Here is a 72089-nt window from a genome sequence, read left to right on the forward strand (position 1 = left end):
ATGAGATCAACAAGGCTTCATGGTGACCATAACATTCTCTTATCATCTAAAAACTTTCTTTAATTCATTCGGTCAGCTCGATCACATGTGGACCCAATTAAAGATTTGGAATGGTTGACATTTATTGTTGATTAATTGCTTACTGGCTTGTTGCAGGAATATAGAATCCAGAGAGAGAAAGATAGAGATGATAAGTTTGAGATATATATGATCAAAGGTGTGTGGTCTGTCTTCAGATGGCAGTGTCTCGTGGCATTGTGTGAATGTGCTTTTGCTTTCAATAATTGCCAAAGCATTTTGTAAAGAACAAGAAAGAGATGTCCAAGTATGGGCTCTCATAGGGTTTATTCATGGCTTCATTATTTCTATGGAATCATGAAAGAGGAGTACTAGTGCCCTGCAAAAAGGAAAAGATGTGTCATATTGCAAGAAACAATGAGTGTGTGTGTGTGTGTGAGAGAGAGAGAGAGAGAGAGAGAGAAATGAATTCATCAAATCAGAAAGGATATAATGATGGAGGAAATTATCCTAGGCCCATACAGTTGTGATTTTTGATATGCTGTTCATGATGAGCACACACATGAAAGGATATATTGATGGAGTAAATTACGTCGCCATACAATATGTGAGTCACAGTTCTCAAAGCGGACAAATTTTATAAGGTTAAAGGAGTATATATATATTTAATAGAGTATTCCAAACTCGTTTATCAGAGAAGAATAGGGTGAGACAAGGATGAAAAGTATTTCTGTAGTTGTATTACAAATATAATGAATGTAAACAATGAAATCCATATGAGTAGAGAAATGCATTATGAGAAGAGAGAGGGGCAAAGAGATGCAATATGAGAGGTGAGTTGAGCAACCAAGTCTTTATTGATTGGAATTTGCTGTCGAGTTTTGCTAGTGCAAGGGCTAGTTTGAAGGATCACTTTAGGCCTGAGATTGTTGTGGTGCCAAGTTAAGGTTAAGATAGGTATATTTGAACTATTTACATTTACTTAACACTTTTTCTTGAACTATACTTTGCAGCCGAATAGGTAGGTTGGATGGAAGGATGAATATTCGGTACCTGAATGAATTATATCCAGTATAATGAGCGTGTATTTAAATCTTCTTTGTTGATCAAGTCCACAATTTAGCACTATATGGATTGTGGGGCCAGCCCATGTAGCACCCTCAGAAGTAATATTTTTAGCATAAAATATATTATAATAGTAAATTTATAATTTATCAATATGAATGGGGTGGACGACCATTTCACTTCACAACGGTGTGAATTTTCAATTTCAACATTCGTTCCAACTCGTAAGTTTAGAATCATATATTTAATTATTTTAAACGAGGCGAGGGGAGGCAAGGTGAGTACCAAATGTTTTACTGGCCTACTTATGACTCATGTATGTGCTCATCATGAACCTGATATAAAAAATACAAACAGTGTGGGCCCAAAGATAGTTTCCTCCATCATTACATCCTTTGTGCTTTGATGAATTCGCAGGGCATTAATACTTATCTTTCATGATTCCGTAGAGATAATGAAGTCATGAATAAACCCTACTATGAACCCATACTTTTGGCTCATGATATGGTAGGACATCTCTTCATGTTTTTAACAAAATGCTTTGGCAGTGAAAGCAAAAGCACATTCACAATGCCATGACTCATGACTCGTGACTCACGAGACACTGCCACCTGAAGCCAGACCACACCTTTGTTCATATACGTCGCATTAGTCAATTCCACTTCTCCACGGCCCTTCCCTTATCGTTATACATACATACATATATATATATATATATATATATATATATATTCTATATTCATACAATAAGCCACACGCAAAAAATGTGTCAACCATTCCAAATCTTTGATTGGGTCCAAATCAGGGACGGAGTCATTGAAGGCCTGGGGGCACGTGCTCCTCCTAAGTTGGTCAGCAACCTATGTGGTAATTTTTTTAAAAAAATTTCATATATATGAAAAAATTTATATAGTGTCCTCTCAAATTTGTAGTTCATAAAATTATATTCTTATTTTATTTTTTTACTCTTCACATTCCTTAAATTTCTTTAGTGGAAAAAGTCAAATTTTCCTTCCTCAATTGAAACTTTTTAACTATTTCTTATTAAAGTTTTTTCTTTTTTCTTTCCTTTTATATTTTAATAATTTTTTTCTTCTTTGTCTTTTTAAATTTTATAGTTGTTATATATATATGTATGTATATGTACTCTGTATTATTATTATTATTTTTTTTTGGCAGTGTGTCTCCTCACTTGAAATTCTAGCTCTGTCCCTGGACCAAATGTGAGCTGACCAAATGAAAGAAAGTTTTTAGCTGATAAGAGAATGTCGGGGTCACCATGAAGCCTTATATATTCATTCCTAAAAATTAATTGGCTCCGAATATATCTCCAATATTCTCTCATTCATCAACCTTTTTGCCTCTCTCTCTATATATACCAGTACCAGTGCACATACTGAAACCCATAACAAATATAAATTAATCTCGATGACTCATAGATCAGAGAATTAATATCACCCATTTTATGGCATTGCATGAGTAGAAGGAAGTCCAATGGAGCCAAGGATGAATTGCCTGCATCAATACTAGCTACTAGATTAATGATATATATATATATATATATATACACATATATTGTCCACATGATCAGTACTTGTATCTCTGTCGGCAGTTTATCTCTTGGCTACGTTGGGCTCTCTTCTTTTCATGTAATGCCAATATTGTGGCATCACAGTCTCCAAGCGCTCAGATGCAACAAGTCCATTTGAGGACCGGGGAGGCTTAGGCGGTTAGGCCTCTCATTTCGGTTGAGTTGCTTGGTTCATATCACTATTTTATTATTATTATTATTTTTAATAACAAATTTTTTTTTAATAACAATTTTATGTTAAGTTATCATGACATGTGTAAGTATGGTTTTTTTTTTGGTTGCATTGATCTAGTTTTAAGTATCTACCCATCTTTTCCCCATAGGAGGTTTATGGTTCGACATAATGAGTCTATACTTGCTAAAAAATTAAAAAAAAAAAAAAAAAAGGAAAATTTGTTTTGGCTCCTAGCTGTTATATTAATTACTTGTTTATATATATATATATAAGTTCACACATCTATTATTTTTCTTTTGGATAAATTATTACATGGGATAGTCGGAATTACATGTCCCTTCCAATCCGACACATAAGTAAAATATTGAACAAAATTGAAATCTGAGATAGAATTACTATACTATAACCCTTTATGATAGTTATCAACTTATAATGACATTTTAATAAGTGATTTTTTTTTTTCTTTTAATAATAACAATTAAGTATGCTATACGTCATGCACACTCTATTTGTATCGATCAATTTACGTCATCTATTTGAGGACTCTACCTAGATGAGTAGAATAAAATTTTAAAGTCTTCTGCATTTATGTTAAATTGTGAAACATTGTATACGGAATGGAAGATTCTTAAACTTGGAAGAGTTTGTAAAAGTTGGTATATTTTAGAAGGGAAGAGTTTATAAATATATAGATATTTTGGTGGAAAGTTATAGACTAGATTTTAAACATTAATTATAATTTATTTAGGGATTACAATGATTATAAATAAGTGAGAGTATCATTTTTAAAAATTATTCTTTTCAGATATAAGGACGTTACTCTTTCCTTGTTTGAAAAAAATGAGGTTAACGATAAGAATAAATGAAAAAACTCAGTGTTTTTGCTAACACTACCATTCTTGATAGATGTTATTTCTTGGCTGATGCTTGTTTTGCAATGAGGAGATTTGAATTTTTTTTCTTATCCGACAGAAGTTGAGGGCTGGGTGCCACTTCCAGCTGACCGGCTTGAAGTGCTAAGTTGATTTTGTCACCTGGAGATGATGATCCAGTTGTTGGCCACCATAGATAATGATGTAATTTTTTCATAAAAAGGATTTCAATCTACTTTATTTTATTCCAATTTTAATAAATAGCTAGAAATGCAGTATTATACTTTACAAAATTGAACCATATTTCAAATATAATTACTTTGAGAATAGAAAAGTTATCAAAATTCACGAATAATTAAACAATTTTAAATTCACAATAAACTAAAATGAATGGTGAAGGTTTGAATCTCCAAAGGACAAAATGGATACAAATGAATAGTTAAACAATTTTAAATTCACAACAAACTAAAATGGATAGTAAGGTTTGAATCGTCTAAAGACAAAATGAATGTGTGTGAGTGAAGTGTGTATCTTGACAAAAAATAATAATAATAATGATAAATCATCCAAATGGGCCTCCACAACTAATGGACACCCCATCTGTAAAAGGCTTGATTCGTGCTTTGGTTCCACATTTTGTGGGCAGTCCAATTTGACAAAAGGTGGAAACCCTGAACTTGGGCCGACCTTGCACCTTCGTTTTAATTTCATCACTACCCGGCCTGACCCAAACAATAACGAGCATGAACCATGTCTGGGTCCAGATATTTTAGGACCGGTCTAGTCCTGCCCAGCCCGTTTAACACCTGTCCATTGAATTAAACTTGCCCATTTGATTTTAAACTAATAAATATTCTAACCCTCCTCCATGTCTTGCAAAAACTCAGGATTGTTATTCATCTAATATATAAGCCATGTAAGTTGTGGCTAGTATGTGTGTGTGTATATATATATATGAATCTTACACAAACTTAAGTCATACAAAACGGGAGCCGGAGTGAGAGGAGAAGCCCAAAAATAACAAAATAAAAATCACATAGAGTGAAATTAGGAGGAGCGAGAATGCGTGTGGAGCGTGAAAACGATAGCGATTTAGATGAATTAAATTTTACAAAAGTTAATCCTAACCTAAGCAATTCTCGAATTTTCCATTACACCCACACACATCGACCATGAAGGAAGGAAAGGGAAAGGACACAAATGGTAATTTCTACGGGTCAACAAAACAATAAAAAGGTTTTAAGCGTATGCAAGAGGGACAAGAAGATGAGGTGGTGTTGGGTCACATATATAAACACCAGACAACAGCCCTCAACGGTTCTCGTGACAGTAATAACATCACCCATTAATGTTTAGTCCATCAATACCCCCATCTATATTTTTACACTTGAAAATGCCTTCCCAATAAATGCAACAGCCTGTGACCACAATGACCTTTGCTGTCCAACCACTGAAAAAGCTTTCAAGTTCAATTAACTGAAATGAATTAAATGAAACATTTATTGAGATTTTGAATTTTTTAAATCAAAATTCACGTTGACAGCACCAAATAAACCAACCATTATAGGATGGACTTGGCGTGCGTGGTTGGTGTTGTCATAAATTCTATTAAAGTGATTTATTTCTTGAAAAACTGTTGAAGGTTGAGATTATTGATTTGAAGTTTGAAAATCGAATAAATATGATTGATTTATATAATTGGGGACTGATATTACTATTATATCATTAATATTCTTGACATGGGGGCAAATTATGTCCTAAACAGTAAACACTGCTGAAAGTGACTTTTCAAACTAAATCACTTTTAACTTAGAGAAACATAACATCAAACATGCCCTATACGAAGAGGAAGCGTGTGGCATGAGGCAATCTCTAACGCCTGGTTACTCCATTAGTCTATTTCTCATTAATACGTTTGTGTAGAGTAAAATATCTTTTTTCAATTTTTTTTAAAAATTTTTTGACGTAAAATATATATATAAATTTTTTTTTTTCGACAGCAAAGATTTATGTCGAGGTCGAGATCAAGTTCAATGGATGAAACGTGTAAAATAACTTATTAAAAATTGATAAATAAATTATTTTTTATTAGGATTTAATAATTTTTTTTCTTCGTAAATTTTTTAAGAGAATCAAGCACTAAAAATACATACAAATTATTTTACGGAGCGAAAGGAATGAAAATATTCATGAACATCTTAGTATTATAATTTAATTCGTAAAAGAACTTGAGAAAGAAAATGAAGAAGTAAATAAGAGAATGAAAAGTTGGAATTTTCTATCATTCAAGAGTGTCCTTTGAACTCGAACCTTCGTTCACACATACTAATGGTGACAACGAACAACCAACCCTACAAGCATTTAAAGTCAATAAAAGAATGGTTATGACTATAGCTTTTCTAATAAGCTATTCTTTTGTTTTTTTGTACTTAGAGAATAAAATGGTAATCCCATAAATAGGACTAATTAATTATTCTCATAGATTAAATTGAGAGGAAAAAAAAAAAAATCTATTTTCTATAAAGAAATACAAGATGAAGTATGGTTTGTTATAAGACAGATCAAAATATTCAAACTTGGCTTAAAATACGCATGGTTATGTTTGCAAGAGATATTTTATAAGATAATATATTTAAAAATTTATTAGTTTACTAAGTTTTGTCTAAGAATTGTGAATTGAATTTACTTGAACATAAATTACTCATATTAATTTATGAGATAAATAAGTCGATTCAGAGATTTGTCTCATTTACCAACTATGTTGAAAAATTCAATCTTTGAAGGCCCTTTTAGTATTATGTTGAAAGCTAATTATTTTTAAAGTGATAAATAAGAAATTGACACAATAAAGGTTTTTGAAGTTAAAAACAAGTCTTCAATAATTGTCAAAAAGAATTTTTGTCACATTTGAGAAAGACTTGTTTGTCGGCCCAAAATAAATCAATTTCATTAACAACTAAACAATGGGCATGATTAGATTAAAGTAAAAATGAAATGAAAAATCAATTTCATTAACAACTAAACATTGGGCATGATTAGATTAAAGTAAAAATGAAATGAAAAAAGAGGGGAAAAAAAAATGAATTACTTATTTAGGACCAAGTTAAGTAAAACAAAAGTACTTAAAAAGAAGGAAAAAAAATTATGGAATAAAAAAACAGAAAAAAAAATTATGGAACACAAACATTTTACAGTAAAATGCATATATTTTTGTATTGAAATCTCAGTCCTAGTTGCATATTTCCTTTTCCTTTTCCTTTCTGTGATATTATCCAATACCCATATTCCAAATTTGCCTTCCAGAATAAAGAAATCAAACTGAAAAAGTATCTAGTAAAGCAAGAACTTAAAATAATTAAAAAAAAAAAATTACACATTGGGTGAGAAAGATGAGTGAACCACCTTGTTTTGTCTTCCCACAAGCCAAAGCAGAGTCCTCCTAGCAAAAGATGGTGTTTTTGCTTGAGATTCCAAACTATTGCAGCTCTGAATTTCCTCATCACAACCAAATTCACTCCCTCCTCCATAATTCCAATTATCTGTCCCAATCTCAGACTTGGCCTTCCTTGCATCACTCCCACAATTCTTGGCCTTCCACTCGTCGCCGGCGAATATATCCCGGTGCACCGGAAACCGGAACGAAAAAGCCCTCCTGGACGACTCCACCGGAGTGGAATTAGCCTTGTTCTTGTTCCCCCTTAGCCAAATCTTCGACACTGAAAAGCTCTCCCTTTTGCTCCTCCCAAAAGATTTCCCGTTCCCATTGTCATTGCCATTACTAATGCTGCTACCACCATGAATTTCAACACTTTTGAATGGCTCAAAACCATTGAAATCTCTTCTTGATTCACAGTCATATTCAGAAATGGCCGTCCTGTGACCGGGGTTTAATGGCGGCAGATTAGGCTTCTTGCTTGACTGTTTCTTCAATGGAGTCCTAATGGGTACTTGCAATGATGAATTCTCATCCATCACATATTGAAATGACCCCATAGAGAAGCACCTTCTTGCATCAACACTGTTGTTAGTACTACTACCTTCACCTCCACCACCACCACCGCCACCACCATCAACATTCCGAAACTTTCCAAGCTTAATAGGCACAACTTTTTCCTCTGCACCCACCATTTTTTCTTGATTTGGATCATCCTTCACCTGAATTTCACAAGATTTATGCGAAATATCGAACCGGGTCGATCCAAAATCTTCCTCACAATGAAATCCCAGATGGGAATTTGCTCTTGCTGATAAATTGGTACTGCCCAGACCACCACCACCATCTCTGTCGGAGACAATCTCTCTGGAGCTCTCACTCCCGGATTCAAGAACAAGGACTATTGGTGAACAACTATTGTTGGGAGAGAAATCAGGGAGCAAACTAGCTCTACAAAGAGGGCAAGTGGAGTGAGACAATAGCCATGTATCTATACACTCCATGTGAAAGGCATGACTACATTTGGGCAACAATCTCAGCTTATCTTCACCCTCGAATTCACACAAACACACGGCGCAATCAAAAGGGTCTTTTACTCCGATAATGGCTTTGTAGTTGAAGATAGGGAGCGTGTCTATGAAAGACTGATCGACACCGGCGTCGTGAAGATGGAAGAGTTGTTGCAACTGACCTTGAAGAGCAGTCACATTGTCCAAATCATCAGGGTCTCTCACCGGAGGTCTCAGTAGAAATCTAACAAGGAGGTGAAGCAAACCAGACACAAAGAAGATAATGGCAAGAATTACAATGATGAGTAATATGCTTGGACTTACCTTGTTGTTCAAACTGAAACCAGATTGGAGATTGGAAACTTGAGGAGGAGGGGGAGATAGATCAGAGAGAAAATATGGTTGTTGTGATGGAGAAAGGAAGCTTTGTTGTTTGGTTTCAAAGAAAATCCAATCCATGTTTTCCAGGAAAGAGAGAGGAAAACTCACCAAGATTGTAGCTTGTGGCTTGAAACATAGAACCAAAATAATCCCATCTGTCACCAGACACAAATCTAAAACACCCAAATGAAGATACACCAGGGATGTTTTTCAGGTTATTGGCATTTGGGTAATGTATGATATAAGCAGGCTTTGTGATAAAGACCCCAATTGTTTACCCAATTATTTTTACCTTAAAAGGAACTTGCAAGTAAAATATATATATATATATACATATATATATATATATATATAGATATAGAGAGAGAGAGTGATAGAGAAAGGGGTATTCAAATCCTAGGCAGATATAAGTTTTGATGCCCAGAAGGAAAGATTTCAAATGAGAGCAGTATATTGAAGAAGCAATAATAACACAAAAATGACAGTGTGATCATTTTTTGTTGGTAAAAAATTCAGTAGAGTGAATAGAAAAGGTAAGGCTTTTATGATTTCATCAAATGCTAGGCTTTTCTGGTTGACTTTCAAAGGAACCCAATTCATCAACCCCAATGCCCATTTAATTCACCCAATTAAAAAAGTGGTTAGTGTGTAATAAAACAATTTATTTGATTTCGAAATGTGAACTGATATGGGTTCTTTCTCATTTTTTATATATCAGATTACATTCTGCTTCAGTTCTTCTATTCCACTTCTGATCTGTATTCAAGGGTGAAACAAGATGAAAGTCAAAATCTAGAGAGAGAGAGGAAGTCAAAATCTAGAGAGAGAATATTGGAAGGAAATGGTAAGAAGAGGCAGCGTAATTCATGGTGCATTTTGAGATTAAAAAATAAAAAAAGGGCAGGAATTTAATAATGTTTATTAGTGTGTGTTTCACTGGACCCCACAGCTTGGGCAGTGAGTAGTGACACATCACACACTTACCTTCACTTTCTGTGTTTTTTTTGCTAGATTTTTTGTGCTGCTTAAAGAGAAGTCAGTTATGGAACCAAGAACCCACATAGAAGAAGGCTCTTCCACTTTATGTCCCCCAAGTGATGCACTGATTCTTGGCTTTGGTGCATTACAAATATATGTATAAATATGTATTTATATGTGTGTGCATATATACATAAATCTTGCAGTCACACAGTAAGATTCACATACAAAATTATGCAGTCACGATTATACTTAACATCAACAAGAATTATTAATCTGATAATGCTCGATATATAAAAGTTATCATTTTTATGTAAAAATTGAATGAGTTGAATGAGAAAATTTTGTTATTTTCAGCATAGAAGAAAATTAAAAGATTGATTAAAAAAATAAAAAAAGCTAACTCAAAAAAATACTTTAAAAGTTATGTGCTTATGAGTTTTGACTGCATGGCTGGCAACATCATAACATCAATCCAAAGTACACTTTAATTGACTTTCTACCTAATCTATTAGTAGTAATAGGAAAATAACCTTTAAACTGATTCTTTAATCACTGTTAAGAAAAAGTGATTTCAATGCCTTAGGGCACAACACCAGTGAGAGAGAGACATGGAGCTCAACTTTCTAGCCATAATATCTGAACATTGGTCACCTTTGGATCAACGAGTTTATTATCCCAATTTTGTCAAAACCATGTTGCTGAATCCAAGATTATGGTAGCAAATTAATAACCGGAAAAAAAGACAAAGATGGTCCGATAAAAACCCTAGTTTTAAGCTTTTGGTCAAGTATGCTAATCCCACAATCCCTGTTAGCTGTGAGACCTCAATCACCAAACATGTTTAACAGACACTAATGAATTCAAACAATAGCACAGTATAACAAGGAAAGAGAGAATTTTGAAACCAGGGTTGTGTTGAGTAGTGTAATTTTCAACACTCCCACCTACTTACCTATTGGGAAACGTGCAAATTTTTAAATTTTTTTAAGGAATTTGTAATCATGGATCTTGATTCATCACATAGAGACAAGTTTTATACAAAAATAAATAAAGGATGATGTATGATTCAATAAACAGATTGAATACTTATATCAAAGGTCTGAGTAAACCTTTTAATCTTTTCTCTAAAATGAATGTTCTCACTTATTGTAGATCCCTTTAGTAAGATCATTTCTCCTTCTTCTTGATTATAATCTTCCCTTTAGAAATCACCAATATGCCTTGATGAATGACCTTGAAATTTAGACTTGTGATAGCCTCCTTTTAGAAGAGAAAACAAACCCTAAAATCTAGAGAGAGAAAGTGTATTCATTTTTCTTGTTCTAAAAGTCACACTTAAAATATACATGAACCCTGTATATATAGGCAAAATATAAAATAAGAAAAGGAAACATTAAATCATTCTCCATCTCTAATTCAACTTTCTCAATTCTAACAGGACTACAATATCAACTTGGGCTATTGGTGAGAATCCTTTTGAGCTTACTATTTTCTTGACTCCTATAAATTAATAATTGGTTCGGTCCATTAAACCATTGACCCAATTCAATTAATTTATAAATTAATTTCTACTCCACTAAAAGAAATTAATTGCACTCCAATTAAATAGTAAATAACCTCTAAGTCAATGTTGCACTTTGACTCCTCTATACATAATTATTTATCGGATAATTAAAGCCATCAATCCGACAATATAATTAATATAATTATTTTGTTACCTTTGATTATTTCCGGCTCGATCACAAAAATATATTTATTTGACAAAAATAATAATTTACTAAATAAATATATATCTAGAAAACATTTGTCTAAAACATACGAAGGCCTTTGAATTTAATTTGTGGTCAACCATAATTAAAACTAAATAAATACAAATAGCACTGATGCAAATATTGAGAATATAGACCTCTAACTATTAATTACATACTACCCAAAGTGTCGATCTAAGGATCCCGAGGTATCCGCCGAACAAATCAAAGTAATTATTAATTAATAAAAGAGTCTATACTTCTCTCATACTTGAGAGTCAAAAGCCATGACTGTGATAGAGAGCAATTGCATACGACAACTTTTACAATATATCTCAATTTATCGTGAACTCAGTTTAAGTCTTAACTAATTAAATGTCCATCCATAATTACCGACTTTGAACCATTTATGGTTACTAATTTATAACATAGTATTAATTGCCTTTACATACATATATAAATATATCTTGTAATCAAGTGGACACAATCAATTCTATAATGAATCGAAAAATAATACATTCTATTCACCAATTGTATAATACTTTAATAATAATATTCAGATAAGGAACCATGACTTTTACAATCCAAAATAAGAATTTGCTATGCTAGGGCACACATATCCCAACACTACCATCTGCAAAATTGAGACTAGGTAGTACCCATATTAATATGTGAAAAAAAAAAAAAGAGTGTATTTGCTCCAAAATTTTGCCTCGTTCAATATTAGTTATGTTTTTCGACATAACAATGAGGTGGTTCGTTCGATTGTGAAACTCTCACAAAACAATATTTCAACCGATTTTGTTCTGGATCATATTCCATGAGAAATTCTTCATTTAGTGGTGTTTGCCTCCCCCCACCAAAAAAAAAAAAAAAAAAAAAAAAAAGGGATGCTCTGACAAAATTAATTTCAACAAATTATTATTTTTTAATTATTATTAGAGTTTCAACGTGCCAATTTTATTAGTCGGTTTTTAATTACCGGATGGCCATGTCAATTTAATATAGAACCATAAATTTTAAGTATTTCCTCCATTGTCTTTCTATTTGGGGAGATTTTACATATTTAATTGAACACAAATAATCCAAAAATTGTCTCTGCAAATAAAAATTGTCTCATGTGTACAATGACATAACATTACAAAAAAGAGGTAAGGGGCGCACTACGACAAAAGAACAGATACAAAAAGAATGGGCGACGAAAGAAAAAACAAGTTAGCATGCAAATACTGAAGAATAAGGATATCTTTTTATGTATATGATGATGTGGCACTATATATGTATGGCACTCCCATCTGTGCACAATCTTATACAATTCTCAAATATGCATAAATTATATATATATATATATATATATATATATATATATAGATACACACACACATATATATTTGTTAGTTGGGTGTAAGATCTGCTAATAAGTTGACCATGGCACTTGCCAGGACAGGCCACCTCCAGACAAGAGGCAAATGGGGCCAAATATTTGCAGTAGCTTCTTAATCAAACTTCATAGTATATGATAAGAGACTCATTTGCACCTCATATCTGCAAACCAATTGTCACCACATGGCTCTAACTAATATGAGGATTCTTCATTGACACTTGGCAAGTTAAATGAGCACCATAAATCTCTGGTTTGCACTTTTCTTTTCTTTTTTTAATAGGTTAATCCAAGAATAAAAGCAGATAATTAAGTTACGGTGTATTTTGAGCATTGAATTAATGTCTTAAATTTAAATTTTAAACTAATTACAAGTTCAAGTCTTTAATTTGATGCTTCCAATTAGGTGTTTGTAATTTGATTAGTGATTTTGTTAAGCCTAAATTTTTTATCAAAAATGTTATTAGTTATTTGTTCGATTTTGTTGCAATTTCTTATTTTGTATGCATAAAACATCAAGAATGAGTATTCTTGGATTCGCATTTTCTTGTTATATATATAATCTGAGATTTGACATAAGAATTTGGATTAGTTATAGTGCAGCACAAGTATTATATTGTATTCGATAATTCAAATGAAATTGTGCACACGTATAAACAATGAGGACAATTGAATGCAGAACAAAATCTGTTTGACAAACAAACATGACACCTTTGGAGCTTGCCCCCATGTTTAGGGGTAGCAAAGTTTGATATAACCGGCTAACATGATTCGAATACGACACGAGTTAAACTGATTTGTGCTAATCTTAAACAGATTTGGGTCGTAAACAAATCAGTACGATTAACTTGTTTATTTATTTGTGTCGTGTTTGAGTTGAGATGGTTAACACGTTTATACCCGTTTACATATACGTGTCATAAATAAATTTATATTTAAGTTTCAAAATAACTATTTAAATTTGTATCTTATAATTACTTTTTTGTAAATTAGATGCTATTTACTAATTTGATTGGATGAAAATTTATATTTTTCTAATATATATTGTTTGATTCGGTATTATTAATAATTTAAATAATATTATTTTAATAAATAAATTATTAAATAAATTACATACTAACTCTTTTAATATTACAAATAAGTTAAGTTAGTGTCAAAAGTTGTGACATGAACATTAAATAAATTATGTTCAAATGAAATTATTTAATATAATAATATTATATCGACACCACACAACACCATTCCCCGAACAAGAATTGCAAAGGTACCCATGTCAACTCCCACTTTTTGCCTTTTGGACACATCACATAGAAAGATTAGCCATGAGACACAACTAATCCACTTCACCTGCCATTTAACAACTTTTTGTCCCATATGATCAGTGTCAAAAACGGTTTTGAAAAACAATTAAAATGAGCATCCAAAGCTGAAATAAATATTACTTGAAAAAAAAAAGAAAGTAGATGTGGACTTTACACAAAAAAATAATAATAATAAATAAAAAGAAATAAAAAGAAAAAAAAGAAAGACCTGGCCCCAATCCCCATGTGACGAGGTGGTTGTTAATCTCCACCCATTTGAGCAAAACTAACCTTTGACTTCAACTTTATTGTATATCTGTCAAACTCTGCAATCTAAATTACTACAATTGAAGCTATAAGTTCCAAAATGTTACCTTTTTTTTAAGAAAGAAAACACATCTACGGATTGTTCGGATCATAACAGTGACCCAATCATTCATTTTTCAACAAAGTACTAAAACGCAAGTCTCACTTCATCCCACTTCACAATTCAAATTGTGCTTTTATACACACACACACACATGTATATTCAATATACATTTTAACGATGTCTTATATTTCCGTGAGCAAAAAATTTATGGATGATGTGATTGTTATATCTTTTTAATAATTATTATTCTTTGTATTTAGTGATGACTATGCATGACGTAGATGAATATCTTACTCACTAATGAACCGAGAGATCATTTCCATATATATATATATATATATATAGATTTCAAGTCGCACTTCAAATTGTATGTTACGTGTCAATTTTATTCTAGTTTAGAAAAAAGTTTCTATAAAACTGAATTTAGTTGTAAAATGTATGTCACTTGATTTCAATATATTTTGTGCATAAAAAATCCTTAAATTATCATATTTAGTTGCAAAATGCCTCAATGACTTTTGTTGTACAATTCATCACAAGTAATTAAAGTGCACGACTCGTACCACACAAATATTTACAACGCAGTAATCTCTTACTTTGACTTCACTCGGTCTACACATTTTAGAGAGTTTTTGTATAATTTTCTGAGAACAAAAAATTGTTTTTATAATTACTAACCAAGCAGATTCTAATTACTATGAGCAAGATCTTCTCCGATGCAGAAGAGGTCCAGCACAGTATTAAGTAGATTGCATCATCACTAGTGGGTCTTATTTATCAATTCAATTTCAACCACGAATTCTGTGCTAGACATCTCCTGCGCTGAAGATGATCCTTGTCCAATTACTATGGCATTTTCATGTGAGTAGTTGTGTGACTTGTATAATCAAGATAAGTAAAAGGAATATGGCCCAAGACTCTTTTATATAGGCCCATGAAGAAATGGGCTTTAGGAATCGACAACTCTCTTGTTGTGGCTGAGTTTAGGCTTTGCCCATCTCTTCATTGTTATATCTGCTATTGAATCTTTTCAGACCCGCTTGCCCAGCTTATTGATTTCTTAAACCTTAATCAACGGCCCAAATTTAGTGGGCCGAATCTCATCCCTTCTTTTCTAAATACAATTTGGATTATTTATATGATTAAAAATAATAACAATAATTTCTTGCTTTTTTTGTCCGTTGGAACTTGGAAATGAAGATTTCTCATCCTTCCCAACCTCTCTCATCCTGCTATTCAAGTGACAAATGATGAGTTTGATGTACCCATTCTAGCAGTTTTATTTTAGTCAGCCTATGCTTTAATTGACTGGGATAAAAGTTTGCTTTTTGATTCAATAAGTCTGTCTGTTCAAGATAACTATGTTAACTAATCAATGGTTACAAATGACTTGTCGTGTCAGACTCGTTCGTGTTAAGTAAACGGATCAAAATTGAGTTTAATTTATAAATTAGGATCCTGTACATTGATGAAGATATGCCCCTTTAATACACACCCATTTATAATATTTTTTATCTTCATGAAAAGTATAAAATTAAAATATAATAATTTAGATGTGTTTTTAATTTGCTATTGAAAATATTATGTAACTAAAAAAGAACTTAGCAACCGGGAAGAAAGAAAAAAAAAAAGTTTAACAAGCATGAACATGAAATTCAATGCGAGCCTGAACTCGATTGTTTCATTAAACGAGTTAAGTAGAGCTCATGCTCAACTTTTTACGTTTATATTCTAGCCTAAACTCAAACTAAGTTTACATAGTTGAATTTATTTTCAACCCTAGCAACTAGCAGTATGGTCCAATTTATTTTTAATTAGAAAGAGTGGGAAGAACTTATATATTACAATTAAGAAGCACGGACACAGATACAAGATACGAATACGACACAACACGGGCACAGCGACACGGCAAATCAAAAAAAATTAGGACACGGCAGGAACACGGCGAATAGTATATGTGTGTGTGTGTGTGTGATGTAGTACTTTAAAAATTACTGAGCATTACTATTTTTCATCAACGAAAAAAAACACAAATCATAACTCATAACTAATAAACTATAAAAGAATAATGTTGCATAGTTATAAAACCAAATAAAAAACAAGATATTAAAATAATAACTAGTATCATTAATCATCATTGCAACTTTACTCCAAATACAAAAACATAGACAAAAATGACTATTAACATTCAGGACTTTACCGTTAGCACTTAACATTCACAAAAACCTAAAGGTTACTCTAAAAAAAAATACAAAAACAAGTCAGTGTATTGTCATCTATTCTCATTTATCATTTGACTTAGGACTTTTATTATTTACAATACCAAAAAGGTAGTACAAAATAAAGAACAAAACATATCAACATTAAAAATAATAATAATAAATTCCAGATACGTGTATTTGCCGAGTGTCTGAGCCGTATCCGAAAATTATAAAAAATAAAAAAATTTTAGACACATTTTTTAATATATTCGACGTGTTCGATACGTGTTGGATACGAATTCTTTGCCTCTTTTGGTGTGTGTGCGCTTCCTAATTTTACAGTATATAAAATTAGGACAATAAGTAGTTACGTGTAAGTCATCAAATTCCATTCTTTAATGATGAGCATTAAATTGGTTACTTATATTAGTTGAATTGGTGCATAACATTAAAACTTGGTCACCGAATGGTGAAAGCCAATTAACCTCTGCCAGCTGTAACAACAGCACTATGTCTGTTACAATTTTTGGTGTTAAAGACTAATATAGGTCTTATAAATTATGACCACCAACATTTCTACAAACTTAAATAGAAATGTCATTTTGGCAAGTCACCATTGATTACTACTTCTATTATTATAATTAATGTGAAATGTCTCTCTCACACACATACACACACAGGTCATTTTCAAAGTTTTTTTTATTAATAATTTGCACACGTCACTAATAAGATTTTTTTCACTTTTATACGCCGTTTGGGAGTGGTTGTGATGTTAATAAAATTTTAATTAAATGAAAGTTGTTCAGTAGTGCAATCCAAGTGCAAAGCCCAATTGCTACAAAACAATTAAAATAATATATTATAAAATTGGAAATGATTCCAAGTGCTCCCACCAATGCAGTGGACAACACATCTTTTAAGCTTATCATTATATTTATATGTTAACAAAGTTGGGTTGACATATAATTTGATCTTTTCTATTTGTTTTTATTATAGATATATATATATATATACACATATATATATATGTTAACAAAGTTGGGTTGACATATAATTTGATCTTTTCTATTTGTTTTTATTATAGATTTATATATATATATATATGTTGGGTTGACACAAAATTTGAATCACTCACTATCCTTAATGAAAAATGCCGTCTTTTTATTTTCTTTTTATTTTTTAATAATAACAATAAGAAAAACATTTCTTATGGGGAACTCTTCACTTTTTCTTTTTTTTTTTAAAAATCTTTTTTCCCCTTTCTAGACAATTTTTTTTTTCTTTTTTTAAATATAGATGATAATGTTTTTTTTTTTTATTTTTTTATTATTATTGTTATTTATCAATCTAATTCTCAGCTAAACAAAGATATCAAGTACGGAGTATTAGTTTGAGTGATAATAAATAATTAAAAATTAGTTTAAGTGGTGTTTTTACTATTCCAAAACTGACTGTCTTTTCAAAGGTTTTAACTTGTAAGAAATTCACGTCTCGACTTGATTTATTTAATTTTTTTTTAACAAATTTGAAATTTCAAAATGAACCATTATAAATTTAAAGACACTCCCATACTTTAATAATTTTAAAAAACAAAGACACTCCCATACTTTAATAATTTTAAAAAACATTTAACACTACAAAGTGTCACGAATTTGGCTATTCTAATGATTATCACTATTTAAAAAAAAAAAAAAAAAAAAACGTAATGATAATGAGTTCAACCGTCAGTCATAATTGATTAAATTTATGTGAGTAGAGAAAGACGTTATAATGATATCATCATATTTAAAGAGATTATGATGATGTTATTCCTTATTCAGATAAATAAATTCAATGCAACATGAAAGGAATTTCTTGAATTTTTTATAAATTTAAGGAGTGGGTGAATAGATTTTGTGAACTTTTACTAAAAATTTACATTTAACTTTCAAAAGGGGGTTTTATTTGGAAGATCCTAAAATAAGAAGAAAAGGACCGAATGGGTATTTTCACTTTGCCACTAAAATTTGGAAGATCCTAAAATAAAATAAGCAGAAAAAGCATGCAGTGAATATAAGTGAATATATTTAGACTGGTCATGTTATTAATGACTCATGTTTAAGTGTCAGAAATAAATTTGGCTACCAATTTTGACAGCTTAATGACAACCAATCATAATTATTGAAAAAAAAAAAAAACCAATCATGAAATAAACCTTTCTTTGCAGGCTTGTTGGCACGAAGAAGATGTCGTAAAAGTCGCTGTCTCCAACACAAATACCACTTTTATCTTTCCAGGATTAGCACATATGCTCTGTGGACAATTGGTCTTCGCAACATTATTGGGATATTTCTGATATTTTACTCTTCATCATGACACTGTCTTGATCACATTCCTGAAATAATGAGAAACCCCATTTGAGTATTGGATATGCTGATTTTCTGAGGGATAATCTGGGTTTTCAAACATGTGATATCGGAATTGAAAATTCTGATTGTCCCGGGAAAATTAGGTAGTGGGTATCCAAGATTTTTATTCTTCAGGTGGAATTAGGGCAGAGGGTATTGTAGTTTTTTGTTTTTGAGGGGAAATTCGGATTTGGGTATTCGCCATTTTGATTTTCCCGGGAAAATCTGGTGAAGGGTGGTGGAATTTTTGATTCATGGGAGAATATGGTATTGTAGATTCTAATTTTTCTGTGGAATTCGAGAGCAAATTAGGGATTGGGTATTGGAGATCTTGAATTTTTTTAACGAACTGGTTTGTCATCATTTGGTGAAAATTCAGGAATTTTGTGAATTGTATTTCTTTTGTGTTCATCTGGATCTCTTGATTTTGAGGAGATCTTATAACCAATATTTATGGGCAATGTGAGAGTGGGTTTTATGGTTTTGGAAGGGTTTGTTTTTGTGGATAGTTTTCTTAGGTTTCTGCGGTGACAGTGAGATTCTGACAGTTCCAACAAATTCTTTTGTTTGTGTGTGAAAGTAAGAGGGTGGTTATTAGTTGGTAGAAAATAAGGAAGTTTTTAGTTTTGTGGAGAGAGAAGCATCTATTTCTGTCTCTCTCAATTTCTTTATATGATTCTTCGGATGGTATAAGAATCAAACTTCAAAGAATAACAGTTCAATACACTCATATATATGTATATGTGGGTCATTATATTGTTCTGAATCTGATTCTGAAAATTAAGATTCTCTGTGTAGCTAGCCAAAAAATTCCTTATTTTGTCTTTTGTTGGTTGTAACATTTGAAGATTATGAGGTTTTTAAGTCTGGTGGGCAATTCTTTTGGATGCTCGGCCTCCGGGGAGCGTTTGGTTTCGGCGGCTAGAGACGGGGATCTCCAGGAAGCTAAGGCTTTATTGGAGTATAATCCTCGTCTTGCTAGGTATTCCACATTTGGTGTGCGCAATTCGCCTCTCCATTACTCTGCAGCTCAAGGCCACCATGAGGTATCTTGCAATTTATTTTAAGCTTGCAAATGTTTATTAAGAATGATTAAATGTCATTGTTCTAAGTTTATATATAATGCAATTGTTTTGTGATGACAGTGATTATGTTATTCTTTTTCTTTAGATTGTCTCGCTCTTGCTTGAGTCTGGGGTTGACATTAATCTCAGGAATTATCGCGGGCAGGTAAAATAGATATTCTTGTCCTGTTGAAAATTGTTCTTCTTTCTCACCTATTATAGATTTCATTTGTGCTTCCCAAACATTTTGAATGCCCAAACTAGCAATAATTTGTATTTGTTACTGATTAGATCGGAAAATTGAATTATTTTGGAATTATAAGTAAAAAGTTCCTATTAAGAAATTTAAGTATTGGTTTTTTTTTTTTTTTGATGCATAGACTGCTTTGATGCAAGCTTGTCAACATGGTCACTGGGAGGCTGTTCAGACTCTGGTTCTTTTCAAAGCCAATGTATGAATTTTTTCAAGCCAGTTTTACCATATGTCATTCACAATCAATAGTTTTGAATATTTGTTGGATACAATCATGACATTTTTACTGCATATTGGGTTTTAGATCCACAGAGCGGATTATCTTAATGGGGGTACTGCTCTCCATTTGGCTGCCCTGAATGGGCATTCTAGATGCATTCGGCTCCTGCTCGCAGATTTGATTCCTAGTGTTCCTAATTTCTGGAATGTTTTGAAGGAAAGATCGAAAAATAAAGAATCTATCTTAGAATTCTATGAAGGGTACTGTTTTGTCAAAGGACTGCTTGTACTTTTTGTCGTCTTTTTCCAGTTTTCAGTAGACTAATCAGATTATTTCTTGTTTCATTTTGTTTGCATCAGTGCACTCTATGAGGTAATTAATAGAACTTCTGATGGAGGCATCACCGCCCTTCATATGGCCGCACTGAATGGGCATGTTGAAAGCGTGCAATTACTCTTGGACTTAGGTGCTTCTGTTTCAGAGGTCACTGTTGAAGATGGAACTACAATTGATCTAATAGGCAAGTCCAGTTATGTCCTTGTTTTAATTATCATTTTTCCATCATCAGCTTTAATGAATGCATGGTAACTTTTGTTAATAGGGTTTAGAAAGGTTAAAGAAAGGTGGTAGGATTTGGATTTTAGAAAGGTATGGAGTTCACATGATTTCAGAGATGATTGGATGATGGAATTTCAGGAAAAAACCTTGAGGAGCTTTTAAGACGGCAAGTGTTATGAGGTTTGGGTGTTAGATTAAAGGATTGGAGTTGATTAGAGCTTGGTAAAGTAGAATTTCAGTACTGAATTTGGGGATATTTTAGGGTTGGAACAGTAACTTATGAATAACCAAGGTTAAGAGGAAGAGGAGGAGAAGAATTATTTAGGAATCTTTCTCTAAAATACTTGTGATTCACCCTCATGAGGATTAAGCCAGATAACACAAACAAAACCAAAATTCTTGTAGCTCAACTCTAATGAAGCAAAGAAATTGCAGAGATATATGTTGCTGGGTTTTTTTCTACTTTTACTGGGACTCTGATTCTAAAAATAGGAAAGTTTATCTTCTTGACCACTGAAGCTTTTCCAGACCTACTAAAGACCCAAATAATATAATGAAATAAAGTAAGATCCATGAAACAAATCCACAGCCCATGTCCCTCAATTCTGAAAATTACCGAAGACCTTTGTTATTAATGTGAGCACGGAAAGTGTGCAAAGCGGATAGTATTTACATGGTGTGGGCGGGTCGTGACAAATGGTATTATAGCTAATCCTCAACCAGAAATGGGGGGAGTGTGCACAAGCCCGCGAGAGTCAGGTCAACGAGGATGCTGGGTCCCAAGAGGGGGTGATTGTGACGTCCCACATTGTCTGTGCGCGCGTGCGCGGCCCCGGGGGGGGGGGGGGGTAGGTTTTGGCACTTTTATGTGTGGACACCAGTGTATACTCGTTTTGAAAACTGTGAGTACGGAGAGAGTGCAAAGCGGACAGTATTTACACACTGAGGGGCAGGTAGCGACAGAACCTAAAAGTAGCACAAACCAGGACACAATTAACCCAAAACTAGATTACATGATTTCTCATGCTGCCATTCATGCTGCGTGTGAAATTCCTGATTTGACCTTTTTTGGTATTACACTACGTCAGTAGTTCAATATGTTGGTAATTCGAGACCAGTTTTAGTTCATACATACATCTTCAATCCAGTTCCTAATGATTAATCAATTCGAGACCAGCTTACACACATCTTCAATCCAGTTCCCAATAGTTAATTTTAGACTTTGTAAACATATATTTTCATTTACATTCGTCAGAAGTATTTTTTGCATTTTCAACCTTTGGCAATCTTTTCTTTACATTTTCTAACAGGGGTAGAATGTAATACGTTGTTGGTTACTATTTTATAATTAAAAACAGAAAGGTAGAAGCTTTCTGTTATTTAGCCTCACACGGTGTAAATAAGATTCTCTATCTGTGTGTTTGTGTAAATTTTACTTATATTATTCAGCCTAGAGGCACAAAATATACGAACGAAATCACTGCTTCAAGGGATTGAGATTTTGAGATTAATCGGACCTTTAGGGTGAAAGGAGAGAGAATCTTGAGAATGAGCTTCAGAATGACGATCATTGAAAACACATCTGGCCGAGCCTTTCAAAAGTACTATATTTTTCCTAGTCGTTCCCCCCCCCCCCCCCCCCCGGAACCAATAATCTTGATTAGCTCTCATATGCTATCACTATAAAGAAGTCACGGCCATGATGTCCGTCACCACAACCATCACTTTCGCAGCCAAAAATATGGTTGTTTATGCATGCCTGCCTTATACAAATTTTTTATGAGACATGCTTTTGATTTTTGCTTCGTGGCAAAGATTGAAAGACAAAAAACTAAAGAGGAATTTTCACTCATCAAGAATTACTCCTAAAACAAACCAAATGGTGCCCAACATGTTGAGGTATAGTCCTGAAAGTGAAGAGTGTTTGTCATTTGTTTCTCATTTTCTAAAGTTCCATTGTTCTTCATATTGGATTGGAGAAGTATTGTGAGTTGATGATGTTGTTGAGTAGTCACACAAAAGGTCATGTAACATTGATATGCAAAAAATTTTAGCCATTGAAATCAATTTTCGAAGCTCTTTTCTTAAATCAGGACAGGCTACCTTAATGTTGCCACAGATTCTGTTAAAAGAATTTATAACTATATTATTATTATATATTATTATATTACTATTACATAGAAATATTTTGCCCTTCTGCAGGTGCAGGAAGCACAGCCCTCCACTATGCTGCATGTGGTGGAAATGCACAATGCTGTCAAGTATGTTTCTTTTTAATGGCCTGAATTTGTTTATGCTATTGGAATTTATGCTGATTTTATTTATTTATTTATTTTGGACATTCAGATTTTGGTTGACAGGGGTGCCAGTCTGACTGCTCAAAATGCAAATGGGTATGGATGCCATGTATTCTTATTTTTAAAATTTTACATTCTTATTTTTTCTATTTGATTAGGCTTTTGATTCCCTTAGATCATTTTATTTATGCGAACCATATTGATACCCATCATTTCAATCACCCTTAATTTAAGTAACAGTGTTCCTGCTTAAAGAATATAATAGCAAGATATTGGCACGGTAGATTTTCTGAGAAAGAGAAAAAAATATTTAAGACGCAACAATTGAAATGCTGCTTGGGCAGAACTAAATTGATCTTTTATTTTTTTATATGTATATATGTTAAGAGTCTTCTTACTGGGCTGAGATTTATATTCTTGGGAAAATCTAAGGGTTCATCATTCATGTGGAGACCACTCTTACTTGTATTGCTTTTACAAAGTAATGCAATAGAAACATAAATCAATACCTATTCCCCCACCCATCCAAGTCAGTGCATTCAACTTAAGACCTTTTTTCCCACCCATTCAAGTCAACTGAATTCAACTTAGTAATGTCTTTTCCCACTTATTTGGGGCTGGCTACATGAATCAATTTTTCTCCATTCTGCTCTCAGGCTATTGCCTCTGTTCCTCACCCGCCCGGGGGGTTAAAAAAGGAATAACATTCATTTGTGTGCTTTTAACTTGAAAGAAAGAAAGGAAGAAAAACAAGAAAAAGAAAAAGAAAAGGATTCATTTATGTGCTATTAATATGATGGGTTCAAGTGGGGAAAATTAAGTGCTATGTATTTGGCACACCGCACACATGATATTAGTGAGCTCAAACTAATGAATATTAGAATAATGTTGGATTAATTGTAAGATTGGCTTCTATTTTTAAATTTTTATTGCTTTGACTTGTAAAGGATGAAAATGAAGATCTTATAGAAATATTTTGTGAGTTCAATACTTGTACCACTTTCAAATCTCATGTGAAGTTTGCAGGGAACCGATTTTTGATGGTACTTTCTAAAAAATACAACATAATATGTTAAGAATATAAATATTGTTTTACCATTATATTACAGCCGTTTCTGCATTTTGTTATTAATACATTGCGTCCATCACAAGGTAGCCAGTCCCTAGGTGTTTCTACACGTCAATAATTATCCAGATCAGAGCATCAAAGCCATTGTTATTGATATTTATATCCAACGCTTCAAAAGTATTATACTGCTATTGATGTAGTGCTGTGAAGTGGGAACAGTGACCTAGTCGACACATGAGATGCCTGGTGCATGCTGATTCAGACATGAGGAACATTTGAAGGTGGTTTTAAAACAAAAGATTGGCAGTAGTGAGATATGCATCTTAGTTGTCACATAAGATGACATGCATGATGCGTGGGCCAGTTTGTGTATGTGCATATGTTGAAACTTGCAACATGGTAACCAAATCCTAAAACATGTATGTATCTAGCTATGGGTACTTCTATAATTGATAAGTTCTTCAAGTGAAATACGATTGTATATTATTTTCAATTTAACATCCATGTGCCATCTAAATGCCCTTTATAACTCATCCTGCATTATGGAGATCATTTTGATAGAACAACTTTTTTCAGTTATGGTGAAGCACCTTGCCGCTTGTTATTTTCTCTTGATCGATTAATAATTGTCAATTTATGTTGTTTTTGTTTTATATGTTCAAAGATGGACACCCTTGATGGTTGCTCGTTCATGGCATAGAGAACGGCTTGAGGAAATTCTTACAACACATCCAGAAGAGCAGCTGCAACTCATTCCTTCGCCATTTTTATGCCTTCCCCTTATGAGTATTGTCAAAATTGCTAGGTGAGCTACCTTTACACGTAACTGCATTAACCTAACTCTGGTTTAGATAGAACGAATTTCACCTTGCACCATTATCTTGGCAAATTTTGATCAAACTTATAGCGTTTTAAATTTGTCATGGCATCCTTGAATTTTGACCGAGTCTTGAGGTAGCATTGAAAGTGATATTGTGAGGAGGCTGTTTGGTTGGAATTATATTATGTATTCTTGGAACTACCTATATTTAATCATTTGTTGGAAGTAGTGTCTGCCTGTGTAGCGCCTTTCATTGATAGTTGTGGGGAAGTGCAGTTTGATTAACTTGGAAAATGGTTTTGAGGAGTTGTTAATTATAGCGCGTGTTACTGATGTATCAGTGTCATTATAAAGCATTTTTCACTTCTTAAAATCAGAAACTAGTGTGTTTATGATACTGTAGCTAACAATACAATTGAAATAGCGTGCTTGAACATTTACATTTGCATCTTTTTTAATTACCTTTCCTGCTTATTATAGCAGTCGAGGAAATAATAGAACTCTTGGCTTTGATTAATTTTCTTTCTCATGTTATAGAACTGAGTATGAATAGTGAAACGACGTTATTTTCCTGGCTTGGTTTTCAGAAGGACAAGTTATGCAATGACTGCATTATGATCTCTTTTTCTCTCATTTGCAGAGAATGTGGATGGAGGAGCAGTGATTCCCATTCCACATGCGTCGACCCTTGTGTTGTTTGTCTGGAAAGAGAGTGCACAGTGGCTGCAGAAGGTATACTCGCATTAAGAGTTTTAAATTATCAACATAAGAATTTCTATCACTGATCTTTAAGTAATTAGAAAAAAACATAAGCAAATTGTTTGACTCTGTTTATACAATCAACAAAGAACAAGCACTTATAACTCAACATTTGCAGTGGAAATGCATACTTTTGCAGTGTCAAATAAAACCTCAATTTGTATTTGTGCTACCAAACTTTGTTCTTCTTCCTCATTACTGTATGAGTTCATGTTTTATATGCAGTATTGTTATACAATTCTATTCACCAGTGCCTAATGAGCTTACATTCCTCACGCTGCAGGTTGCGATCATGAGTTCTGCACACATTGTGCCTTGTACCTCTGTTCCACGAACAGCACCTCAACTGCAGCACATGGCCCTCCGGGGTCAATTGCTTGTCCTCTCTGCCGGCATGGCATAGTTTCATTTGTCAGGCTTCTTTGCACAAGGCCATTGGTCAAGGGGATTTCAAGAACTAGTTTGTCCCTAACGTTTTGCACGTGTTCAAATGAGGAACCAGAATCCACTTCACTAGAAACCCCATTCTGCAAGCCTGATTTCCATTCTGCCCGAATGTCCCCACTGGGATCTTCTTTCCGCTCTCTGAGTTGCCAACGGTTCCCATCAGTAAAACTCAGCCCTAGCCTTTGCATGGGAGCTCCAAACGCCAGTCCTCCTTTGGTTCCTAGAGGTGTTGATCGGAACATGCGTGATCAGTTGTCTAGGTGCTCGAGATCTGGCTTTAGCCGTTCCACTTCTCATTCCGAGAGCAGAAGGTCATGGTTTTGCTCTTTCAACCAATATGTAGCAACTGGCAGTGGATGCTGAATATTACTGGATCTATTATTTCAATTATTTTCCGAAATTACCATTTTCTTCTACAATTGCGACCATTATTCGGTGATGAAATGATAAAAGCTTGATCTGTCAAGTGGAAGAATGTCAAATGATGGTAGGAGGGCATATACTTCATGCAAATATTTTTCAAGTTAATCACTCAGCATCAGTGGGATCAACCATAGGTAATGGCCTACTATCTCCTTTTACTTACTTTTTTTTTCTTTGATTTAAGATTGGAATCTCTTGTTGATAAAAAAAAGTTGTGTTTGTATATACAGAACATCTGCCATCAGCTATATATATAATGAATCCTTGGGGTTTACTATTTACATATTAGGTGTTCCTCTTCTGTTCTTTGTTGTAATTGAGCTTGCCGAGTTGGTAAGGCTGGATTATCTGGAGTGTATTATGCATTCAAGGTTAACTAATTAGTGCTTCAAAGATTACTCTGATATTGTAATTATTTTCTCCATTATGTTCCAAATTCAGAAAATTTTCCTTCAAGGCACTTGAAATATATTTCCTAGGTCATACAATTATCCTTATTGGGTGTCGCTCTCACACTTTGCGCCGTCGTTTCACTCTTGCTCTCATTATGTATAATTTAAATTTTGTCATTTTTGAGCTCCCGGCCCTGTATGACTTAGTTTCGAATAGGGTGTATTCTTCCCTCCAAATTCTAAGAATAGTAATGTTTGAATTCCTTGTAAAACTTCCTTATTATCGATTTCCTTTTCCCCTCGATACTTGGAACAAGGCACAGGTTGCATTAACCACTGATAGGATAGCAGAAAATTATTCATGATTGTGAGCTTGAACCTAGACCTCAGCAAACCCTAGATCGAGTATCTGAAATAAATTGACATACAATGATGGTTTAGATCTTTTTGATTTGACAAATAAAAATAGGAGACAGAAAAATTAAGTAGGTCAGACTAGCACCCACTGAATTCAATTTAGCATTACTTCACAACATGGTAAAAAAAAAAACATGGCACTTTGCTAGGTCCTCTTGGTATTACTTCCCGAAAAATATTGATGAGACTGTGCCATGTCACAAACATATTACCAAATTGAGTTAGGTCCTCTTAAGAATAGGTTCAAGTATTAATCAAGAATGAAACAGCGTCATGTCACAACTCAAAGCAAAAGTTAGCCTATTTGTCTAAGTTTCAATTGGCCGGATCAACAAAAGTTAAATAAAGTTGACATAAAATTAAGCATATCTGTTTACGTCTCAACTTTCAATTAGGAATTAATCGGGACCAACTTTCAATTAGTAATTAGTTGGGACCAAAGATCTATCGGTACCGTAACCCTCCCAATAACTTTGGTAAGTAAAACAAAATTGTCCTTGGAGTGGAAATGGAAGTCCCACGCCACATATCTCCCTCTTCCATAACATGACAAACAAGCAGCTCATAACAGCAGGTAACAGGATAATGAAACAGTGGGAATATATTGGATATATCAGTCAATCCATGAACACACAGACACACACACACATAGCATTTGATGCTTTCCACAATCACATTGCATTTCATGGTGTCATATTGAGCAACCTTCACATGCATTTCTGTACCCTATCACAGTTTCCTCCACTCTGAACCCTCTGGTCCCCATTTTTAAAACATGTAGCCACTTAAAAACTTACAAAGTCCTTAATTTGTCATATCCAAACATTATCAAATTTTTTTTAAATTTTCTTATAATTATAAATATTTTTCACCCCATTGAACCTGCAACTTTTCTGTGTGAGGAGAGCAGTAAGTTTGAAATTAATGGTGAATCAAACATGGTCTCAACAGTGAAAGTCAAACCCAATTCTGGCGGTGAAAATTAGGGCTACTTTTGTACAAAGCCATCACAATCAACAACTTGACTAGTGATTGGATTGTGTTAATTTGTACCAAATATCATTTTTCATTTTCTTTTTGCCTAATGATCATTGGCGAACATATAAAAAATAAAAAATAAAAATAGAATTAACTACCAAAAAAAATAAATCACTCTTACATTTTGTGTACATGCACCAAGTGATTAACATGAACCATACATCACACCACATTACCAAAATATCTGCGAGACTGCAAGTTGACTTCGTTACTAGAACCCTAGAACAAACTCTGGATACACACAGTCACACACACTACACAGACAAACAAATATCAAAACATAAATTTCTCCTTTTGGATGCACGTAAATCTAGGTCTGATGATTAGTCGTTCGGTGGAAACCTAGTTAAGAAGCTGTGAAGTCATGAAATACAACTAAAAAATATAAGAAAATGAAGCAGCTGATAGATATTCTATTATGCATGTACGGCTTGCATGTGTGTATACAATTAAACAAATTAACATCAAATCAGAAGATAGTGTTGTCCCATAAATATATATAGAGTACCACTATATATAAAAAGTCAAGATATAATACATTTTACTGAACCATATATCCAAGCATGTCATGTACATGTACAAATATGATGTTTGAAGCTCGGGATCTAAACATTTCATGTACAAATATGATGTTTGAAGCTCGGGATCTAAACATTTCATGTACAAAAATGCTCTTTGCAGCTCAGGATCAAAGCTCAGGAGGGATAAACAAAGAAGAATAAGATGGGAGGTTTGAACCGGACGAAAATATAAAATTAAAATCAAAACAAAATGAAAAAAAATCAGAAGAACTGACTTAATAAAAAAAAGTCTTGCAAGGTCAAGAAAGAAAAAAAAGACAGAAGATTAGAGTTATTGAAGGCCAAAAAAAAAAAAAAATGAGTTCAAAAAAAAAAAAATTAAAAAAGGAGAAGCTCAGGGAGGATAGCACCATTATGATTCAAGACCTATGTGTTTGCGGCTTCATTCTCCACCTATGACGAGAACTGGAACCCAAGTGGCGACTTTCCCTCGTGATCCAGGTCTCCACCAAACATGCATGAGTGAGTTGGTGGTGTCCCATGAAAGAGCATGAAGCCGGAGAAGAAGAAGAAGAAGAAGAAGAGGAGAAAGAAAAGGACATGAATGGACAGAAGAACACAATGTTATGGGCTATGTTTGAAGTGAAGTGATAGAAATAGGTAACAAGAGATGGTTGTTGAAGGGATGGATAGTGGTTATATAGACAAAACAGGAGCGAGAAATAAATAAAGAAGCAGAAAGTACTGACATTCCAAATAAGTGTATAGTTCCACCAAAGAGTCAATAAATAAATATACGAAAGATTAATTAATTAAAGAGGGTACGTAGTCCCAAGGAATCAGTGAAAATGGAAAGTGTTTTCTCTCACTAGTTTCTCACTCTAAAACAAGATGATGTGTGGGATTATCATGAAATGAGAGAAGGGTGATATATAGTAGTGAAAGTACAGAAATAGCAGTGCAAGTAATGTGACTGAACAATAACCATCACTACTCTAAACTCATATCTATGTCTCTCTCTCTCTGTCATCTGTCTCACATCTTTTACCTTCTCAGTTACGTTAAATACGAAAGAATAAGAAGCATGGGGACTCGGATTTTCAAATTTTGAGAAAAAGAGAAGATTTCGACAGTATTGTATGGACCTGCAATGAATTTACTAGTATAAGAAGAAAGCCAACATATATGCATGCAGGTCTCCCTATATATATATATATATTTTATATATGTCCTCGCTCTCCTAAAAGGCTTCTTTGACTATTTTCCTCACAATTTTGTCTTTATATAACCTCAGAGAAGACAATAGTCCTAAAATCTTAGAGATTATAGTTTGTTTTGCAAAGTTGTACATTTTTTGAAATTCATTTGCACGTAAGACATTTGCTAAATATAAGTCTCAGTAATACAAAGGTACATTTATACATATAAGTGCTAACAATGTTATGTGAATCATCACATGAATGATAATAGTAACATATATAAATTTCATGTCATTTAAAACTATCTTAAATCATTAAATAATAATAAAAAAAATTCAGTAACAAAACAAACTCATACACAGTATATGTATATATATATATATATATATATTTATAAATATACAACTTTTGTCCATATATAATATATTTGTAAATATACACCTTTTTTCTATATATGCTCTATCGAAATCCCTCATTTTGAAAATAAGAGGTTATAAAATTGAGAAATTATTAAATGGTTTCGGAATCATTAGTCTAAGTAGATGAGAGGTAATTAAATATGTTAACTTTATTTAATATATATATATTTTTATCAAATCGAACATATAACATCTGTGCCCAATCTATGTATACGCTATCATGTATATATAGGTTATAGGGGAATATATATTTAATTAGAGAGCCCATGTGCGAAAATACAAGAACATTAATCAGAGTAGTTAATTAATGGAAACCTCCATTTAAATTTTCATGATACCTATTTGTAATTAAAAAATGAGATATATATATATATATATATATATATATATATAAAATTATTTGAATATATGATGCATTGCGTGGGGTATGTGAACACAATATCCAATGTTGTATGATATGGTAGATACATAGACTACTGTCAAAGAAGATCTTCAGATGATTTTAGGGTGATAAAAAACACAAAACAGCTTTGCAAGTACTAATAATAAAGCTGGCCTACAAAGCAAAGCATAATCAGATTGTGCAAGTGGGCTTTCCCCATTGTATATTCTCTCTCTCTTAATTTATGTGAATCTGCAAACTATATAGTGTGCACTGTGTTTCAGAGTAGGAAATTAAGCTATTATATATATATATATATATATATATATATTATATAGAGAGGTTAATTTTTTCTACTAAATTTGGTTTCGTCTTGTTGTTTCAATCTCTGCTTCAGCTGTGTGAAGGAAAGGAGGTTGTGAGTGGCAATTATTCCAGCGTGACAGACTGCCACTATTTTGGGAAACTATTAACTTGTCTCACGCGCCACTCAACCTCATACAACTCTACAAAATGTAACAAAATCTTAATCACTATTTACTACAGTATTAATGCAATATAATTGTACTTCTTTATCTTTTAAGTGAAAAATTTAAAAATTTAAATTCAGAATGAAACATATGAGGGTGTGAGTGTGTTTTTTGTCAATAAAAAATAAAAATAAAATCACCACACTATTATTGCTTTTTCAAAATTTTTGTCCTTTATTAATTTTTTTGTTTGTCTAGTTTGAAAGTTTAGCTTAAAATATTGTATATATTTCAAATCCTCTTAAACTAATAATTTGAATTTTTAAACTTAAAATTGATACTTTTTGAATGAAGTAATGTTAGTATGAGGCATTCCTCATGACACTTCTCATGAGTTTGCATTTAAATTAGTATATTTTGAATAAATAAAGTAATACACAAATTCTATTATGTTTTTGTCAATACTAAGGTGATCTCATTTTAAAAGATAATAAATAAATAAAAAATCAAAATATTATAAATAGTACACAAAAATTTAATAATGTAAGTTAAAAAAAAAATCGTATGTAAAACTTTAATTGATTAGTATTTTTTACTTTTTGTTAAATGAATTTTAATACTTCTTTTGTCTCATAATAGTTGTTCATTTTTTCTTTTTGAATTGTTCCAAAATATTTGTTCACTTACTCAATTTAAACAATATATTTCATATTTTTCATAAAATGTTCTTAAAATTTTAAAAACTTTCAAACTTAATTATATATATATTTAAATTTGAAAGGATAACTTTGTAATTTTTAAAAGAGACAATGCAATAATTACATGTCTTTTAAAAAGTATTCCTAAGAGACATCTATTATGGGACGGAAGAAGTAATTTTACAAAATAAAATATAATAAAAAAGTAAATGAATTTTAATAATTTTACAAAATAAAAAATAATAAATGAATTAACATGAAATAGAATTTTAAAAAAAAAAAAAAAAGTAATTATAAGGGGAGATGGAATTGAATGCGCGTGGAATAGAAATTGGGTGGATATGGGTAAACTAATGACTGGCGGAGCTTTAAATATAGATAATCATCACTACCTTTGAGATGTGACAACACATAGTAAATCCATCACTCCTTTTTTCTCTCTCCTTCTTCTCATATATTCTTGCAGCCGCCTACGTAAGACAAAATAGTGTGTGTATATATATATATATATATATATGAAATACAATACAATATTAATAATACCACTACAATACTCTACTGTGTGACTGTGTCCCTGTGACTACTTACTTTGTACGTTTGTATATTACAGCTTCTACCCCCTGGGCTGCATCTCTGTATCGTAACCAAATTCGTCTTCCAATCCAACTGCTCTCTCTCTCTCTCTAGATGCATGTCTCTCTCTCTCTCTAACATCAACGTGAACATGGTGGTGCATCCTTATGGTTGAGGGTAATTAAAGGGCATCTATCCATTTTAGTGTTTATTCTGTACGTGGATTGTTGGCTCTGCAAAATAGTTAATGTCTGTCGTGCCATTGTGAATACTAGTAAACCCTTTTCTTTAATGTTCTCATCACTTATTAACAACACAGGAGGACCAAGGGACCAGAATTGTAATCGTACGGCAATATCTGAAATAATTTAAAAATTGTTACATAAATAATGTGAGCGCAACAAGTTATGTAATGGTTGATAAAATATGTATTCGTTGTTGAAAAAAAAATTAAAAGGACCAAGGGCTGGTTTAGACTATCTTCAATACTAAAAATCATTTTCACATGTCAAATTTATATTTTGACATGTGCTATAGTGTCAAAATATTATATTTATCAATTCTGCTCTAATAGTTCATTTCATACAAAATGCTATTTTTTGACAGAACTACTATTCTTTTTCAACTACCATTCCTACCATTTATATTTGCATCACTAATATTAATATTAGGCACATTTCAAGTCAAGTTATAAACATTAAAAAGAAATTAAAATTAAACTTAATTAAAAAGAAGCAAAAATTTAAAATATCTGGTTAAAAAAAGACCAAAAAAAAAAAAAAAAAATACAAAAGAAAAAAAGAGAGGCCCATGACCTATATAATTAACTATATAATTTATATATATTTAACTATATAATTTATAGGCCCATGACCAAGGAAAAAATACAGTATATATCTGGGGCAAATCAGTTCAGCCTCCCCAATCGTCTCTATCTCTATTCTCGTTCTCATTGAACTTGCCCCCTCTCTCGGCCATATCATTTCAGATTGTTCAAAAAATCAAAACCCATATCTTTCAGTTACCATCGCCCAATATTCTAATTCGAGTTCGCCCTTCGCAAGCTTCAACGGCCCTATCTCTCTGCAACTGCTAATTTGTATGTATGGGTTTTGTTTTAATTTTTTTTTTCTTATGTAATCAATGTAATTCTTGTTTTGCAAACTAAATCCTATTTGGTAAATTTTTTTATGATTTTTAAAATATATATATATATATATATACACACACAATAGATCTGAAACCCTCTCTCTCTCTCTGAAATAGCTACTGCTATTACTTGTGCTACAATTGGCATTAATTTTGGCAAAGTTAAAATTTGACGAACATTATAGCTTTGCACTGAAAAACTCCTTTTCAATCCCACTTGCTATATTATAGAAATAACATGCAATATAGCATTGCATCTCCCACTTGCTATATGATAAAAATAACATGTAATATAGCATTGTATTGGAGATGCACTTAAAAAGTTGAAGCCCATGTTTATTTCCAAAATATTTTAAAAGAAAAATTAGATCAGTTGGGTTATATCCCGTGTCTTGGAAATAAACAGGGGCTTCGATGAATAGCAGACATTGATTGTGGGCTTCCAAGTTTGGGCTTTGGGTTTTAGCAAACGGGTTCCACAAAAGCGAAAACCGAGTGGGCCAAGTCTGCTTTCTTTTTGTGGCCACCTGAACCAGATTTTCTATGTTACCATCCAAATTTTCTCTATGCCCTTCGATTTCCCACAATTTTCAAGCCAAACAAGCAGAGGCTTAGGAAAGGAAAATGAAAACATACTAGAACAAAGGCTCACTGAAGAAGAGACCAAGTAATACAAGGCTACACACGGACTCGAACTGAAATTTTCCTTTATTCACTATCGGATCTGATCTGATTAAATCACACAGGGTTCAGACGACAGGCGTTCCACCATCTGATCACTGCTCAAGTGCTGATCAACCTCCCAGTAACTGTTTCGCTGTCCTCTCATCCTTGTGCTTCAAGGGAAGATGTAGCCCACCAAATTTTTTGTTTTTTTTTTTACTATACTAATTTTAACCCAATCAAAAAAAAAAAAATTATAAATAATATTAATTCACCCAATCAAACCCAAGTCAACTCAACTACCATAATATAATAAAGGTCCAAATCAAATAAGCCCACAACCTGCCCTGACCCAAGACGACAAAGGCTGTCGCCTTGGCCTCAAAATTTATGGGGCCTAAAATATATAGGCCCATGATGGGCCACCAGAAAAAAAAAAAAAAGTTTTTAGGCAAATCTTTTCAGCTTCCCCAATCGCATCCATCTCCATTCTCGTTCTCGACTCTGAACTTGCCCTCTTTCTCTCTCTCTCTCTCTCTCTCTCTCTCTCTCTCTGCAACTGCAAACTACAAAATCTACATGAATCAGAAGTTCAAAACCAAGAATCAAAAGTTCAAAACCCATATCGGCATATCATTTCAGATTGTTCAAAAAATCAAAACCCATATCTTTCAGTTTCCATCGCCCGCTGTTCCAGTTCGGGTTCGCCGTTTGCAAGCTTCAGCGGCTGCTCTCAACTCTCAAGCTTACCCCCTCTCTCTCTGCAACTGCTAACTTGAATGTGTGGGTTTTGTTTTAATTTTTTTTTCTAAATCAACTAATCAAGGTCTGTAATTCTTGTTTTGCAAACTAAATCCTATTTGGTGAAATTTTTTATGATCTTTTTTATATAATTTTTTTTTTACAATATAAAGTAAAAAAATTTGCATTGCATTTTGAGGTAATCATTGCATTGCATTTTGAGGTAATCACCGTAATCTACATTTTATTTCAGCAAAACAAATATATATATTTATTAAAACATGCTTTTGAGTGAATTCCATAGTGTCTCTGCTCCCACTAGTAGATTCTCAAATAGGATTAGTAAATTGGTCAAAAGAAGAGATAGGGTACTGAGTGGTGAATTGTTCAGAAATAAATTGGTAATTTTTTTTATTAATTACCCAAATAGGATTTTCTATGCCTTAATCAGTCAATTGTCTAAAGAAACATTGTTATTTAACGAATTAAATAATTGATGTATTTTTATTTAGTCCACTCCATTGAGAAATCCTGGATCCGCCTGCTTCTTCTCGAACCTTCGGTTCTCTGAAACACTCTTCGTCGTCGGTGAATTTTCAGCCATTTCAGGTTCAGCTAAATCTCTCCCGATCTTCTCTGCTTCAGTTTTGATTATAAATATATATATATATGTATGTATGTATGTATATTTCAATAGCACAAGCAAATGATGTATCAGACCATAATTTGATTTTGATTTGAACTATTCGATGACAGTTGCTTAAAGTCTTATGCTGGTTCGTTTAGTTGCAATTAACAATGGGACAGAGGAGAAGGAATGTTACTTCAGAAACAGAGAAGTATGGAACTGAGAATTCAAAATCCATCGACAGAAAGAAAAATGGAACCGCAAAGTCCAACCTATATTCTTCATCAAAGAGAGTATTTCTTCTTTGCTTGGGTTTTCGATTGGTGAATGCTTTACTGGTGCAGACCTATTTCAATCCAGATGAGCACTGGCAAGCCCTAGAGGTTGCACATCGCATTACATTCGGGTATTTATGTATAATGAATCTAAAATCAACTTCTTTTGAAGTTATTGTTTGATCAGGTGCTTTTTAATTTCTGTTCTTAGGGTATTAGCTGATTTTGATTAATCTAATGACAGATACGGCCACTTAACATGGGAATGGAAAAGGGGAATTCGTAGCTACCTGCATCCAATGTTGTTTGCTCTCCTTTATAAAGTTCTTGCCTTCCTTCGCCTCGATACCCCATGGTTCATGGTAAGTAAATATACGTGTTTGTGTGCGTGTACTCTCTTTCTCTACATGTGTGTTTATATATATATATATATATATATATATATATTGCTGAATATGGTTTTGAATTTATATGGGAGTTTTTATGGAAATGTATACCTGCAATGATACATTGATTATTTATGTAGATGTTTATATTTTTAATGTCATGAGGCGAAAGTGTTTGGTGGTAAATGTACTAAGTATGATGTTGAAGCAACTTAATTGAATATCAAGTCTTGAAGCGTCGTTACTATCAGATAGAAGCAACTCGTGTTATCTATTAATTTGCAACTTTAAGTCGTTGGATACTTGAACCGTTAGTAATTGAATGCTTAATGAGCAAACAAATAATTTCCGAAAACCAAAGTAAAATTGATAGATTTGAGCAGTTTTGCATAAACATATTCTCTGAAATAGCAGTAAAGGTCACTGATGAAAAACTCACATATTTCCCTTCTTACTGCATCAGCTCATAATAAAAAAAAAAGTAAAGAAGAGACGGGCTAGAGTTTTTATATTTATGGATTGGCACGCCAAGTAAGTTTAGGTGGTCAGAGGTCATGCTAATAATGCGAAGGTTGCAGGGTTAAGACCTGTGTGGGCCATGAAATTCTATTATTTTAGGTCCCTTGCCTCGTTCAGTGATGAAACGCTTGAGTATTAGTGCCACTGGTGTATAGTCTCAGAGCAAATGAGCAGTCACTATGTGAAATATCAAACATTAGATTTGTATTGAGTCTTCCCTTCTCAGGGCCTTGTTTAGGTGGACCAAAATTGGGTGATATCCCTTTATAGGTACACCATAAAAAGCTCTAAATTAAATCAATGTTGGTTGAGGCATAAGATAGAGTTTCAAAGAGAACAACTGTTTTTTACCAAAAGGGTGGATGTAGAGACAGAAATGCAATTTTCTGATTACAACCTTACAGACAATTATAAAAGTGACATTTGGTGCTTGCTCACAAAACAAGGCTGAATATGTCTTATATAGGCTGTGAAAATGGACATCTACATTTTTCAGAATTTGAGCGAAGAAAGTAATACTAAATACCCTGCAACAACTGAAATCTGATATTCTGTCGAATCTAGATTTATGTGACCAAAAGAAGTCTACAGGCATCAGCCAAGAAACATTCATCTCTTATTATGTTGTTTCTTACAATGTCTCCGCCGGTTATTAGCTTGAGTGTTACCTCTGGCTGCTTCAAGAGAAGGAAGTGCTTGATTCAAGTCCCTCCTGGTACGTGGGGATGTCTTACTTTTCAATAATAAAAAGGAAAATCTTTCTTGCAATTTCATTTACCAATTTCAACATCTTCATCTCTACTATCACACAACACATATTGGGGAAATGTTGTTTTTTGAGTAAAATTTTATACTATAAACTATAGCGGACTTTTAGATGTTGGTATCTTATTAAAATTTCTTATAGTGCACTCTTATCATGTTGGCACTGAGAAACTTGTTTATCTTTTGATTGTTTCAATTTACATAAATTTGGAAAATCAACTGATCTTGAGCTTTATATAGTTGAGTTTTTTTACTCTACTGCAGAACACGATTTTTTATTTTTTATTTTTCCTGTATTTGATGATGAGTTAAACTGCATTTGGAGCTGATTCACTAGAAACCATGTTGCAGGAATAATTGTCGAAGGCAATTCTATTTTATATTTTCATTTTATTCTTTTCATGAAAACTTTGTCTACTTTATTTCTACTTACATGTCATCCAGAAATGGCTGTAATTTAGGTGCGTCGAATAGTAGTGTTTCTGTTTAATAATTGTCTCCATCCCAAACAGATGAAGGCTCCACGCCTTTTTCAGTCCATATTTGCTGCAGTTGGTGATCTCTATGTCTACAAACTCTCTCAAGTCCTGTTCAGTGACTTTGTCGCACAGTGGGCAGTATCCTCTTTTGTTGTGTTCTCAACATATTAACTTCCTGAATATACGCCCCTCTTTCCCATCCCCTCAAGGTTTGGGGGTCCTATAACATTTACATGCTTAATTTTATGGGTGATAAAAATACTACTGTAAAAATCATTTGCGGTGGATACTTATCAAAAAAAAAAAAAGTCATTTGTGGTGGATAATGTACTTAACTCTGTTGTAGCTTTTTTCCCAGTTGACAAACTGGTTTATGTTTTTCTGTATCACTCGTACTTTGTCAAATAGTTTGGAGACTGTTCTTACACTTGTGGGTCTATACTATTGGCCCTGTATAAGAGTTTCTTCCAGTGAAATTCCCTTGGTCTCAAGAAAGTGGGGTTTGGCTGTAGCAGCATTAGCATGTGCTATTCGACCAACCAGTGCTATTACATGGGTATATGTTGGATTTCTGGAGTTGTTTCTAACACGCGACAGACTAAAGTTCATTTTTCTCGAGGTGATCCCTATTGGGTAGGTATTATTGCTTCTTCTGTTAAATTTAGTTTTAATATATCATTATTTGTGCGTATAAAATCACCATATTTATTTTATTTTCTGCATTGGTTTTTAATCATCAATGGCCTAGTGAACTAAATCAAAGTTGATTTATAAAGAATCTGTGAGACAGTGTTATGACTCATAGTTGAATGTTCTGGTATTTTGTGTTTATGAGATGGTGATATGGCTGATTTGCATTGCAATTAGCATATGCATGGGTGAAATCTAGGAGTTGACCCAATAGGTAGGAAATATGGGGAGCCAATTGGGATGATTTTTGTCCATAGAACATGAACTGATCCAATATTGCTGTGTATGTGTACCTGATTTTGTTGTTGATTCCAAATCAAGATATTCACAAAATTATTTGATTTGGGCTAAGGTTGGACTCCAAATAACCAAAGTTCTGGTCGGGGCTGGTTTTGATTTGGAACATTTTAAGATGAGGCTGATTTTATTTTATTTTAGTTTATTTTATCCATCAGTTTTTTCAAGCCAGACCCTCTTGCTATGGATGACTAATTGGTTTTTAACTCTCTCTCTCCGTCTCTCTCTCATGCGAGGAGTTGTGCTAAGGCTTATGCATTGTCTCTGCATTACAGTAGTTGTTTTTATATTTTACTTTTTTTTATTGAAGGATATTTTGAGAATTTAACACATGACATGATTAAGCATTCACTATATATGATCATATTGTTTTACATAACGCTGCATCTGGCATGTATCTATTGAATTTTCCATATACATTTGGGAGTGTAAGAGTTTGAGGATTACAGCCTCTATTCATTCAATCAACATTCAACTGGATTTAATTTACTACCTGCTGGTTGAAAATATTGAGTTAATAAATTGTGAAATATGCTTTAGAAATTCATATAAAATTTGTTGTGAATTGCCATCGAAATAAGATTATGTTGGAATATATGGAATCAAAGGACATTGTAAGTCATAGAAAACCCATTTGGAAATCTCTGTTAAATGAGTTTTTAGTAAGTTCTACATTTTGTACTTTTGGATTGTCTTATTAATGCTTCCTTCATGCTTTTAATCATGGTGTCAGGGTCTTGGTGCTCGGGCTTATGTGTTTATTGGATTTTTTGATGTATGGCTCGTGGGTCATAGTGCCTCTTAATTTTCTGAAGTTCAATTTTCTTTCCTCTGGTGGAGACTATTATGGAACTCACAAGTGGCACTGGTACTTCACCCAGGGATTTCCAGTCATGGTCTTCACTTTCTTACCATTTTCCATAGCTGGCATTATCCTGTCTAAACAGTGGAAGCTTTCTGGGCTTGTAGCATGGGTTTTAGGGCTTTATAGCATTCTAGGTCACAAAGAATTCAGGTACCTGCCTTTAAATTCCAAATTTGTGCTTCTTTGGTTGGGAATACATTTCAGCCTTTCATCCACTTCATGAGTGATACTCAAACTTTGAGCAACAGGTTTGTGCTCCCAATACTTCCGGTGGCTTTGATATTTTGTGGATATACATTAGCCACAATTAGAAGACCTCGTTCATCAAATGGGAAAAGAAAAAAATCTGTAGATAGTCATACAACTCACGGCAAATGCTCTTTGAAGATGCAATTGGCTATCTTGTTCCTGGTTGCTACCAATATTCCAATGGCTTTTTATATGAGTTTGGTTCATCAGGTAGATCAATTTTTTCTTCAACGAACATGATCTTAGCTACTTTCTGCATTTCATTCCACTCAACTTCTTTAGTGCTTTGTTTTTCTTCATCAATGTTTCTATTTGATTGTCACATGAAAAGATATTAAATTACAAAAACTAGCAAAACAGTAGAAATATAAAAAGAAGATAAAGGAGAGAATTGCGTAAAGGCTTGAATGAGATAAATTACTCATTCACAGCTCTAATATTTGTAGATAAAAAAGAGCACATGCTCATATTACAAGAAAGAAAACTAAATCAAATCTAAATCAAATCACAACCTATTCTAAAGCATATTTTATGGCATATTCTATAGCATAGTCAACTCTCTGCTATTATGGTAAGTCATTCCATAAATCGTGGCTATCATATATGCTAACATATGCCATAAGTCTGAGCATAACCCTTGGCAACCAACCGGGCCTTGTAACGAGCAACTGACCCATCTGGATTATACTTAACTGTAAACACCCAACGACAACCCACAGCCTTTCGTTCAATAGGAAGCGGAACCATGTCCTAAGTCTGATTTTTCTCAAGTGCTTGTAGTTCTCCTGTCATAGCATCACGCCATTGAGGTTGTGCTAGTGCATCTGCAACACTAGAAGGAAGAGGAACCGAGGCAACAAAAACAAGAAAACTCTGATAGAAGGGTGAGAGAGCATAATCAGAAACAAAATTAGAAATTGGGTGTGTACAAGAACGTTTACCCTTCGAAGAATAATGGGGCGACCATCAAGCGAAACAATAGCTTGAGAAGGCGGAGCTGGTGCCGAAGGAACATGGCAGTCGATCGTGGGAGTAGAAGCTTGTACCTGTTGTCTTCGACTATAAACTTGTGAAAAAGGAACAATTCCCCTTGCTGGAGGGGTATCACAAGGAGGAATCATAGAAGACGAAACAGGTAACGATAGAGGAGTTGAAGATGGAAGAAGGTGATCATCCATTATATTCAATGGGAACCATTCACTTTGAGAACTAACTGAACCACTATAGTATGGTGTTTGCTCAAACAAAGAAACATCCATGGATATAAACCGCCGACGACTGGGAGGATGGTAACACCTATAACCTTTTTGAGAGTGAGAATAGCCCAAAAAAACACACTTTAAAGCCTTGGGGTCAAGCTTTATACGAGTCTGCCCCAACTGCTGAACAAAGCACACACACCCGAAGACTCGCAGAGGAATCAAAAAAAGAGATGAATTGGGATGTAAGATTGGGAGTGGGGCTGCAAAGTTAAGAACTCTAGAAGGAGTCCTATTAATGATGTAAATAGTTGTAAGAACTGCATCTCCCTAAAATGACTGTGGAACATTCATGCCAATGCAGATTGCTCTGGCTAACTCAAGGATGTGGCGATTCTTTCTCTCAGAACGACCATTCTGTTGAGGAGTTTTAACATTAGCCATCTGATGCTCAACCCCAAATTCTATACACAATCGTTGTACCTCCCCATATGTGTACTCCGTACCCTGGTCAGATCTGATTTTTTAATGGTACGACCATATTGAGTCTGAACCATTGTCATAAATTTTTTAAAAATGGTGTATACCTCATTCTTGGTTTTCATAAGATAAACCCATGTAACATGACTATGATCATCAATGAACAACACGAAATATAGAAATCCAAAATTAGAAGTAACTGGGCAAGGACCCCACACATCTGAATGAACAAGATCAAAAGGTGTTAAAGCAGATTTATTACTATTAGCAGAATAATTGGAACGAACATGTTTAGCCATATGACATGTCTCACAGGATAAATCTGACACTGCCATGTTACAGAATAAGGAAGGAAATAAATGTTTTAAATAACCGAAATAAATATGTCCTAAACGCATGTGCCAACGCATAAGCTGGGCTTTATTAGATGAAACAATATTATAAAATGAAGCTGAATGTGCCTGAGGTGACAAAGGAGCATCCAACAGGTATAAACCGTCCACTTCACACCCACTGCCAATCGTTCGTTTCGACACCAGATCCTGAAAAATACAATGAGAAGGAAAGAACGTTACACTACAATTTAATTGTTTGGTAACGCTACTAACAGAAATAAGATTTGTAGTCAACTTTGGAACATGAAGTGTATCTGACAAAGTTAATGAAGGAGTAACTGATATGTAACCCTTCCCAGCAATGGAAGATGGAAAGCCATCCGTAAGGCGGACCTTGCGATGGCCAGAGCAGATACTATAAGATTGGAAGAGTGAGAACATACCAGTCATATTGTCTGAAGCACCAGAATCAATGATCCATGGTGTCGAAGATGTAGATACGCTATGTGCAGACGCAATAGTACCTGAGTGGGCATAAGTGGAGGTTGGCTGAGATGATGCCTCCATTTGGTTGAAGAATTGTTTGAACTTGTCCAAATCAGCTTGAGTTAAGGTAACTGTGGCAGAAGATGTAGAGGCAGAGTTGTCAGGAGTTGACAACGAGATTGGTTGTATAACAGAATGTGCAGAAGATCGAGGCTGTTGTTTCTGTTGCGATGGGTGTCCATGTATAGCATAACAACGAGATTTGATGTGACCAATTTTTCCGCAATGGTCACACCGTCTGCGTTGTCGTCCCAGAGGAGGATCGGTGGTAGAGCTCTGAACTGACTTGGATGGTACAGTTCCTGAAAGGTTGGGAACCCGAACTGCCATAGCAGAACGATTAACAGAAGCAACACTTAATGGATGAGTCTGACGGCTCTCATTTGACAACACATAGGAGTATGCATCCTTAAGAGTAGGGAATGAAGATAAGCCCAATAAATGAACACGAGCATACTCAAACTCGTCGTTCAACCCGGCAAGAAACTGAAACACTTGATTCTTCTTCACAATCTCTGCATATAAAACTGCATCACCTGGATCCTTCCAAGAGTGGAAGGAATCATAATATGACATCTCCTCCCAAATAGCACAAAGCTTGGCGATGTAACCTGAAACTGTCAAGTCACCCTGAGAAATCCTGGTGATATCTCGCCCCAGCTAGAAAATTCGTGCATTATTCTGCCTCTAAGAATAAGTGCGTTGACACTGAATTCCAAATCTGCTTAGCAGTTTTCATAAACATATAGCCAACATAACCATAGCGTTATCTGCAAACCACTTTGGATATGTCTTCTCTGACTCAGCTGGTTCTTTCTCAAAATTAGTAATATAGTCAATCTTGCCTTTGCCACCAATGAACATCTTGGCAGACTGTGCCCAAATCAAATAGTTAGAACCATCCAACTTCATTGTGGTGATTTGAAGTCCTGGATTTTCTGATGAGTTGGTGGGAAAAATGACACCACCACTCACAGAACTTAAGCCAAGAGAATTAACAGTCGAGGACCCTGAATCTGTCATAATCTGTCACACGACAATAAAAAAACTCCAAAAACACCACAAATTCTGTTAATAAAAAAAAGGGTCTCCTCAGACCATAAACAATAACAATGTCTCCTTACACCATTCCCGAAAAATCCAAATACATACTTATTTTAAGGAGCATTGCCCACTTACATATAGCCAGACAGCCTCCTTCTTAATATCCGGAACCTCTTTGTAGACTAATTTTTTTTTTACCTAATCCCTTCTAGGTGTTGGAGACCAACTATTCCAATTTACCCAACCCTAGAAGAGTAAAAAAGAAATTGTAAAACTTAAAAATACCTATTTTTGATCACAAAACAGCAACACAGAAAAACATGTGTAGGTAACGTCACACGATAGCCTAAGGTGGCTGTCGCACAAGTAGCAAGGCTGCTGAAAGGTGTGGAAAGGTGTTGGCTCTGATACCAGGTAGAAATATAAAAAGAAGATAAATGAGAGAATTGCGTAAAGGCTCGAATGAGATAAATTACTCATTCACAACTCTAATATTTATAGATAAAAAAGAGCACATGCTCATATTACAAAAAAGGAGACTAAATAAAATCTAAATCAAATCACAACCTATTCTAAAGCATATTTTATGGCATATTCTATAGCATAGTCAACTCTCTGCTATTATGGTAAGTCATTCCATAAATCGTGGCTATCATATATGCTAACATATGCATAGTCAAATTTCTGTTATTATGGTAAGTCATTCCATAAATCGTGGTATTATATATGCTAACAAGAATAAACATTAAAATTTACCAAGTTATTATGAACAAAAGTATGCTCTTCTATTTCTCTTTGGGTTTACTCTTATCTGTAAGTATGCTGGACAGAGAGGAACTGAGGATGTCATGAACTATCTCTCCAAAGAGGCTCTCAATGGGAAAGTGAGAAATATTCTTTTCCTGACACCCTGCCATGCTACACCTTACTATTCGACCCTGCATCGTAACCTTCCCATGCGTTTCTTAGACTGTTCGCCCAGGTGAGGACACTGTCAATATATTATGAGAATCCTTTCTGTTCTAATTCATAAAGTTTTTGCCTAACTTCAATTTCGGCATTTTATTCATAGCAGTGAAGAAAAAGGCACTCTAGATGAATCGGACCGGTTCATGATGGACCCAGTTGGCTTCGCATCAGAATTTGCGATAAATTGGTCACTACCTAGTCACATTGTACTATTTGATTCACAAGAGAAACTATTAAAGAACTTTCTGTTCTCACATTCTTTTGAAGAGGTTCACTCTAAGTCCCTTTTTGTTCTTCATGATGCTAGAAACCTTATATTCTCTTATCTTCTAAGAAAATTTGGTTGACCATTGGCAGATAAGAAGATTTTTTCACGCTCACTTCAAGGTGGACCGAGATCTTCAAGCATCAATTGTTGTATATGCTTTGGAAGGCCAGTGATTCTCAGCCTTTACTAAATATATATATATATATATATATATATATTTTTTGGCACTTCAAAATTTGTTAGCTCTATCTGATCGTTTTGTTGCACTTTGAAGATCTGTTTTCTTTTCTTTTGAATGATTGTTCATTTATTCTTTCCAAACATTAATTTTTTGTTCAACAATTGACTTTTGGTAGTCTTGAATTCTTTATCATCAAGGGACTTTTTTACTGATATCTTGTATTTCAATAGATTTTTTTACTAATTTTTTGAACGGTAGGATCATTTATAATTGCACTGAATAAAAATTTAAAAAATTTAGCTCCATCAATCGTTCTGTCTGTTGATAATGGGAGTATTTCAAAGAGATCTTTTAAATAAGTTAACAGTTATTGTATTTGGATACAACTTAACAATATTTGGTGCTTATTTGATTATTCTTTCTTGCCAAAAGCTCTTGCCTCTTGTCATTTAAATCTCGTAGTTAACACATATCATGGATAGTCAAAGTGTCCTGTTGTCCAGAAACCGAAAGTAATTGATCTAAGCTACTCTTGAGGTCTGCAAATGCGTCTGTATTAGTAAAAATATGATTATAATTGCCATTATGATGGGATATAATTGTTATTTAAGGCTGATGCTGCAAGCGTTAATATCTAGATATCACCAGCAGCACTTGTGCCACTCATGGGCGAACTTATTACAGTGCTAAGTTGCTTGTTCTTGGCCCCCATTGCATCCGCCACTTGGGCACAGTGGGCAGCCACCAAAGCAGCTGCAGATGCCACTGCGGACTCCTTCGTGGTGCTTGACTCCTCATGTTTAGCGTTCTCAGCGGCTATGGCTGCTAGGGCAGCCGCGACACCAGCCACTGATATTGCTGCATGTGCTTCAGCTCTTTGCAACGTCTGATCTTCATTCCATTTCTGTTTGATTGCTTTCAACCATTTCTTGATTGAGATATGCCTAAACGGCACCATCTTCCACGACAGCTGCTGCGTGTGAAACACGCACATATGATCATATTTTCCTTAGGCACATTGTTAAGTGAAGGAATATATACCAACTATATATGATTTTACATACATACACAAATGAAGTATTGCTAGATAAAACATACCCATTTCTTTCTGAAACAGCTGTTATAGTTTAATTCAGGATGCATTGCTTGCTGCATCCAAATCCATGACTGACGAAGAAAACATAAAGTTAAAACAGTTGTCACATAATTTAATTTTGGTCTAAAATAATTATGTGAGTTGATTATATTAATTAACTATATACAATAAGGCACTACCTTCACATCATTTGATTTCCATTGGGGTATAGATCGATCTGCATCATCCATCTTGACGCTTTTTTTCATCTTCTGGAACTAAAATTTGTTACTTATTTTAATCAACTAATTAAAAATGCATTACATGGTTTGTGTTTGTGTGTGTGTGTTACATAATTTTACATAATGCGGCAAGAGAATACTTGAGCCAATTCGACTCACCGGAAAAGGAGATTTGGTATCATTCTTGAATTCTTTGATTGGGTTATTGTGGAGAACGAGGGATCGGTGTTGTATCTCTGGTTGGGAATCCTGGATTGCAGAGTCGCACCATGCAAGCCAAAGAAAGTCCATTGCCTCCGGATGTGCTTCGGAAACAGTTGGCTTCAAATCAGAATCCATGAAACTAAGAGAAGTGACTGAATGAGAAAAAGAAGGCTACTAAGGTTTCAGATACAGAGTAAGCTTCAACATGCAGGTCTAGTAGTTAAATAGACATGCTTAATCATCACCCTATATAATAATACATATATATATATATATATATATATTATATAGTTTAGTTATAAAGTATACTAATTACCAACACATGTATGGTCCATTAATTCCCATCTAGAAATAATTTATATAGACTGTACATGAAGATTGGGTGGAACAGGCCGACCTCCCAGCATCATTGTGGTCGAATCTCATCATACATGTGTGAAACTGAGGCCATAATTAAATCAGTGACTGGACTAGTGTGTACAGCTTCTTCTGTGCCCTCCTACCATGACCCAAAGTTGTACACATTAATATATATATATATATATAAAGAAATTGGATGAATGAGACCATTACAGATGGAAAGGATAACCAAAACCACCTTTAGGGGTGGGCTTGAGCACACCCAACTCCCCCTTGGATCTGCCAGTGAGAGCATGGAAACGGAACCAGGGGATTATATATTCTTGGCCAATCACAATTTGACATTGACAAATTTACTTATGTGTTAGATTCTGATTGGCTGAGACTACGTAGTCCCGGACCAAGTGTCAATAGATAAGTAGACATTGATTAGATAAGTTGGAGGAAACAATGAGAGTGAAGGCATAGTGATCACTACAGCAACATGGGAAATTGGTTGGGTGTAGGGTATAGTAATGATAAAGAAAAACACGAGGCCCTTCTCTTTGTGACCTTCAATTCGGAACCAGAAATTTAAGGTAAGAATGAAGAATTTGTGGGTGGTGTGGTAGGATAACAAACTAGTGCTGTCCGGGGCCACCACCTTAACAGCCCCCTAACCTCAAACAACATTTATACTTAGCATCATTATGTTTAAGGCTTTAAAGCACCCACTTGGGTCCGACATTCACGACACAAAGTAGGTGTATTATTGGAGTTAAGCTTTCTTTCATTATTAAGTTTCATAAAACTTGTGTGATTTACAACCTGTTAAATAAAAATTAACTTTTTGTACAAATGAGGGTGGAACCAATACTGCAAAGGAAATTAAGTGAAATACTCTGGGTACAATATACGAAAAGGTGTCTATAACTTAGCCCACCACGACCTATTCCGAACCTAGACCGACTAGCTAGGTGGGTGGGAAAGTAAAATTAATCCTTGTCCATGCCTAGGCTTCTCTGGTACGAAATGAACCACTTCAAATCGGTTCACTGGCCCAAAATACAAATCATTATGTTATAAGTTATAACTAAGTCTAAAAAGGTACAGTTGGTAGAATTAAAATTTAAAGTGGTAATAATAATAATAGTTTGGAAGGGTTTTTTTTTTCCCCAACAATTTAGTCGAATTTTAGAATTCCCAAAAAGAATCTTATAGAGGTAGTAATGTGGTATATTATCTACCCACCTAAATTTGCTAATTACTTTGCTTCTTAGGCATGCCAAAGAAATCCCTAGAACATCTATGTTAATTATAAGAGAAACATTCTTAAAAAAATTAAAAAATTATAAGAGAAAAATATTGATTCCAGCGTGAACATTAGATACAAAATTTTCCGATGTCCTTATATCACATGTTTTGAACTTTATCATGTGAGTAGATAGTAAGACCAATTTCACGACAAATTATTAAATGGCATTGACATTTGGTGGATCAACTCAATTCAGACTTTTCATTAAAAAAAATGACGCCACATGAGTGTATTAATATATTATAAAGAAATCTCAAGATCCAGAGTGAATTGGTTCACCAAGTATCAGAATAATTAACAACCATCTAATATTTCTCGAATTCCACACCCACTTAACAAATTACTGAATGAAATAATCTCATTTTTGGACTTCTATTATTTACTATTGACATTTGACAACCATAAAAATCAATATAATTGATACAATAGACTTGGGGAAGCCTTGATTACTTTGGGGAGGCTTCAAGTTCGTTCCAAAGGAGACAAGTAGTTTGTTACTGTATTTGTCTGTATAAATTATATATATGTGTGTGTGTGTGTGTATAAAAGACGGGCCGTGTTTTGATAGTGGGCTGTTAGTTAAGTGTCGGCTTGCCCAAACGAATCCCATGAACAGGCTTGCGAAGAGTCGATGAACCCATCCGTGTTCCAAATGGTATTTTAGATGAGATCAATATACAACTATATATACACACACACACACACACACACATATATTATTATTATTATTATCTTTGGAGCAAGAATCGAATATTTTGAAATTAAAAAAAAAAAAAATTAATTAAAACTTTAAACAAAATTTGTTCTAATTCTAAATTCAATGTCCCAATTCCATACTCTAAACATATGTTTATTGTTATTGATCCTCTTTAGAGGCTCTGGAAACCTTTATTTTATTTAATTTTTTCATGAGAAGACAAAACTTCTATATCAACCTTAGAAACTGCGTCATATATGTTTGTTCATATTAAGGTACTGAACAAAATTCAATATGTAGGTATACAATTTTTCTCACAATCACTTTTCAAACCTTCATTGTTGCGGTGATACGACATTAAACTATATATATATATATTTATATATATATATATATATATATATATATTTAATATCTTTAATTTCCAATAATTCATTTTGATTACTAGTGGCAGTGATTAGAAAGTGAGTAAGAACAATTTCTATCCATCTTGTCATTTTTTTTTTGGGCAACTCATCTTGTAGTTTGAATATTCACAATTTCTATTTTCAGATTCATTCTCAGTTGTGTATATGACCAATGAAGAGAATTTAGATATAGTTCCTTCATTAGTGCATGTATATATATATACATATGCACACATATATAAATATATATATATATGCACATATGTATGTATCATGCACCACACCCACACCTCATCTTCACCACCATGTAATATTTACGCAGGGAGGGGGGATATATATATATATATATATATATATATATATATATATATAGATGTTTGTGAGTTTATATAATGGTGTCTGTAAACACCAATTTCTTTCTGCTGAATGTGTCATACTTCTGCAAAAAACCCATATCAAATCTGTTTCCAAAAAATACCTGAAAAGAAAAGCTTACTGCTCTGTAAGTAATGCCTACAAAAAGTAGGACATTAAATAGCATTCAACCATACATCAAATGCTCTCTCTCACTGTCTCACACTTTCTTTCTTTCTTTCTTTCTTTCTTCTTCTTCTTCTTCTTTATTATTTTTTTTATTTTTTGTGTGTGTGTGTAAATTGAAATGTTATTACCAAAGGGGCTCTAAGTCCAATGGCATAACCTCCTCATCTTCAAATACTAGAAGAGGGATTCGAATCCGAGCATGAGTAAAAGTACGGTTTGTTTTACCCTTCAATAATAATAAAAATTCATGAACAAGTTAAACATCAAAGGTAGACTATACACCAATGTCGTTTATCTCTGTTGATCTCAAAAAGAACTTCCAATACTCCATCACCAAAGCAATTTAGATGAGAAGTCCTTATAAATGTAGTACAAATTAATAAGGAATTTATGCTTGTAAAGTCAGTAGGGCGCGCAAGTCAATACAAGTGGTACACAAGGTGGAAATGAAAGTAAAGAATATTGACTTACATATATATGGTTCATTTGTACATCATATGCCTTCACTATACCAGTTTCTTTTCAACTCCCATCTATTCTTGCATTGAAGGAATATCAAATTAAAAAGCAATTAACTAGCTATATATATATATATATATATATATATATATATATATGATCGATCTTATTTAACATTCATCTGCTAGGTTGCATTAGCAACTCGCCGCATTACATCAACTTGAGCTCGAAGAGAAATCATATAATCTAGGGTTTCTCCGATCAAAGAGGACTCTTCCATGGATTCTCCTCCCGGTATTAGCCCTCTCAACACTTGAGTTTGCTTCTTTACCAACCTCTTTGCAATAGATGTAGCGACAACCATTTTTTGTGCTACTTTATTTGATCTACTCACACTGCAGCTCCTTTTCAAGATCTTCTTGCTTCTAACTCTCTTGTTGCAGCACATGACCGACGCCTTTGAAGCTCTCTTGAGCCTCTCGAACTCATCACTGCCCAATATATGGCTGACAATGATCTTGTTATCACCGTCATTCGAAGCATTTGCAATTAGGGCACGGCTCCAGCAAGCCGTGCCGATTCTAGTGGACGCCATGGCCAGGTCTGCTGAGAGCTTTATAGCCTTCTTTCTTTCGAAGATGGTCATGTCCTTCTTTGAAGAACTGCAGATTTTGAGTCCCATTGCCCATTTCTTCAGAAATTCTTGCTTGAGTGAGCTCGGACCTCGCATTCTATATGGATGAAATCAGGAAAAAAAAAAAATCAAACTGTTAAGAGTTTATATATATACACTGATAAAAAGTAAGGAAATTAGCTTAAAGTGTGTTTTTTATTTATTTTTGGATTATAACCTTTATGTAATTTGTTCCAAACTAAGTTTGCTAAGGAGAGAGAGAATGCATGTCATGAAGAGAACAAAATGTGTAAAAAATGATGCAGAGATGAGACATTAATTCATGAGAATTGGAATCTAGCTAGCTACTGAAACATGACACATGGTAAATTAAATGATAATCAATCAGCCAAAGTGTGTTATTTACTTTATAGATATGGTTGGAATTGGAAGAGATTGTAATAGTAACACATATATAATTATATAACTATATACTCTCATACATACCTTGCTGAAATTCAAATTAAAGTGTGGTGGAGAGAAGTTGCAGAGATGTGGTTTCTAGGGATCCAACAAAGTGTATGTATATATCAGAAAACTACTCAAGAAGTAGTCTCTCTGTGTGCGAGAGAGAGAGAGAGAGAGAGAGAGGATTTAGAAGTAGAAGAATGTGTAGAAACCCCATTTATTTGGTAAAAGCAGGAAGGGAGATGGTGGGGCAAGGAGAGAAAGACACAGCACATGCAAGCACATGGGGGTGTATGGCCCACCACCCAAAACCCTCACAGCATTAAAACTTTTGTAACTTCATAGAAAGAATAAAAAGTACCCCCTTATTGTCATGCAAACCTAACATTTGCAACTTATTGTGACTGCAAACTACACTACTAACATTTTTTCCTAAATCCCACTCCATGAATGTTGTACCTTGTTTTTAGTTGGGGGTTGGGATGGAAAATAATTTAATTCAAAACATTCATTCCATTTTAAAGGGGGAAATAAAAATTGATAAGACGTAAAACACTAACGAAAGGTTTATATACATTTAAATATGTTTTAAGTGCATATAAAAGTTTTTTTTATTTAGGGACCGATCTATAGCATTAAATGAGACCGACAAAAATGATATTTTTTTAGTAATTTCAGGGGGTAATAATAATATTTTTGGGGTATATGACTGAAAAATAACAATTTAGTAAGGGACATTAGTAAAAAAAAAAAAAAAAAAAATCAGCCCCTCATCTGTGTATGTTGGTTCGTCTCTGCTTCTACTAATATTTTAAGTCTAATTTACAGATGAAAGTAACATTTTTCTTTTAAAAAAAAAATGAAACTCTTTTACCATGGACTTCTTTGTCATCCCTTTTCTCAATCATGGGTAAGACAACAAACACAATGTACACAATGTGGAATCTAAAACACCTCTGAAAAATGATACTAGCATTCCATAGCAATCTCTGACACTCCATAGCAATCTCTGACACTCCCAATTATTTTAATATTTAGATTTAAAAAGTGGAATGTGAGATTTTTTTTTTTGAATCCCAGTATCACATCCGAAAGATTTTGTCATATAAATATTTTTAATGCAAAATGTTCTATTTACATGTCAAATTTATATTTTGAGAGGAGGTATAATGTCAAAATATTATATTTTTGTAATTATGCTCTAATGATGTATTTCATCCAAAATGCTATTTTTTAACACAACAACCAATTTATATTTTGAGAGCCCATTGGAGTGCCTTATTTTTATTTTAGTAGCTTTTGACAATTTCAAAATATGAAAGGTCTTTTGAGAGCTCACTGGAGTGCCTTATTTTTATCCACTTTCAATATTTTGAGTTTGAGAGGCCATTTGAGAGCTGTTATATTTGGCAATACTTTTGACAATCTCAAAATATGAGAGGTCTTTTGAGAGCCCATTAAAGTGCATCATTTTCACACTTATTACATTTTGAATTTGAGAGGTCATTTGAGAGGGTATTGGAGATGCTCTAATATATATTTATATATATATATATATAGAGTAACCCATATTTTTTAAGTTCCTAACTCTCATATTTTGAGATTGTTAAAAGTACAGGCATGTAAAATGACCCTTTTATCCACTTATCAAAAAAAGAAAAAGAAAAAAAAAACTTATCCTAATTTTCTTAAAATATTAACGAGTCCTCGCCACCAAAACCGGTTTCGTTAGAGGGATGCGAGGTTGGAGAGAGAGGGTAAAGGGCCAGAGAACTGGTTTCGTTGAAGAGATAAGGTTTTAAGGTGAGAGAGCTGGTTGAGATTTGAGGGTAATTCACTGGAGAGATACTTGGAGGAGAGGTTGATGTTGGAGACTCGGCCAGAGGAGTCGCAGGAGACACCGGTCCACTTGCAGTGGTTGGAGCTGGACCAGCCGGACGTCGTAGGGGAGATGGATTTGGCAAGCTTGGCCATGATGGCCGCTTCGCTACCGCCACCATTGGCCAGCTTTTTATGCTTTGGATCACAAGACTTCTAGGTCTATCAAATGCAATAGCTAAACAGAAATACTGGGCCGCATTTCGTCCTTCAAGTATTGATTTAGATAGATAGGAATTCTAATCCATGAAATAAATGAGCCCGAAAAAGCCCTTATTTGCCTACGTTCTTGAAGGGGATTTTCTTGAAAAAAGCTCTTCTTTTAAACTAGATTGGGTAGGTGTTCAGTGTGCTAAGGTACAAGACCTAAATCAGTCAGTAAGATGGCCAAATCAATAGTTATGCCTTTACTTCTTCTTGTTTGAGTAGAGTATTACTATTTCCAGTAATCAAGTTGATTAGAAAACAATGAGCTCGGAGTGTTAAGAGTCGAAAGGCTTGCTCTGATCCATTCGTGGAGTTGCCTTTCATTTCTGGGAGTGACGTCGGAGTGAAACTTGAAACTGAGAAGCGCTGCGGAGGGGTTGAAGAGAGAGAAAAATGAGGGGAGGGGCAAAATGGGAATCAAAAGGATAAAATAGGATTTTCATTTTTACTTTTTGTAAAAAAGTGGTCAGAGGGGCTTATTTGCACTTTTTTTTGAATTTTATGGACTAATATACACATTTTCAAAAAGTAGGGACTAGTTCTGTACAAACCCTATATATCATGAAAAGTTTTTGCACTTAACCCAATACATAGTATATATGACATAAATATTTTTACTTTCCAAGCCCCATCTTGTATTCATTGTCTTAGATACTGGGTAAAAGGAAAATGATGGACAATGCGGCTATAATCCTACTACATAACTGGCATACACGTGGAGACTAATAATACAACATATATTCTGATTACAGAGGGAGAATAGTCGACCAAAATTTAGAAAATGCATAACAATTCTATTGAAACAATATCTTTTTTTTTTTTTTTTTCCTAGTTAATACTCACACACACTTGTCTCTTATGAGATTTGAACCTCTGACCTCCCTTTGGAAAGTAAAAGGTTGATATCGCTACATCACTGGCCTGTTGGTGAAACGATATCAATTCACATTAGTATGGACGGAGCAAGGATGTAAGGTAAGGGGGCAAAAATGAATTTTAGGGGGTAGTAGTGCATTTTTAAAGTAATTTTAGGGGCGTAAATGTAAATATTTTATGGGTATATTATTGAAAATGAACAAATTATAAGGGTAGAAATTGAAAAAAAAAAAAATTCAAATTGCCCCCACTGCCTTCAATGTGGATCCGTCCCTGCACGTTAGCTAGAACAGCGGGTGTGTAGTAAAACTGATTGCAAAAGAGGAGAAATCGACCACATTCTTAGAAAGGGTGGACAATTAACTAGAACAGCAAGTACCGTAACGAAGTTGATTGCAAAAGAGGGGAAATCGGCCACATTAAAATTATCTCATGGAGAGGTCCGTTTGATATTTAAAAATAGCTTGGCAACAGTTGGACAAGTGGGAATTATTGGGGTGATTCCAAAAAATTTGGGTAGAGCTGGATTTAAACGTTAGCTATGAATTTACAATTGAAGGAATTATAGGTCAAACTCATAACTAAATTTCTTCTAGTTTTAAACTTAATATGTTGATTTGGTACTATTAAACGTAACATTAAAAAAAATTGGTAGAGAATGAATTTTAGGTAGAATTTTGGAATGCCAAGACGACACCACATACCATGTCACCTCTGTAAAATAAAAATAAAAATAAAAATAAAAAATAAAAAATAAAAAATAAAAAATAAATAAAATAATTCTATTTTGTTAGATAAATAAAAATGCATTTATATTGGATACCATATTATCAATATTTCAAGATTATTAAAGTATTATTTAAAAAAAAAAAATAGTGTCCATTTACGTTGATTAAGAGAGCACGAAAGGGAATTGGCAGGATCCGGAAAACATGCTGATTCGGAGAGACCATGCGGGTCCCACGAGCCCAAGAAATCTAGGGCATGGTTTTTGACTCCGGCAAGAAAACAAATCTCCCACATGGTCTCAACATGGGTGTTTTAAAGTGTGGACCATTAGGGCTCTCACAAAAGTACATGTATATCATCTTCTTTTTCAATAATTTGCTTGGTTTAAAGCTCTCATGTGAAGCCCAAATTGAAGATAATTTTATTATGACATGATAATTTTCATATTGTTTATGAATTAAAAAGAAATCAATTGACTTTTTTTTTTTTAGTTTCTTTTATGAATAGCGGATTTATGAGTTAAAGAAATGGCAAATTTTAAAAACAATATTTTGTAGAAAAAATTGAAACGGTAATCCTTTTAGGCTCTCGATAATCATTGTGCAAAGTATTTTATTTTTGTGACCCATTTGGTAGTGTCCACACAAATTTGTCCCACTTCACTTTCGAGTCCTTCAAACTTTTATTTTAATTTTAAGTTTTTTTTTCCCGGAATCCTTCAAAGTTATACCACATAAATTAATGGCATGATATTATGCAATTAATCTGGCAAAAAAAAAAAAAATACAATTAAAATTACCGAGACAGCAACAGCTTGCTTTGGCCATCGGTCATTCAATGGGGGCATCACTTGCATGTAGGGAAGACCCAGAAACTCATGTGAGGAGGGTAATACAGAATTTTTTGAATAATTTTCGAAGGGGCAAAGGTAATATTTCATAAGTATATATATCAAAATGATAAAATTAAAAGATATGATAGCAATAAATAATGGCTCCAATTTAGTTTCCATTATAAATGTAAAGCTCAAGTCAATTCAATATATATTGATATTCTCACTTGTTTATCATATTGCACTTGTCTACAATATATATATATAAGTAAAGACAGAAATGTAATTGCAAATTCGACAAATCTAATATGGGAGGTCAATGTAATTTTTGACAAATAAAATGGAAGGTCAATATATATTTACCCATTTACTAATTTTTTCACAATACCCCCTCTTTTTTTTAATAAGATGATTTTATATGTAATTAATAGGAAAGTATGTGTTATTATTATATGTAATTAATATAATGATTTTAGTGGGGTAAATCAATTTGTGCTGAGAAGCGATACCTCGAACTTGATTTGTTTATTTAACATAATGTAAGAGTAAATTGACTCATTTAAAATATTGGCTCCATTATATGAATAACCATCTTTTATTGAAAACTATCATACTTCTTAAACAAATGCCTAAAACAAAAAAACTCAAGTTAAGGAATTGTTTTTTTAGTCAAACAAAAAACAACTTATAGCTTAGTGGGGCTCCAACCCTCAAAGCTCCAACTCTCAAATTTTTTCTCCGGGAGGCAGAAATTATTAGATGGTCATATTGATATTCGGTGAATTAATTCAATTCAAAGTCTTCAATTAAGAAAATAGTCTCACAAGAGTGTATTGATATATTACAAAGAAATCTCGACAACGATTTAAATTGAATTGGTTAAGCATGCGATAAATAGTTCAAGACCATTTAATAATTTCTCGAAAGAAGGAGAGACGTCGAGGATCATGCGGTCCTATCCAATCATAAGTTGGCATGTAGCAAAAAATTGAATAATTTCTCTTTTATTTGCCAAAAAAAAAAAAACTTTTACATCCTTAGATGACTAAACCTATTATCATGAGAAATTTTTAAATTGTGCTAGACTATAGGTCACGTACAATCCAATCAAAATCAATGTTTATACGACTTTGTAATATATAATTAAACTCTTATGAATCCAATTTTCTTAATTTGAGAAATTTTATTGTAGGACCGTCTAATATTTTTTTCCATTATTACAGGTTGTATGTGAAGTGGATCTCATAAATGATGTAATGTGAATGTATATTTTCCTTTGCGTGAATGTCTGACTATTTCATGTAGGACCACATTATATGGACTGCTGTGTTGCTGTGATTGGAAAATCAGGAGACTGGACTGGACCCTTGAATGCGTCCAAGCCCGTCGACCTAGGGCTCCTTATTATTGTCTTTTAATACACATCTCTCTCTCTCTCTCTCTCACACACACACACACACACCGTTCCAACCACTGCCACAGGGACCGTATACATGGACATTGAGGCTAGGTTCTAAATGTCAACGGTTGGTATTAGTGTCCCAAACCCCATTCCCCGGTACAAGATTATTGTACTCACTTTTCTATTCTTTTCTTTCCAGGTTTTTTTTTTTTTTAACTTTAATTTTAAAATGATAAAAGAATTAAGTATCTCTCCTTGGTTCCTTTAAAGGAAGAAAATTGAATGAAAGACAAAGAAGAAGAATGAATGGATTAGGTAATATTAGAAAAAAAGATTGTGTCATTTTATATTGGGGTAAAGTACAATAACACCCTATAAGGTATACAAATTGATTTTTTTTTTTATTTTTTATTTTTTACAATGACATCTCAGAATTGTCATCCAAATAAGGTTTTAAATGGTTCAAAAAGATGAAATTGTCCCTTAATATTAAAATCAGTTTTATTGTAAAATATCATACATGTTGAAATTACCCTTGATTTAATATGAGCCATAAAATGGCGTCAACTTATTATGCTGAAATTCATTAATTTGTCCAAGGTTTTGTAATATTCCTATAGCTATGAAATTTTTACCAAAAGGTTCCTCTCATGTTAGTTACTCTCTGAAAATTTTCGTAATTTTTGGCCAAACAAATATTTTTTATAAAAAATTGACAACAACTGTTGTCTGGAATTTTTCAAATTTTAAAATCAGGTTTTTAATTTATTTATTTGACAATCTTCTGGATATTGGATCATTACCAAAATTTTCAGTTTTATACTTCCATGAGCTACTTTCCAAAACATTTTCGTTTGCTCCATTTCGATTTCAAACGAATTTTTCTATTAAATTTTTATTCACCGTTGTGCAAATTTTTCCTCTAACTCAGCACTTTATCAAATTTAAGGAGGGAAAGATTGGTCCAATTCATTAAGTTGTAAAGTTAAAAAAGTTCCACTAAACGGTCAAAGGGCAAGTTGGTCAATTCCCCATGTGTCATATGTGGCAAGTGGCTATAGGAGGTGTCTTTGTCAATTTTTTTTTTAAATTTCAAGGGTGTCATTGTCCAAAAAACAATAAATTTGTATATTACTGTCAATATGGCAAACCTCAGGGGGTGTCATTGTATTTTACCCTTCCTCTTTTTATTTGATTGGATGGAATAGAATAACCTGACACCCCCTACTGTGAGGACCGGTGTCCTTTTTCATTTTTCTCGCATTTATTTTATATTTTATTTTATTTTAATGCTTTATCATTTTTGGGTTGCTAGGGTCCAAGTCGAGTCAAGTGTTCGAGAATAATTTTCAACACTTCATTCATTCCATAGGGGCATATTTTATCTTCATGACATTGTGAGGGTATTTTACACTTGTATGCGATTATATTTTCATTTGGAGTATTTGTGTGATTATCTTTAGGGAGATTTTTATTTGCCCCATTTGTGCGATTATCTTTTGAGATATTTTCATGTGAGGGCTTTTGTGCAATTTGTGAAAGTTGTGTGACATGTGTGGGGTTAGATAGGTGACAAGTGTATTGATGGATATGTGGTATGTGGAGGGCTAGATGGGTGACAAATGAAAGGTGGATGTGTGTGTGTGAGAGAGAGTGTCTGTGGTGTGCTAGACTAGGTGTTATGATATTTTGTTAAATATCTATCTAACCCACTTTTTCTTTTACACTTCATCTTCCTCACCCTTTCACCAAAGACACTATTGTTGCCCAAGCTTAAAGCTCCATTTCCTTCACCCTCCATTAACCTTCTTGACTAGCCATATAGAGAAGGGAGAAAGCATGGGGACACCAAGGCCAACATAACCCCTTCATCATTTTTGGAATCGAAGCATTTTTCACCTTGGGTTCTAGGGTTTGTTTTCCCTAGTGAGGTAGGGGTGTTATGGCTTTAACCTAGACTTTTCTCGGTGTTTTGAGGTGTATCATGTGTCATGCATGTATGTGTGAGTTATCAGTATTTTTGTTGTATGATTGTTGATAACCTAACTTCCTAATGATGATATCAAGCATGCCATTGATTATCTTTATGATTTAGATACTTATTTAATATATATAAATGATGGTGTTTGGAGAAATCATGTTTTACTTGTATATGGTTCATGTATTGGGCTTATGTGAGATCAAAGGCTAGGTTTGAATATACATTGTTGTGCTCATTTTGTTAGTACTATGAATGTTATTTTGAATACATGTATGCATTATCAAATTGGTTATTTTGAAATGGTTTATATTGATGAATGCTTCACTTATGATATCTAGTGTTGACCATGATCTTAGACTATAATCTTTATGTCATTATATTGAAATTCATGCCATAATAGCATTGTACAGCAAGCTAGCCTTCTGAGCGGGACAAAAGTGAGAGCTAGCCTGATTTGCAAAAGAAGGGACATGGTGAGTTTCGTTGCATCATATGAAAATCTATCTTTAGATACACGCACAATCGTATCGTCGTAATAAATCCAAATCAAACAATTTAACGCATAACATCAGTAGCTATTAGTTGAGTGCACGAGCGGGGCATGCACTCTCTCTTTTTCTTTCCCTAGCGAGTCCGAACGTTTAGCCACAACTAAAGTTTCTTCATACTATAGGGCATGATTTGTATGAGTATTGAGACTTATGTGCGTTTGTGAAGTGTTTTAATTGATATTATATGTATATGATACATTGTGGTATTAGTTGATGATTTTGGGAGATACTTGGAATCTTTTGTTACTTTGAGTTGCTAGGGCTTGACACTAGCGGGCGAAACTCTGCTTTCCCTATAATGACCCGGTTATTTCTCCATCTTTCCTTTTTTCTGTGAATTTTTTTTTCGCGTAACCTTAGGGTTTTTGGAACCTGAGGTAGGGTTTTGAGTATGGATGCAACTCGGGCGAGTTAGGAGGGTTTGGCACTCATTTCTGGCGAGTTGGGAGGGTTTGGCACTCATTTCGGGCTAGGCCAATATAGAAAATCTTCAGCCCAAGCCCAGCTCGAGCCGAGCTGCCTAAGCCCAGCCCATACATAATTTGTCCAGTCCGAGCCCGCACTAAGCCCACCTCAGAAGAATTTGTATGTAAAAAATAAATCAATTAATGCTGCATCCATGATTTGAACCTGAAACCTTAAGCATAAATCTCAAACACACTACTAACTTGGCTACCACACTCTTATGAATTAAGTATAATTATAAATATATATAATATTTTCGGGCTCGGGTTGGGCTTCGGGCTTCATCCATATCAACCAAAGCCCAGCCCAAATTGAATTCGGGCTCAAAATATATAGCCTAGGCCCAAACCAAAATTAGATAAACATTACCCAAGTCCACAAAAATTCGGGTTGGGCTCGGGTTATTTCGGGCTGGGCCAACCCAAGTTGCAGCCTTAGTTTTGAGTTCAGTTCCGAGTTCGGATTTGATTTCCAACTTCCCATGCACACATTCCATTTGGTTTCCACGAAAATCTTTACTTTTGTTAAAAAGTACTCTGGTTGCTCCCTGTGTCCATAGGGGCATGGATACAAAGTTTTTTCGGAAACTTTTTTTTTTTTGGTGTTTTTCATAAATATCTTTTGAAGATATTTTATTTCGGGAGTTTCTGAGAAAATATTTTTGGAAGATTTTTTCGTTCTGGGTCATTAGTGCAGTTATCTCTTTTTGGAGGAACCATTGTGCAATTAACAAAAGTTATTACAAAATGTCTCGTTTTGAGCCTGAATTCTGGGGATTTATTTTCACTTTTCGTCGAGTCGCATACTCTTAGAATTGTCTCCTGGTCGTTTTTCCTAGTTTTAGGGTTTACGACTCCGATTATTACTGAACTTGTTTGGAGCATATCTTTCTACTCAGGACTCGGTTTTCGACGTCGTTTCTTCCGTTATTCATTTTTTTTTTTTTCATTTTGGTTCTTTTTTGTTCACGGTGTTTTATCGTTTGTTCATATTTCGGGGACGGGTGGAACCCGTTCGGGGCACTTTTTGAGATTCTATAAATAGGAGGAAGTCAGAGAAAAAGTCAAACATTTCCTCTTTTACTTGGCCGGCCAGCAGCCTCCATGGTAGCCCAAGGGCTGTCACCCCTCTTCATTTCTTTTGGACTTATTCACCTTTGATTTTTGCCTTGACGATGAAGGCGTTGTCGTAGGTCTTGGCGAGGCCATCATTTCACTTATTTTAGAATCCGAATTTGACCATTGTGAGTTCGGGTTTTGAGTTCGGACTTGGATGTTGGTGTTGCCGTAAGAGGACTTCTTGCTCCCCTCGTTGTCCCTGACATAACCCCGAAGTATTGTCGAATTCGGAGAAGTTTAATTTTGGTGTCATTTGAGATTTTCATCTCAAATTAAGGTAGGGAATGTTATAGGCTTATATTCTTGTTACTTTGATTGTTTTTAAGGCTTATATAACATGTACGTATGTCTTAATATTTAAACTAGAATGTAATTTAATTATTTTCTTTGTATAAAGTTTAATTCACATAGTTATATATAATGTGGAATTAACTTGGGACATAATATTAAATTAGGTATTGATATGTTCATTAACATATATTAAATTGAGAAGAGCAGTGATAGAGAAATCGAACATTTCTACCGAAATAAACATCGAATCTTACGTGGCTTTATCCACGTCAAATAATTTCATTACCTAACTTCTTATCATCGATCTTTCTTTCCTAGTTTTTCCTTTTTCTTTCTCTTCTTCTTCGTTCTTTCTCCTCTCTGTGTCTGGTTCTTCACCAATTCTTCTGATACATCTCCTCTCTTGAAATACACATATTGGAAGTATTCTAGAGACAAGATCCAAAATTCTTTATCCTCAGCTCCTTTTTCAAGATTACCTACTTTTCTCTATTCATAAATCTTCCAAAAATAAATCTTTCTGATTCCAGATGAAAACTATGCAGAATTTTTTTTTTTTGGGTAAGTAAATATCCACATAAGACCCAAGCCCAGCCCGAATTGAATTCGGGCTCAAAATATATGGCCCAGGCCTAAACCGAAATTAGAAAAATATTACCTAAGCTCACAAAAATTCGAGTTGGGCTTGAGTTATTTCGGGTTGGGCCAGCCCAAGTTGCAGCCTTAGTTTTGAGTTCAATTCCGAGTTCGGATTTGATTTTCAACTTCCTGTGCACACATTCCATTTGGTTTCCATGACATACGTATCTTTACTTTTGTTAAAAAATACTCTGGTTACTCCCTGTGTCCATAAGGGCATGGATGCAAAGTTTCTTCTGAAACATTCTTCTTTCTTGGGTGTTTTTCATAAATATCTTTTGAAGATATTTTATTTCGGGAGTTTCTGAGAAAATATTTTTGAAAGATTTTTTTGTTCTGGGTTATTAGTGCAGTTATCCCTTTTTGGAGGGGCCATTGTGCAATTAACAAAAGTTATTGCAAAATGTCTCTTTTTGAGCCTGAATTTTCGGGATTTATTTTCACTTTTCGTCGAGTCGCATACTTTTAGAATTATCTCCTGATCGTTTTTCCCAATTTTAGGGTTTACGACTCCGATTATTGCTGAACTTGTTCGGAGCATATCTTTCTACTCGAGACTCAGTTTTCGACGTCGTTTCTTCCGTTATTATTATTTTTTTTCATTTTGGTTCTTTTTTGTTCACGGTGTTTTATCGTTTGTTCATATTTCGGGGACGGGTAGGACTCGTTCGGGGCACTTTTTGAGATTTATATAAATAGGGGGAGGAGAGAGAAAAAGGCAAACTTTTCCTCTCTTACTTGGCCGGCCAGCAGCCTCCATGGCAGCCCAAGGGCTGCCACCCCTCTTCATTCCTTTTGGACTCCTTCACCTTAGATTTTTGCCTTGACGATGAAGGCGTTGTCGTAGGCCTTGGCGAGGCCATCATTTCACTTATTTTAGAATCCGGATTTGACCATTTTTGAGTTCGAGTTTTGAGTTCGGGCTTGGATTTTGGTGTTGCCGCAAGAGGACTTCTTGCTCTCCTCGTTGTCCCTGACATAACCCTGAAGTATTGTCGGATTCGGAGAAGTTTAATTTTGGTGTCATTTGAGATTTTCATTTCAAATTAAGGTAGGAGATGTTATAGGTTTATATTCTTGTTATTTTAATTATTTTTAAGGCTTATATAACATGTACGTATGTCTTTATATTTAAACTATAATTTAATTTAATTATTTTCTTTGTATAAAGTTTAATTCACATAGTTATATATAATGTGGAATTAACTTGGGACATACTATTAAATTAGGTATTGTTTTGTTCATTAACATATATTAAATTGAAAAGAGCAGTGATAGAGAAACTAAACGTTTCTACCGAAATAAATATCGAATCTTACGTGACTTTATCCACGTCAAATAATTTCATTACCTAACTTCTTATCATCGATCTTTCTTTCCTAGTTTTTCCTTTTTCTCTCTCTTCCTCTTCGTTCTTTCTCCTCTCTGTGTTTGGTTCTTCACCAATTCATCTGATACATCTCCTCTCTTGAAATACTCATATCGGAAGTATTCTAGAGACAAGATCCAAAATTCTTTATCCTCAGCTCCTTTTTGAAGATTACCTACTTTTCTCTAGTTATAAATCTTCCAAGAATAAATCTTTCTAATTCTAGATGAAAACTATGCAGAATTTTTTTTTTTTTTTTTTGGGTAAGTAAATATCCACACAAGACTCAAGCCCAGCCCGAATTGAATTCGGGCTCAAAATATATAGCCCAGGCCCAAACCGAAATTAGAAAAACATTACCCAAGCCCACAAAAATTCGGGTTGGCTCGGGTTATTTCGGGTTAAGCCAGCCCAAGTTGCAGCCTTAGTTTTGAGTTCAGTTCCGAGTTTGGATTTGATTTCCAACTTCCCGTGTGCACATTCCATTTGGTTTCCACGAAATATGTATATTTACTTTTGTTAAAAAGTATTCTGGTTACTCCCTGTGTCCATAGGGGCATGGATGCAAAGTTTTTTCGGAAATATTCTTCTTTCTTGGGTGTTTTTCATAAATATCTTTTGAAGATATTTTATTTCGGGAGTTTCTGAGAAAATATTTTTTGAAGATTTTTTCGTTCTGGGTCATTAGTGCAGTTATCCCTTTTTGGAGGGGCCATTGTGCAATTAACAAAAGTTACTGCAAAATGTCTCGTTTTGAGCCTGAATCCTCGGGATTTATTTTCACTTTTCGTCGAGTCGCATACTCTTAGAATTGTCTCCTGGTCATTTTTCCTAGTTTTAGGGTTTACGACTCCGATTGTTGCTGAACTTGTTCGGAGCATATCTTTCTACTCGGGACTCGGTTTTCGACGTCATTTCTTCCGTTATTCAAATTTTTTTTTTTTTTTCATTTTGGTTCTTTTTGTTCACGATATTTTACCGTTTGTTCATATTTCAGGGACGGGTGGGACCCGTTCGGGGCACTTTTTGATATTTCTATAAATAAGGGGAGGAGAGAGAAAAAGTCAAACTTTTCCTCGCTTACTTGGCCGGCCAACAGCCTCCATGGCAGCCCAAGGGCTGCCACCCCTCTTCATTCATTTTGGACTCCTTCACTTTAGATTTTTGCCTTAACGATGAAGGAGTTGTCGTAGGCCTTGGCGATGCCATTATTTCACTTATTTTAGAATCCGAATTTGACCATTTTTGAGTTCAGGTTTTGAGTTCGGGCTTAGATTTTGATGTTGCCGCAAGAGGACTTCTTGCTCCCCTCGTTGTCCCTGACATAACCCCGAAGTATTGTCAGATTCAGAGAAGTTTAATTTTGGTGTCATTTGAGATTTTCATCTCAAATTAAGGTAGGGGATGTTATAGGTTTATATTCTTGTTACTTTAATTGTTTTTAAGGCTTATATAACATGTACGTATGTCTTGATATTTAAACTAAAATTTAATTTAATTATTTTCTTTGTATAAAGTTTAATTCACATAGGTATAAATAATGTGGAATTAACTTGGGACATACTATTAAATTAGGTATTGATATGTTCATTAACATATATTAAATTGAGAAGAGCAGTGATAGAGAAACCGAATGTTTCTACTGAAATAAACATCGAATCTTACGTGGTTTTCTCCACGTCAAATAATTTCATTACCTGACTCTTTATCATCGATCTTTTATTTCCCAGTTTTTCTTTTTTCTCTCTCTTCCTCTTCGTTTTTTCTCCTCTCTGTATCTGGTTCTTCACCAATTCTTTTTATATATCTCCTCTCTTGAGATACACATATCGGAAGTATTCTAGGGACAAGATCCAAAATTCTTTATCCTCAGCTCATTTTTCAAGATTACCTAATTTTCTCTATTCATAAATATTCCAAGAATAAATCTTTCAAATCCAGATGAAAACTATGCAGAATTTTTTTTTTTGGGCAAGTAAATATTCACACAAAAGTAGTCATTAATCCAGAGAAGAGAAACGGATGAATTTTGTCAAAGTTTCTATTTGATTTTTATGGATACAAAATCTAAATGAGAGAAACAACAGTTGTAACTTTTATTTTCTTTTTCTTTTTATTTTTTGTTCTGTTTTGGTTTTGTGATTTTGTATTTGCAAAACATGAAGAAATTTAATTTTTTTATTTTTTATTTTATCTTCAATTTTACGAAATCAAAAGAGAGACAAAACCAAAATCAAAGATAAGATTGAATACAAAAGAAAAATCGAGAATTAGAGGAAGAGAGGAGAGAGAAGGGAAGAGGTATGAGTTATCTTTTTAGAAAATAATTTGACGTGGTTGAGCCTCGTTAAATTCGACCTTTTATTTGGTTGTTTGGTTTGGTTCTCTTATCATTTTTCAATTGAAAATATTTGAATAAGTTTTGAAACTTTTATTTAATTATTTTCCTTATAGAAATTTAGTTCACATGGTTGTATTTAGTATAAAATTAACTTGTAATGTGATATTAAATTAGGCTTTGGTATGTTCTTTAATATATGTTAATTTGAGAATATTTGAAATTATTTTAAAATCTAGAGAAATTAATTAATTAGTTTAATTAATTTTTATTTAAATGTTTAATTCACTTAATTGAATATTTGAATTGATATATGTAATGACCATGCTATGTTCTTTAACATATATATATTTTTTTTCTATATTCTTTAACATATATTAAATTGAGAATATTTGGATGAGTATTGAAATTTAGAGAAATTAATTATTTTTTATTTAATTAATTATTCCATAGCTTTAATTAAGTATTGAATATATTATTGTCATGTGTAATAAATTGCACATTATGTATTTGACATTTAATATGTCGTTGTAGCTTGAATGCTTAGGGCATATTTTGTGTGATTTCTATGACTTAGATGTGCATGGTATTTGGCTAAGTGCATTGAGTATATATGATATACATTTGTTGCACAATTTGTTAATTTTGGATTCTTGGGGCATCATTTGTTGTGATTTGGCTAGAGTAAGGCTCTAGTACAGGAGATATGAGTTCTCTCTACTTTATAGTGTGTACTTAGGGGAGGGTACCCACAGGCTAATAACCCAAAAGTGATCATTGTATACGGTTCTATTACGGTTGATATTGATAAGTGCTTAAATGTTGCACATTTCAGCACCTAAGTTAAGGTATTTCAGCCCTTACATCTATCTTACTTTCATGTTTTAGTCCTAATTTATATTTATGTGTATTTTAGGGCAATAAAACTAAAATAGGCTTACAACAGTCCATTATGACCATTTTGGAGTCAAGCCAGAGCATCGGTGTGATACCCCTCGGATCCGAGACACGGGTTGATCAGGCCGAGGCCCAAACCAGAGGGAACATCAAACAATTAAAGTATTTTAAATCGAACACACATGACAAAAAGAAACAATAAAGATAGAATAAAGCTGAAAGAAATAATAATAATAAAACCCTCAATGTAAAACTAAAAATTGAAACTCCAATCCTTCAAAACTTTAAGGTTACAACTTGGAAATCCACTGATGGACCCCTAACCCAAAGTTCAACTGAAACTGAAAACTGAAAATAGATAATGCTAGAAACATCGAGAGAAGTCCTACGTAATCAGATGAAGGTGAGACTGTCCTCGACAAGCACGATCAAGCTCTAAGGCTGGAACCGTCCTGTACCTGAAAAGAATAATGAAGGAGTGGGTCAGACCCACGAGCAAGTTCTAATCTAACTGCAATCCATACAGTGACCCGATACGCAGATACACCTTAGACACCTCACAATATCTATCTAGTCCATACGTATAAATATATCCACACTAAGGGACATTCACTAGTCTATAATAGGGGTCCCAACCTGAATAGAAGGTAACATGCGAATACGCACCCAAAGGTGGGCATGAGTACCTAGACCTAACAGGGTACACCTCAACCTATTATAACTAGCTACGCATCTACTGCATATACGTACCCTAACCAACGAGTCTGAGACTCAAGCTCAACTCGTGGTACCATAAACATATATATAAAGTCCGTCCAAATCCAGGGTATGTAGTTCAAATATTTAATAAACTGACATACAACAAACCAACTGGTTAGGCACTTAACTTATTCAGTTGATGTGACTAAACCACCGTCCATTAATCCAGGAAGCCACTCAACTTTGTGCAGTTGATATGTCTTCACCAAAATTAGGATTCAATATTTATAAATCCATTCCTTAAATCCGTTAGGTTAGGTTTAGGTGTTTGGAGCTAAACCGTTCCTAGTATGTCACCGTCCCATATCGGTACATACCATCCTCCATATCCAGGTAAATTACAATGTATACATAATGAACAAGTAATCTACAGTCCAAAACCACTGTCCAAATAATTGCAGAAAGAAGATTAACAATCTAGCAATTAAAATCCAATATTAATCTATGTATTTGCATCAAAGAATTTAATATTCTAACCATTAACATCCAAACCATGCATAGTTCAAATTTAATATAACAATGACCCTAATAAAAATAAGTTTTATTAGGATACTGGATCTTCTTAAATTGATAAAATTTAATCAAACAACTAATCATTCCTCCATCCGTTAACAGCGTAGAAAATTTATCAATTTTATACTGTTTTTCCCATAGATCAAATTAAATCCATTCAAGGTTTTAATTACACCCTAAATTAACTATTAAATCCCTCTGTGAAGTTCTGTTAAATTTCTGAAATTTAATCAAGCCATTCAGTTCCTTTCTTTTGTTAAAAGCATGCACGGTTATATATTTTTACACCGCTTCCTCCTTTATAACAGAGACTTAAATCATACAACAAGAGGTTTAATATTATTTAAAACTAACCCTTTAAGCCCTCTGTGAAGTCCCTACAACCCATCAGAACCATCCAAATGCTCAAATAGTGCCAAAAGTATTAAAAAGTGCTGTAAAAACAAATTTCAAAACTTACAAAAGGTTGGAGCCTGCTCTAAAATGAAAGAGCAGGCTCTTTCTCACTTGGAGCCAGCTCCACATTCCCTTGGAGACGGCTCTTGTTGAAGGAGAGCCGAATCTTGCTTTCCAGAGCCGGCTCTCTCCCTCTTGAGAGCCTCCCGTTCAGTCTCTGCTCCGTTTCAGCTCATTTTCTCCATCTCCGATCCAGTCCTAACCCACTATTGGTCTCTAAAACTAATTTTAGAAGTTTAATTAACACCTAGTAGCTTCCTATTAATTTAATTACAGTAACTAGAATCAATTACAAGGATTACATTTGAATTAAAATGGCTACTGTACTGCATATACTTTAAAACCAAACTGAAACGGATTTACCACAACAGTTCCCTTCCAACTCATTTGTTCTTCCTCTAAATTTGAATTTAAAGGACTTAAATTACATCTAATATCCATTCAGATCTTGGTTCATCGCAGTAAGATTCAAAACCAAAAGTAAAACAGTGGAATGTTTCATGCCAAAACAGAGACAAGGAAAACATACATGTTATAATTGTTTTGTAAATAAAATCTCACAGATAAAATGATCAAGTAAAACATATATAAAACATGTATGGTTCAGCTTAAGGCCAATTAATCTCCTAGAGACTGTCTAGGTGCACAGAACACAAGCCAAAGGGAAAGAGGAAGATAAGAACTTGCCTTTGAGTTTCAGACTTGAAACTCTAAATTCTCAGCTTCTGTGGTGATATGTTTGTGTCCAAAACTGCAAGTCTGCTTCCCCAGTAACTTGGTTCAACCCAGAGACACCTCATATCTTCCTCTGTTCTCCCTCTGTACCTCACAATTTCTGTGTCTTTCACAGAATTCAATTCACGTCTCCGAGTTAACTGCTATGAATCCAAACCCTAAGCTTACCGCACGTAATATATTTATAAGCTTAACTCTAAACCCTAATCCTTGTAACCTTAAAGCCAGAGCCCATCTCGGCCCATAAACCGACCTAAGATATATACCTACGTCGGCCACCCATGTAAATTGCAACCCTAAATTCACATAGAGAACAGAAAACTAAATTTCCTTAAATTTAAATTTTCATTAAATAAAATTGATTAAACAATTAAATAAACACAATTAAATAAATAAATAAAATTATATAAATAGTTACCAAAAACAGATTAAGTAACATAATTGATTAAACAAATAAACCATTAAACAATTAATTAAGTAGCATGACTAATTAAACAAATAAACCTTAAAACTATTACGCAAATAAGCAAATAAAATGCAAATAAGCCATAAATTAAATTCCAGGAATAGCCTTTTAAAATTAGGGGTATTACAATCGGGATAAGATTTAGAAGGAAACAGAAAAATGCAACAGCATCGCGTCGAGACGCCAAGCTTCTGGCAGCAATTTTAGTTACGGGTTTGACCTATTTTTATTGCTACGGGTTTTAACCTTTTGGGCTGATTTTTTGTAACATATGGGCTTTATTAGGTTTTGTATTAAAGGAAAAATAAGCCCATTATTTTTAGGGTTAGTTTGCTTTATTTTAAGAGTTAATTTTTATTATTATATTATTAAGTTTTTTATTCTGTATCGAGATATTACGCTCTCTCTGGAAAACACGAAAAAGGAGAAAATGAAGAACATGCTAGGGTTTGGAAGAAAAAGCTCAGAGATGATGAATCAAAGGATGGAGATTGTTCTGTCTGTGAATTCATCAACCATGAGTGGCTGATTCTTCTACTTAGGGTTGGATAAACCCTAAGTATGTAACCTATTCTTTCTCTCTTTTCACTTTTTGGGGATTAATTTATATAATTAGTGTATAGTCTTGAATATTATGAATTAAATTCTTTCAATTGATTATCTGTATTAATCTCATATTGTCTTATGTGTGGTTAGTTGATAAACAAATTTTACACTTGAATTCTTTGTTAGTTGATTCTTGTGATGGCTATGCATAGTATTGATTAGTTGTAATTGTGTTTCAAATTGATGAAAAATACTTCCACTTGATGGATAGCACTACATGTTTTGGTTAATTCATTGTCTAATTAGTTTTAATTTTATGTTTAATTAGTTTAATTTAAGTTTAATTAGTTTAATTGCAATTTAATTATTAGGTAAGTAGACCATCCATACTTGTATTTGAATTCCATGCTCTTTGTCACAATTGTGTTACCCTCTTGATTGATGTATGTTAAAATTGTAATTTGAATTGATGAGTCATGCTTTGGATTGATGAATTATACTACACCTAGTTTAATTGTCATTAAGTAAGTAATTCAAGCTTGAAATTGATGATTCATGCTTTTCTTTGCAAATGTTACCTACATTAGAATTCCGTAATACTTTTTCCCCAATTAGTTGAAAGTTAGTGAGTTAGGGAATATGCTTAGTGGTGAATTCTACACCCTAAGTTTCCTTCCAATCTCTTAAACTCTACTCTTTTATTGCATTACTTAAGTTAAAATTAGTTCTAATCACAAAAAAAAACCTCTCTTTAGCAATCATATAAGCACTACAGTAGAATTCAATTCCAAAAACCTACATTTTTTAGATCTCTTGGGACGATCCCTGCTCACTTCATACTCTATAGTATAAGTGTTTAGTGATTTTATAAATTATAAAATATGGTGCCCACTTCACATTTTTTCAAAACCTAAAGTGTTATGCATTATTTTGTGCACACGCTCGGTCATACCAGATATCCAAGTATATGCACTTTGTTTGATTTCACAATTTCGTTTCCAAGTTGGTAATATTGAGT

General features: G+C 33.8%; 5 protein-coding genes across 9 annotated transcripts; 2 read left to right on the forward strand and 3 right to left on the reverse strand.

Moving 5' to 3' along the window:
- Positions 1-6907: 6907 nt before the first annotated feature.
- LOC132279555 (RING-H2 finger protein ATL13-like) lies at positions 6908-8817 on the reverse strand. Its single transcript, XM_059781570.1, has one exon. It carries the CDS (start codon positions 8621-8623, stop codon positions 7091-7093), a length of 1533 nt encoding a protein of 510 aa, XP_059637553.1. The 5' UTR covers positions 8624-8817; the 3' UTR covers positions 6908-7090.
- A 9941-nt stretch (positions 8818-18758) lies between these two features.
- On the forward strand, positions 18759-27107 carry LOC132279559 (probable E3 ubiquitin-protein ligase XBOS32). 2 transcript variants are annotated; one of them, XR_009471348.1, is made up of 11 exons: positions 18759-19960; positions 20085-20144; positions 20359-20430; positions 20536-20711; positions 20811-20971; positions 23212-23270; positions 23356-23402; positions 25040-25180; positions 25836-25927; positions 26238-26958; positions 27055-27107. XR_009471348.1 is itself a non-coding variant. In XM_059781574.1 (10 exons), exons 1-10 carry the CDS (start codon positions 19766-19768, stop codon positions 26762-26764), a joined length of 1530 nt encoding a protein of 509 aa, XP_059637557.1. In that variant the 5' UTR covers positions 18759-19765; the 3' UTR covers positions 26765-27107. The 2 variants fall into 2 exon arrangements, 1 of the variants encoding a protein (XP_059637557.1); XM_059781574.1 differs by having other exon boundaries at positions 26238-27107.
- An 8099-nt stretch (positions 27108-35206) lies between these two features.
- On the forward strand, positions 35207-45873 carry LOC132279560 (mannosyltransferase APTG1). Of its 3 annotated transcripts, XM_059781576.1 has the most exons (11): positions 35207-35526; positions 35999-36095; positions 36243-36520; positions 36634-36751; positions 38572-38676; positions 38885-39171; positions 40259-40540; positions 40639-40849; positions 45074-45225; positions 45316-45481; positions 45570-45873. In XM_059781576.1, the coding sequence occupies exons 3-11, from the start codon at positions 36285-36287 to the stop codon at positions 45651-45653; spliced, it is 1641 nt and encodes a 546-aa protein (XP_059637559.1). In that variant the 5' UTR covers positions 35207-35526; positions 35999-36095; positions 36243-36284; the 3' UTR covers positions 45654-45873. The 3 variants fall into 3 exon arrangements, with proteins under 3 accessions (XP_059637559.1, XP_059637558.1, XP_059637560.1); XM_059781575.1 differs by having other exon boundaries at positions 35207-36095; XM_059781577.1 differs by having other exon boundaries at positions 35209-36095; positions 45319-45481.
- Positions 45874-46192: 319 nt separating this feature from the next.
- Positions 46193-47415, reverse strand: LOC132279561 (uncharacterized). Its single transcript, XM_059781578.1, has 4 exons — positions 47138-47415; positions 46937-47008; positions 46760-46828; positions 46193-46634 (listed from the first exon to the last, which is right to left on the reverse strand). The coding sequence occupies exons 1-4, from the start codon at positions 47315-47317 to the stop codon at positions 46296-46298; spliced, it is 660 nt and encodes a 219-aa protein (XP_059637561.1). The 5' UTR covers positions 47318-47415; the 3' UTR covers positions 46193-46295.
- Positions 47416-50930: 3515 nt separating this feature from the next.
- LOC132279563 (transcription factor IBH1-like 1) lies at positions 50931-52215 on the reverse strand. 2 transcript variants are annotated; one of them, XM_059781581.1, is made up of 2 exons: positions 52063-52215; positions 50931-51673 (listed from the first exon to the last, which is right to left on the reverse strand). In XM_059781581.1, exon 2 carries the CDS (start codon positions 51670-51672, stop codon positions 51127-51129), a length of 546 nt encoding a protein of 181 aa, XP_059637564.1. In that variant the 5' UTR covers position 51673; positions 52063-52215; the 3' UTR covers positions 50931-51126. The 2 variants fall into 2 exon arrangements, with proteins under 2 accessions (XP_059637564.1, XP_059637563.1); XM_059781580.1 differs by lacking the exon at positions 52063-52215 and adding an exon at positions 51983-52056.
- Positions 52216-72089: the final 19874 nt, after the last annotated feature.

This window comes from Cornus florida, unplaced genomic scaffold, assembly GCF_030987335.1.
Source record: "Cornus florida cultivar Cherokee Brave unplaced genomic scaffold, ASM3098733v1 CherokeeBrave_3.0.0_Hap2_Chr10, whole genome shotgun sequence".
Lineage (NCBI taxonomy): Eukaryota > Viridiplantae > Streptophyta > Magnoliopsida > Cornales > Cornaceae > Cornus > Cornus florida.

Excerpts from the sequence above, each read along its gene's own strand:
- LOC132279563 (XM_059781580.1), bottom strand. The coding sequence starts at position 52,056 with ATGAGAGTATATAGTTATATAATTATATATGTGTTACTATTACAATCT. Across the intron at positions 51,674-51,982 it reads ATTCCAACCATATCTATAAA|AATGCGAGGTCCGAGCTCAC; the intron begins GTAAATAACACA and ends TCATCCATATAG.
- LOC132279561 (XM_059781578.1), bottom strand. The coding sequence starts at position 47,317 with ATGGATTCTGATTTGAAGCCAACTGTTTCCGAAGCACATCCGGAGGCA. Across the intron at positions 47,009-47,137 it reads ATACCAAATCTCCTTTTCCG|AAGATGAAAAAAAGCGTCAA; the intron begins GTGAGTCGAATT and ends TTTTAGTTCCAG. Across the intron at positions 46,635-46,759 it reads GCTGTTTCAGAAAGAAATGG|CAGCTGTCGTGGAAGATGGT; the intron begins GTATGTTTTATC and ends TTTCACACGCAG.
- LOC132279559 (XM_059781574.1), top strand. The coding sequence starts at position 19,766 with ATGAGGTTTTTAAGTCTGGTGGGCAATTCTTTTGGATGCTCGGCCTCC. Across the intron at positions 23,271-23,355 it reads GAAATGCACAATGCTGTCAA|ATTTTGGTTGACAGGGGTGC; the intron begins GTATGTTTCTTT and ends TTGGACATTCAG. Across the intron at positions 23,403-25,039 it reads ACTGCTCAAAATGCAAATGG|ATGGACACCCTTGATGGTTG; the intron begins GTATGGATGCCA and ends ATATGTTCAAAG.
- LOC132279555 (XM_059781570.1), bottom strand. The coding sequence starts at position 8,623 with ATGGATTGGATTTTCTTTGAAACCAAACAACAAAGCTTCCTTTCTCCA.
- LOC132279560 (XM_059781575.1), top strand. The coding sequence starts at position 36,285 with ATGGGACAGAGGAGAAGGAATGTTACTTCAGAAACAGAGAAGTATGGA. Across the intron at positions 38,677-38,884 it reads ACTTTGTCGCACAGTGGGCA|CTTTTTTCCCAGTTGACAAA; the intron begins GTATCCTCTTTT and ends ACTCTGTTGTAG. Across the intron at positions 45,482-45,569 it reads TCTCACATTCTTTTGAAGAG|ATAAGAAGATTTTTTCACGC; the intron begins GTTCACTCTAAG and ends GACCATTGGCAG.